This window comes from Zea mays, chromosome 10, assembly GCF_902167145.1.
Source record: "Zea mays cultivar B73 chromosome 10, Zm-B73-REFERENCE-NAM-5.0, whole genome shotgun sequence".
NCBI classification, from domain to species: domain Eukaryota; kingdom Viridiplantae; phylum Streptophyta; class Magnoliopsida; order Poales; family Poaceae; genus Zea; species Zea mays.
The window spans coordinates 140676543-140746862 of NC_050105.1; the positions used below are offsets into that span (position 1 = coordinate 140676543).

General features: G+C 50.6%; 4 protein-coding genes across 5 annotated transcripts in view; 3 read left to right on the top strand and 1 right to left on the bottom strand.

Moving 5' to 3' along the window:
- The window catches only part of LOC118473610 (NPC intracellular cholesterol transporter 1-like), a 40528-nt gene extending 20546 nt beyond the window's left edge, over positions 1-19982 (top strand). For both annotated transcript variants that reach the window (XM_035963522.1, XM_035963523.1), the window contains 8 exons: positions 13364-13457; positions 16411-16447; positions 16543-16600; positions 17783-17893; positions 18346-18413; positions 19110-19176; positions 19264-19332; positions 19414-19982. In XM_035963522.1, the coding sequence (XP_035819415.1) occupies positions 13364-13457; positions 16411-16447; positions 16543-16600; positions 17783-17893; positions 18346-18413; positions 19110-19176; positions 19264-19332; positions 19414-19503 (594 nt within the window). In that variant the 3' untranslated portion in view covers positions 19504-19982. The remainder of the gene's footprint in view (positions 1-13363; positions 13458-16410; positions 16448-16542; positions 16601-17782; positions 17894-18345; positions 18414-19109; positions 19177-19263; positions 19333-19413) is intronic.
- A 22141-nt stretch (positions 19983-42123) lies between these two features.
- LOC100272768 (cyclin superfamily protein, putative) lies at positions 42124-46091 on the top strand. Its single transcript, NM_001147221.1, has 11 exons — positions 42124-42563; positions 42653-42735; positions 42799-42889; positions 42976-43032; positions 43116-43284; positions 43382-43516; positions 44007-44096; positions 44175-44396; positions 45133-45231; positions 45351-45529; positions 45620-46091. Exons 2-11 carry the CDS (start codon positions 42669-42671, stop codon positions 45789-45791), a joined length of 1281 nt encoding a protein of 426 aa, NP_001140693.1. The 5' UTR covers positions 42124-42563; positions 42653-42668; the 3' UTR covers positions 45792-46091.
- Positions 46092-46701: 610 nt separating this feature from the next.
- LOC103641983 (BZIP transcription factor) lies at positions 46702-51423 on the bottom strand. Its single transcript, XM_008665287.3, has 4 exons — positions 49807-51423; positions 49552-49715; positions 48659-48882; positions 46702-48275 (listed from the first exon to the last, which is right to left on the bottom strand). Exons 1-4 carry the CDS (start codon positions 51011-51013, stop codon positions 47501-47503), a joined length of 2370 nt encoding a protein of 789 aa, XP_008663509.1. The 5' UTR covers positions 51014-51423; the 3' UTR covers positions 46702-47500.
- A 16680-nt stretch (positions 51424-68103) lies between these two features.
- Positions 68104-70320, top strand: part of LOC103641984 (lysine histidine transporter-like 8) — a 2525-nt gene continuing 308 nt past the window's right edge. Inside the window, exons 1-5 of the mRNA XM_008665288.4 lie at positions 68104-68751; positions 68825-68961; positions 69203-69636; positions 69731-69862; positions 69979-70320. The exon at positions 69979-70320 is cut by the window's right edge and continues 308 nt beyond it. Of these exons, the coding sequence (XP_008663510.1) occupies positions 68396-68751; positions 68825-68961; positions 69203-69636; positions 69731-69862; positions 69979-70320 (1401 nt within the window). The 5' untranslated portion in view covers positions 68104-68395. The remainder of the gene's footprint in view (positions 68752-68824; positions 68962-69202; positions 69637-69730; positions 69863-69978) is intronic.

Genomic DNA, 70320 nt, shown 5'->3' on the forward strand with positions numbered 1-70320 from the left:
GCAGGAACTGTTGTCTTTGCCGGCCGCCGTGAATACAGGTGAAGGGGAACTGCGAAGTCTTTTTGCGGGTGAGGAGCTTAGGATAATGTTATTTAATTATAGGGAGATGGGAATTATTCCTAAGGCTGAGCCGATGTAGAGTGTGGTGCCCTCGCTTGTATATGTAGAGGCTTGTATGATGAAGTTGTGTGCCCTCGCTTGTATACGTGTGCGAAGGCGTTGTGTACTTTGTCTAGTTTGTTCTATTGTGTTGATGTGATTATAGTTGGTCTTGGCGCGGACGGTTTGATGTTGTCGTTTCTGCCTTTGTTATGCTAGTCCGGTTGCACCTTTAGGCGACTTCTGAGCGGATGGTCTTCGCGGCAGACTTTGCGCATTTGTTGTGCTAGTCCGGCTGCACCCTTAGGCGACTTCTGCGCGGATAGTTTTCGCGATAGACTTTGGTTTTTTTGCACTTGTTGTGCTAGTCCGGCTGCACCCTTAGGCGACTTCTGGGCGGATAGTCTTCACGATAGACTTTGGTTTTTTCGCACTTGTTGTGCTAGTCCGGCTGCACCCTTAGGCGACTTCTGCGCGGATAGTCTTCGCGATAGACTTTGGTTTTTTCGCACTTGTTGTGCTAGTCCGGCTGCACCCTTAGGCGACTTCTGCGCGGATTTGTCGCACGCGAGGGTTGCTAGCGCTTAGCCTCGCGGTGACCTCGTGTTGGTCGAATGTCGAAGACCGTCGTCGCGGTCTTTTTTCGACGCATGTTTTTGCGGGGGATTTTTCACACATATATTACATGGCTCCGCCTCGTTAAAAACCTCACCCCCCGGGAGGAAAAGAGTGCGGGCCGATACAAGATTGTTTTTGCGAATTACAAGGGCGAAATCAGCCCTGAGGAGTCAAACAAAAAATTTACGGAGGTTGTCGATGTTCCAGGAGTGCTCCAGGTCCTTGCCGCTTGGCGTTGTGAGCCTGTAAGCACTGGGGGAAGCTTTTGTCTTGACTATAAAGGGGCCCTCCCACCTGGGCTCCAGCTTGCCCTTGGACTCCGTCCGAGCTGTCCGGACGAGTACGAGGTCCCCCTCGCTGAACTCCCTCGGGATGACTGAGTGGTCGCGCCATGCTTTGGTCTGGGCTTGGTACTTGTTTAGGGCCTGTAGGGCGAAGACTCGGTCTCCGTCAATGAGATCCTTTGAAGTTGGCTCGTCCACGTCGAGGACGGTTGACGGAACTGTTCGCGGGGACCCATGCTTTATTTCTTGCGGGGTCATGGCCTCCGATCCGTATAGAAGGCGGAAGGGAGTAAACCCGGTCGCCCTGCACTCAGTCGTGTTTAGTGCCCAGACTGCCTCAGGTAGCAGATCGGTCCATCTGCCCTTCTTTTCATCAAGGAGCATTTTCTTGACAGCTGTGAAGATTTTCGCGTTGGCGCGTTCCACGACCCCGTTGGACTGCGGATGATAGACTGAAGCGAAGGCAAGCTTGGTGCCAATGGAGAAGCAAAAATCTTTGAAGTCTTGGTTGTCAAACTGCTTGTCGTTGTCAACTGTTAGTTCGGACGGTACTCCGAAGCGGCAAACAATGTTCTGCCAGAAGAATTTTTGGGCAGTCTTTGATGTTATTGTAGAGACAGCCCGCGCCTCGATCCATTTGGTGAAGTACTCAACAGCGACGAAGGTGAACTTAAGGTTCCCCTGAGCGGTGGGCAGGGGCCCGACGATGTCCAGGCCCCAGCGCTGGAGAGGCCATGTATGGGCGATCAGCTTTGTATACTGCGAGGGGCTGCCTGACCGAGGAGAAAACTTCTGGCAGGCTTCGCAGGACCGTGCGACCCGATTTGCGGCGCAGATCATTGCGGGCCAGTAAAAACCCTGGCGGATCACCTTGGCAGCTAGGGCCCTTGGCCCTGCGTGTGAGCCGCACGTGCCACTGTGGACTTCGCGTAGGATCTGCATGCCTTCGGCTTCGGTGACACACTTAAGCATTGGCTGACTGACCCCTTTTTTGTAGAGTTGGCCTTCAATCAGTGCGAAGTCTCGGCTTCGATGTTTGAGGCGCTTGGCCTCACTGATGTCGGCTGGATGATAATACCCCTGTAGGAACAGGGTTATTGGTGCCCGCCAGTCCTCGGTCATGATAAGGTTGACTATGCGGTGGCCCTCGCTGTCGTTGGTTATTTGGAGCCCTTCGGGGCTCCGGACGGCTGGCGTGCCGATGACATGAAAGAACACGTCGGAGGGCAGAGTTTCGCCCCTGGCGGCAGCCTTGGCCAATGCGTCGGCCTCTTCATTCTTGGCCCGATCCACATGCTGCAAGGTGAACCCCTTGAATTGCCTCTCGAGACTTCGGATGGCCGCGAGGTACTGCATGAGCGCGGGGTCCTTTGCCGCATAGTCTTTCTCGACTTGGCCGGCAACTACCTTGGAGTCTGTTTTGATGATGCAGGTGGTGACTCCGAGGGCCCTCAGCTTGCGGAGGCCGAGGATGACTGCTTCGTATTCTGCTATATTGTTTGTGCATCTGTCGGATTCCAGATTGAAGCTGAGTCGTGCTGCATATCTGTGCTTGACCCCGACTAGTGAGGTGATGACTGCAGCGACGCCTGCCCCCGCATGGCACCATGCGCCGTCGCAATGGATCGTCCAAACCTTCTCTGCGGATGGGTCTGACTGTGTTGTTGGCCCAGTCCAGTCGACGACGAAGTCTGCCAGGACTTGAGACTTGATAGCTGTCCTGGGCTCGAAGCAGATGTGGTAGCCGGAGAGTTCGGCCGCCCACTTGGCAATCCTCACCGACGCCTCCGGGTTTCTGAATAATTCGCCGAGTCCCCTGTTTGAGGTGACTCGGACCTTGAATGCTTCGAAGTAATGGCGCAGTTTGCGCGACGACATGACGACTGCGTAGGCAATCTTCTCCAGCTCTGTCATGTTGCACTTGGACGGTGTCAGCACTTCGGAGACATAGTATACGGGGCACTGCCGGACCACGCCCTCGACAGTCTGCTCCTGCACCAGTGCTGCGCTGACCGCATGTGGCGAAGCCGCGACGTAGAGCAGCAGGGGGAGCGAGGGGTCGGGGCTGGTAAGGACGGCCAACTCTGTCAGGTACTGTTTCAATGAGGCGAAGGCCGCCGCCTGCTCTGGTCCCCAGGCGAAGTCCTTTGCACCACGGAGTGTCTTGAGGAAGGGGAGACTTCGCTCGGCGGACCTGGAGATGAATCTGTTGAGAGCGGCCAATCTGCCTGTCAGGCGCTGGACGTCCCTGACGGACTGCGTAGGCGTCATGTCTAAGATGGCCTGAATCTTGGTTGGGTTGGCCTCTATGCCGCGGTGTGATACCAGGTAGCCCAATATTTTGCCTTGGCGAACGCCAAAGACGCACTTTTCCGGGTTTAGGCGGAGTTGTGCGTCTCGCATGTTCGCGAATGTTTCGGCGAGGTCGGCGAGGTGGTCCTCCTTGCTCTTGCTGGCGACGACGATGTCGTCCACATATGTGAATATGTTTCTGCCGACTTGCCCCTCGAGCACAGTTTTGGTGAGCCGGGAGAAGGTGGACCCGGCGTTCTTGAGTCCCTCTGGCATTCGGATGAAGCAATATGTGCCGAAGGGTGTTATAAAGCTGGTGCTAGCCTTGTCTTCTTCCTTCATGTATATCTGGTGGTAACCGGAGAAGCAATCGAGGAGGGACATGACCTCGCATCCGGCCGCGCTATCGACTATTTTGTCGATCCGCGGCAGCGGGAAATTGTCCTTTGGGCAGGCTTTATTGAGACTGGTGAAGTCGATGCACATTCGCCACTTCCCGCTCTTTTTCTGCACCATCACGACATTGGAGAGCCATGTGGGGTAGGCCACCGGCTCGATGAATTTGGCTTCCAGGAGGCGGTGCACTTCTGCCTTGGCGGCCTCCGTCTTCTCGTCGGACATCTTGCGAAGCCGCTGCTTTTTCGGCCGTACCGAAGGGTCGATTCCCAAACTGTGCTCAATTATTGATCGGCTAACCCCGACCAGATCGAGGGCCGACCAGGCGAAGACATCTTTGTTCTTGGCCAGGCAGCAGAGGAGCTTCTCTTCTTCATGCGAAGTAAGGTCTTCGCTGATAATGACTGTCTGCCTGGGCGTGGCCTGGTCGAGGGGGACAATCTTGGTCCCGTCGTTGCTCTGCAGCTGGGCCTTGTCGTGCTGCTTATTGGTTGGGCTGGCAGGCGCAGGGACCTCGCGTTGGGCCGTGAGGCAGTGCACGTTTCTTTGATCGGGCACGAAGTCCCGCTCTATGTTGCGCGCAGTCTGTTGATTGCCGAAGACTGTGATGACGCCTAACGAACCTGGTATCTTCATGCATAGGTACAGTCCGTGAATGGCTGCTTCGAACTTATTAATGGAGCCCCGGCCCATGATGGCATTGTAAGGATATACCATGTCCACGATGTCGAAGGTTATTTGCTCGCTTCGGGCATTGGGTGCTACACCGAAGGAGAGAGGCAGCTCTATTTTGCCGACGGGGAAGGTGCCCTTGCCACCGAAGCCATACAGCGGGTTGTCCGAAGGCTTAAGCAGGCTGTGGCTTATGCCCATGCGATCGAAGGCGTGGAGGAAGATGATGTCCGCCTGACTGCCGTTGTTAACTAGGACTTTGTGCAGGTCCCAGCCTGCCACGCTGCAATTGATAACCATTGCGTCGCAGTGGGGGGCACTGCGCAGGTCGACGTCCCGTGCGTCGAAGGTTAACGGTATGTGGGACCACTTTGTCTGCACGACTGGACCCGTGACGGCGACATGGTTGATGCTACGGTAATGGTCCCGCTTCTGCCGCTTGGTGTCGAAGTCAGTGCTGGACCCCCCAGTTATCATGTGGATGACTCCGCGATATGGTTGATCGGCGAAGTCTTCCTGCTTTGGGGCATGGGGGATGTTTTGATGTTGCTGGTGTGGTGGTGGGGGTGGAGGAGGTACGATTTGTACTTCCTGATGGTGTTGGTAAGCGTGGTGCGGTGGATGCGGGGCGGGAGCGTGGATATATGGTGGAGGAGGTTGCTGGTAATTGTGCGCGACAATTCTGGGGTTGTCGGCTGGCTGCGCCCGTGCCATTCTCTCTCTGGTAGCCTTCGTTTCGAGGCAGTCTTTGGTTTGGTGGGCGCAGTCTTCGCCATGGAAGAGGCAGTAGAATCGGCGCGGCGGTTGCGCACGCCCTCGGCCCCTACCACGAGTGCCATTTCCGCGGCCCTGGGGGGATATTCCTGGCGGCGAGGGGGGTCAGCAGCGGGATGCTGGTTGGCGATGTTGTGCACTTGCTGCTGGTTGCGGCCGTCTCGACCGGAGTCTGGCTGCGGAGTCCTTGTCCACGTGCGGCTGGACTGTGGGGCATCTTTTGGCTTCCTTTGGGACTCAATCTTGCGCTGGTGGAGTTCTTCGGATCTGGCGTACTTTTCAAACAACTGATATAACTCCTGGAGGCTCTTTGGCGGATCTCTGATGCAGTGGCTGTAAAGGACGCCAGCGCGAAGGCCACTGATAGCATAGTGGATGGCAATCTGGTCATCGACTGAGGGCAGCTGTGATTTGAGTGTTAAAAATTTGCGGTAATACTCCCTCAGAGTCTCCTTTTCCAGCTGCTTGCATAGCGAGAGTTCGGCCAGGGCGTCGGTGTCTGGGCGGTACCCTTGGAAGTTGAGCAGGAACTTGTCCCGGAGACTTCTCCAGGAATCAATGGACAGCGGAGGCAACCTGGTGAACCAGGTGAGTGCCGGACCCTCGAGGGCGATGATGAAAGACTTCGCCATTGTGGCGTCGTCCCCCTCCGGAAGATGCAACGGCGACCTGATAACTCATTATGTATTGAGCCGGGTCGGTGCTGCCGTTGTACTTGGGATAGGTCCCTGCCCGGAAGTTAGCTGGCCAAGGCGTTACTTGCAGGTGTGGCGCCAGGGGACTTCGCTCATCGAGATAGTTGACCTCTTGGAACGGCGCGGCGTGCGGGAAGGTGAAGTCGCGCTGGGGGAAACGCGGGTCCTCCGGTTGCGCGCGGTGTTGCAGGGGGGGGGGCCATGCTGCAGGCCGAAGTGGCCTTCGCGCGTGTCTTCGAGTTGTGCGCGCTGCTGGGGGGGTGCCTCGTGCTGCAGGCCGGGATGGCCTTCGCGCTGCATCAGCGCAATCTCCCGCTCGAGTTCTTGGGCCTTCTGCTCTTCGTCGCGTATCATTTGCCGCACTTTGGCTAGTGCGGACACACGCTGGCGCTTGGCCTCCAGTATCTCCTTCTGCCTCTGGAGATTGCGGTTCTTGAGGCGCAGGGCGCGCAGCTGTAGCTGTTCTTCTGCTGAGACGCCGAGGACTTCACCGTCCTCGGTGAGGTCTGCGCCCTCCGGTGGTGCGAAGCCTGAGGGCAGCTGCGGTTGTCCTTCAGGGTCGCAGGTGCGGAGGGTGTCGTCTTCACAGGCGCGAGGAACGTTGTCTTCAGTGGCCTCTTGGTGGGTGGAGTGGGTGAGGGCGAGGGCCTTGCCCTTTCTTGCGGCGAGCAGTGCTGCCTTCGCAGCCTCGTCAGCCTTCGGGTTAGCTCTCTTGGGTGCCATCGCAGGTGGTTTTCTCGTAGCACGAACGGTGGGCGCCAAATGTTGGAACTTGCTCTCGGTTGCAAGGGGATCCAACAAGGGTGAACAGTGGTGTCAACAGGGCACACGCGCTAGATGGCAAAAGCTCTGTTAATCTGGCCTCTCACGTGCACTGTGCAGGGGTATTTATAGGTACCTGAGCGCGCAGCGCCTTGAGCTAAGGACGCATGTGCCCTCAGCTACCTAGATTATCCCCAGAATATTCCCATAAAGCGGGGTTACAGACCGTAATTACAGGGATGTCTTTACAAATTAGGCCCGTATAGCACGGCGGCCACGCGGGGCCCGTAACGATGGGCCGGATCACACGTGGGCCTCTGAGCTGGACGAGGCTGCACTGTGGGATGCCCTTCGTCGCCAGTCTTCGTCTGGTGCGGTACATGCGAAGGGTGTCCCTGCCTGTTTTGTCTCCGTTAGCTCAGCTGCTGCAGCGAAGACTTCGAGCGGAGGGTGACGGCTTTGCCTTCGCCCCAACAGTTGGATTCACCAAATTCATGAGGATTCACCAAATTCATGATGGCACTTCAACCTAATTCTTGCCTCAGAGGATAAGAACAATGACAACATTAATAGAGCTATGATGGATCGGTTCCTGCATTATCGCTTTTGGCCACAGTGAGGAGGCCTTCTCTCTTGTGCTTGTTCTATTCTTTTTTGGACCCTCTTTTCCTTCTTAATATAATGACGCACGGTAGTCAGGAGAACCGATGTCGTAGGATGGGAGGCACTCGGGGACTGACCCGGCCACAGTGAGGGATCGGGCCGGCGGCGGCTGCACAGAGGGAGGAGCCGGCGGCGGCTGGAGAGGAAAGGGCAGCCGGCAGCGGCTGGAGAGGGGAGGGAGGAAAAAAATGGCTCTATGCCATGTGGGAAATCCTAACCCTAACTTGGGGTTGGGTTATGTATTTAATTGACATGAGTTAACTAGGCCTGGCCCATTACACAGAGGTGAGAGTAAATACATGGGGAGAACCCAAACCCTAAACGGGATTCTAACACCTGGTACCATCCGGACTGTTCTGACTCTGGCTCTCTTACGAGCTTGTCCAGTAAATCAGCTTGCCGTCAAGAATGCCTTCCTCCATGGCACTCTGACGGAGACGGTGTATTGCACTCAGTCGGTCGGCTTTGTGGACCCGACGCACCACGACATGGTCTGCAAGCTCAATTGGTCCCTCTACGACCTCAAGCAGGCGCCCCGAGCTTGGTACAATCGCTTTGCCACCTTCTTGATTTCACAGGGCTTCATCGAGGCCAAGACGGACACCTCCTTGTTCGTCTTTCGCCACAGTCTGGATACTGCATACCTCCTCTACGTCGACGACATAGTCCTCACGACCTCCTCTCCCAACCTAATACGGCGCATCATCTCCTCTCTCCATCAGGAGTTCGCGATGAAGGATCTGGGTGAGCTACACCACTTCCTAGGGATCACCGCCGAGCACCGGCCCTAGGGCCTGTTCCTCCACCAGCGCCAGTACACCATCAATAACTTCGAGCGCACTGGCATGGCTGATTGTAAGCCCTACACGACTCCGGTGGACACTTAGGGCAAGGTCTCCTCCGATGATGGCCCTCCGATAGCTGATCCGACCAGCTATTGGAGTCTCGCCGGGGCCCTGCAGTACCTCGTCTTCACTCGCCCCGACATCACCTACGTCGTCCAGCAGGTGTGCCTCAATATGCACGCCCCACGGGAGCCACATCTCACCGCTATGAAGCGGATCCCGCGATACCTCTGGGGCACCACCGAGTTCGGCCTCCTCCTTCGACGGTCTACTACCACCGACCTCGTTGTCTACACCGATGCCGACTAGGTCGGCTATCCTGACACGCGTCGGTCCACCTTCGGTTTCGCTGTGTTCCACGACGACAGCCTCATCTCCTGGTCCTTGAAGCGGCAGCCTGTCGTCTCCCGCTCTAGCGCCGGGGTTGAGTACCGCGTTGTGGCTAACGGCGTCGCCGAGGCGGCGTGGCTTCGTCAGCTCCTCCAGGAGCTGGACAGTCCGCTGACGCGGAGCGCCCTTGTCTACTTTGACAACATCAGTGCCATGTACCTCTCCACCAACCCCGTACAACATCAGTGCACGAAGCATGTCGAGCTCGATCTCCACTTCGTCCAAGAGCGTGTCGGTGATGTGCGGGTTCTCCATGTCCCGACCACTTCTCGGTTCGTCGACATCTTCACCAAGGGCCTCCCTACATCGGTGTTTGAGGAGTTTCGGTCCAGTCTCAACATCTGTCGTGGCTAGAGTTTCGACTACGGGGGGTGTTAGAGTTATTTGTGGCCTTGTACTGTAATGGGGTGTTTCCTGTGGAATGGGCTTAGGCCCAACAACTATATTATAAACATATCTCTCCCTACCCTAGTTAGGGTTAGGGTTTCTAGCCCACTAACATAAAGTCTAGAGCCCCCTTGAGCTGGATGGTCTTGGCATTTTGGATCTTGAACGCATGAGTTGGGCTTTGCAGATCAGATGGCTTTGGTTGAGTAAGATTGAAGCTTCTAAGGAGTGGTCTGGACTTGAAATTCTGCCACATAAAAACGCTATAGCTATCTTTTCCATGGCTGTTACAACTTCTGTGGGAAATGGTCAACACATCTTATCCTGGACCGATAGATGGTTTATGGAAGGTAGTCTTGCTGACATTGCTCCGACGATATCTGAGATAGTTCCTTCCAGGCTAAAGAAGATGCAAACAGTTGATCAAGGTTTGGTCGATCGTAGTTGGACTAATGATATCCAAGGGAACCTGTCATTGGTTGGCTACTATGAATTATTTCAACTCTGTGGTGGCTTACATGAAGCTAAGCTCTCCACTCAAGAAGACCGACACTTTTGGATATTCTCAAGTAATGGAAAATACACCTCTAAGTTGGCTTTTTGATGTTCTTGTAAGGTTCTATTAGCTTTGAACACTAGAGACAGATCTGGAAATCTTGGGCTCCTCCTAAGTGCAAATTTTTGGTTGGCTTCTCGAAATCGGTGGCAAAAAGGGGCCTTCCTCATCTGGAGCATTGTGTGCTCTATGATCAGGAGGAAGATGTGCAAAACAATTCTTACTAGTTGTGTCTTCACCAGAGAATTCTAGTTCAGAGTTTTCTCCAACCTTGGGCTAGCTTCTAGAGCACCTAATCAGTCGACCTACAGCTTCGTCGATTGGTGGAAGCGCTCAACTAAGCGTTTGACAAAGCCGATTAGAAAAGGGGTCAACACACTAGTAATTTTAGGGCCATGGTGCTACGAAGCATAGAAATGCAATTGTATTTGATGAGGCTAGGCCTTGTGTGCAAGTTGCTCTTAGGTGCTTTGAGGAGGAACGCCATCTCTAATGTTTCACAGGCTGCAAGCCCTTGGTCATGGGCCTGGTGTAAGCTAGGTCTACATATCTGGTCGATATGGGCCATGTCTTCTATTAAGAACCTAATGTGGGCACCTGGTACTACCACGACTTCACCCTCCGCGCTGACACACTAGGCCCGCCCACCACACCGCGCAAAAAAATAGTGCAGAGCGTGCACTCGAACCCACACCCCCCCTACTCCAGAAATTTGGGGTTAACCACCAAACCACATTGAACTTAGTGTTTGAGTGAACTTTATCAAAACAGGAGATGCAAATACGACTTTCTTTCATGCGCAAGCCAGGTTCAGGAAAAAGAAGAACTTTATTCATACACTGATGGTTGACGAGAACATTGTTTCTTCTCAAGAGGCTAAACAGCAGGTTATGTTTTAGTTTTATAAGGATCTGATTGGTAAAGTGTTTGAGCGAAATTTTAGTCTTAACCTTGCTAATTTTCACAAAGGCAATTTGGAGCTCTCGCATTTTGATAATCCCATATCTTTGGAGGAAATTAATTGTGCTATTTTAAGTCTTCCTAATGATAAAGCCCCTGGACCTGACGGTTTCACAGGGCGCTTTTATAAATGCTGTTGGGATATAATCAAATGGGACCTACTGGCTGCAATCTTAATTCTCCAACAAGGATCCCCTGGAAGGCCTAGCATATATTACTCTCATTCCAAAACATGTTGAGGCTATTCTTCCGGGAGATTTTAGACCAATCAGCCTAGTTCACAGCTTTGCTAAACTTATCACTAAAATCCTGGCTAACAGATTAGCTCCTAAACTGGATAAAATGGTTAGCACAAATCAAAGTGCCTTCATTCGGGGTAGATGTATTCATGATAACTTTATTATGGTCAGTCAAACTGTCAAGATGCTGCACCATAAGAAAATCCCTGCTATTTTCTTGAAGCTAGACATTAAAAAGGCCTTTGACTCAGTGCATTGGGCATTTCTTCTGGAAATTCTTCGACATTTGGGTTTTGGACAGGTTTGGTGCGATCTGATTTTGAACTTACTATGGACTTCTTCCACTCAAGTTCTTGTTAATGGAGTGCCTGGACAGCCTATAAAACTCAAGCGTGGGTTGAGACAAGGCGATCCTCTGTCTCCCTTTTTATTCATCTTAGTCATGGATGTTCTTAATAGTCTATTCATCAGGGCAGATGAGTGTGGATTATTACATCCCCTTGCTGGCAGAAGCATTAGCCAAAGGGTTTCAATGTTCGCAGATGATGTTGCTGTTTTTGTAAAACCAGTTTCTCGGGACTTAGTGGTGGTCAGAGAAATTTTGAGGTGTTTTGGTGTTGCCACAGGTCTTCAAACTAACTTGCAAAAAAGTTTCTCCTACCCAGTTCAGTGCAATTCTGAGAGAACTGTGTTGGCTGTTCAGACCTTGGGGTGTGCCTAAAAAAACTTTCCCACAACCTATCTTGGTCTCCCTCTGAGCAGCAAAAAACTTAGTGCTAAAGACCTCGCTCACTGGATAGAGAAAATTGCTGCCATGCTTCCAGGATGGAAGGCTGAACTTTTAAATCTTGCGGGGAGAATCACTCTTATCAAATCTGTACTCTCTACCATCCCAGTTTACTTATTTACTGCTCTTAATGCTCCTAAATGGGTTATAAAAGCCATTGATAAAATTCAACGGAACTTCTTATGGAAAGGAAGAAAGGAGGCTAGAGGAGGTAACTGCCTTGTATCTTAGGATAAAATCACTCGGCCTCTTGATTTGGGGGGGTCTTGGAATTCCTAATCTCCAAAAGATGAACTGGGCCCTACAATTGCGATGGCTTTGGCTACAAAAAACTGCTCCTTCTAAGCCTTGGGGTGGCCTGGATCTTAAAATATCATCCCAGGCCCGTGCTTTATTTCAGGTTGCAGTGTCTACCACTATTGGTAATGGTATTTCAACTTTCTTTTGCAAAGATAAGTGGATTCATGGGTATTCTATTATGGATATAGCTCCCCTTATTGCTGCTGCAGTTCCGAAGAAATTTAAAGATGTAAGGACTGTGCAGCAGGCCCTTACCTCTCACTTCTAGGTTCATGATATCCAGAGGAATCTCTCTCTGGCTGAGATTGAACAATATTTACAATTATGGGAGGTAATTGATTCTTTTCAGCTTCAAAATTCAAATGATCAACATGTGTGGATTTTTTAGCAGCAATGGACTGTATACCTCCAAATCTGCCTATAGAGCTTTTTTCATTGGAGCGGAATCCTTTGAGCCCTGAAAAAGAATTTGGAAGAGCTGGGCAGCCCCTAAGTATAAGGTTTTTGTTTGGCTGGCCATAAACAATAAATGTTGGACAGCTGACAGACTCAAAAAAAGAGGGCTTGATCATCCTGAAAATTGTGTTTTATGTGACCAAGAGGACGAAACTGTGTAGCATATTTTATCTAATTGCGTCTTCACAAGGCAGTTTTGGCATAGTATCTTTACTCCAATTGATCTCTCTTCTGTGGGTCCTAAAAGAAGAGATTTAGACTTTGCTGAATGGTGGAGAAAGACTTCATCTAGGATTCCTAAGAGCAAAAGAAAGGGGTTTAATAGTATGGTAATCCTTGGGGCTTGGAGTATTTGGAAGCAGCGAAACAGGTGTGTTTTTGATGGTGCTCGACCCTGCCTTTCTACCTTAGAAGACGGATTTAAGGACGAGATGAGATTATGGGTTGCTGCTGGAGCCAGGAACCTGCGCTCTCTTTTCAACCCTGGATAAAGTAAAGTCTTGAAGCCTATTGAAAGACTGGGGTGTTAGTGTGTTGTATGTGTCTGTGTTGTGTGTGATTTTGTGGATGTGAGTGTGTGTTTTTGTTTTGTGTGTGTTCTGTTTGTCCCGGACCTCAGGCCTTTTTTACTCTATTTTAATTCAATGATACGCAGCCCTCCTGCGTATTCGAAAAAAAGATACCCCCTTCGTCCCAGTGTATAAGGTGTAATCACCTCTGGTTCAAAGATCAAGAAATATATTTAATTTTCTCTATACCACTGCATCGATATACGTATGCATAGGGAGAACACGCCTTATATTGTGGGGATAAGAACAAAAAGTGGTAACCGTAGCAAAGCACGGGCAACTGACTAGTATATTCTATAAGTATGAGCTAAAAGAGATGTAAGTTTGTCCCCTATTTTATCTCGGGTAGGGGATGTAGATTGTATCGGACTTTTTCTCTCTTCTTAATATAATGATACACAACTCCTTTGCATATTAAAAAAAGATAATGAATTTATTTGAACTTGTAGTTGTTAATATTGTTTTTCTAAATTCTTGGTCACTGTTAGAGAAGTTGTAATTAGGGCAAAGCTAAAGTGATCTGTAATTTGGAACTGGGGGAGTATTTCACAAGGGTTGCTTCTGAGAATTTTTTAAGTTGTGCTTTCTAACAACCCTCTGGTATATCTTATTCACGCAGATGAAAATTTTCCCATATTCCGTGTTCTATATATTTTTTGAGCAATACCTGAGCGTGTGGAAGACAGCTATCATGAACATATGTGTTTGCCTTGGTAAGTAACTAAATCCGCTATTTGTTAATTTATTTAGTTTTGTCTTATGACATAGGAGTATTTGTTACACAGTTATCCTGATTCATGAATTTTCACCCAGTATAACTATTGATATAAAAGAGAGCTAATATATTCAATTAGTATCCTAATATAAATACACAGCATAGATCGTTCCTGCTAGACTGTCATATGATTGTTTACTCGAATTAGTTTATCAGATTGCACAGAAGGGTTGTTGAGTGCCAGTTGATAGAACTGGTTTTATGATCCATTGCACTGGTATTGGTAGAGTACTAGAGTGAGCTTCCATTGAATTGATTGCTACTTGTTAGTCGTTCAGACAGTATTTATGAAACTTCCTGTTATGTTTCTTGAAGAAACTAGTGAGTTCCTTACCCAGCTTTGGCGGACCTGGAGAGAGAGGTCCCAGTCAGGTTATGAACAGTTGCACAATGTTCTGGCCGAAGCTGTCCCATCCAGCTAGGCTTCTAGCTGAATCTTTCTTACAGTGTTACTTTTGAACAAATGAATGCTATATATTTTCTTCAGTTCTTCACTAAACAACAAGTTTCCACTCCATTTATAGCCTAGATGAAAACGAAAGTAATACATCAACACTACAAAAAAGGGGTAAATATTTTATTCCACATGGTTTTTTGCTCCACATATTTTCTTAATTTTGAATTACCTGCTAGACATAATCATATAATGAAGTGGTAAGAAATTTATTGCGTTTTGAAAGCAGCAATGCTTGTTGGATTGATTGGGTTGGAACCATGTACATGTAATATGTATAGGGAGGAATTCATCTGTTTGTAGAAACAGAACCAGATATGATTACCTCCCTAATCCTAATCCTAATCCAATCACAGCTAAGGCTGGCCGGCTAGATATGGTCATATATGTTGAAGAGTGAACTGTTTTATGTATTGCATAGAGGAGGACTACAATATATAGAGACACAGGAAACCCTAACCCTAATGGGCCGGCAGCCTAACAGTGGTGCCGACCCACATACACTCACACACACAGTCTAACATCCCCCCGCAGTCGCAACGGGGGCACCACACACGATGAGACTGGAGTAGATGCCGAAGGTAGGAGCCGACGGGTTGAAATCCCCCCGCAGTCGCAGCGTCGTGATGGTGCGAAAGTTGAGGCTGGAGTAGAGACTAGAGACCGTTGTGTGCTGCAAGAAGACGATAGCCCCTAGATGCCGAGGTAGCCGAAGTCGAGGTGGTCGCTGTCGGGAGACACCTAGCAGAAGCCTGATCTTCGGGAGGGGTCGACGTTCGAGCGTCAACGATCGGCGGGGCGACGCAACAAAAGAGCACCAGCAGGCCAAGGACCTTTTTGCTTCGTCGGTCGTCCGGTCGTCGAGGATCCCCGCCAGGGAGGCCGGCGGCAGCGCACGCGTCTGCGCCGGTCAGGGTGTCCGCACCCGCGGTAGAATAGAAAGGGAACGACGGATCCGGCCGGGAAGGCCACGGCAGCGACGGATCTAGCCGGGAAGACGCGATCCGGCCAAAGGGACGGCGGATCGAGCCGGGATGGTCGCAGCAACGGGGATCCGACCGGGAAGGCCGCGGCAGCGACGGATCCAACGAAGGCGATGAAGGGGTGGGCGGCGGGGCGGGTCCAGCCGGGCAGGGGCTTGCGTCGGACCTGGCAAGGGGTGTTGACTGCACTGTGACGGGAGAAGTTCGAAGGGTGGCGCTACTTGGTGCTGCTGGTCGAGGTGATCGACACTAGGGAGAGAACGTCGGCGCGCGCTCGCATGCTCGCGGATCTAGCGACGCAGACACAGGGGCGCGCAGATCCGGTGGCGCGGCTTGGGAGGCCGGGGAAGGGGGGGTGCCCACGGCCAGTGAGGCGGCATGCGTGCAGCCAGGGAAGGGGAGGGGCTGGCCGGCATGAGGGGAGGGGCGGCCACGACGCCGGGCTGCAGGGAAGGGGCGGCCGCGGGGAGGTCCAGCGGCTGGGAGATAGGAGGGGGCGCTGGATGGAGGAGGAAGGAGGTCCCTGCGTCCATGGAGTTGGGAGGTCGCCGGACCTGGGCGCTCCCTGGCCAAGGGCTGGGAAGAGCAGGGGGAAGGCCGACGTTGAGGGAGGAGCTCGCAGGGGAGACGCCATGGACGGAGAACAGGAGCTCGGCTTAGGGCCTAGCGTGGTCGAGCAGAGCCGGAGGAAGCTGGGCGCCATGGGAGCTCCAAACCTTGGGGGAAGATGGAGATGGGAGGTCGCGGCAGGCGAGCGTGCACCCAGCCCGCGCGTGCGCCCTCCGGAATCTGGCCCGCCGCCGGCGCCGCTGCGCTCAGTCGCCGCGTCTCCAAGCGGGCTCGGGCGCAGCCATGGCGCAGGCCCTGGCGCAGACCCGTGGCCTCCGGCCAGGCGCGGCCCAGCGCGAGTGCGGCCTGGGGAAGGGGAGCCGCCGGCGGGAGGGGAGAGGCGGGCGCTGCGCGCAGGGGCGGCGGCGCGTAGGAAGGCCGCGGACGCCGAGCGCGAACGGCCGCCGTCAGGGGAGGCAGCAGGCGCGGGTGGGTAGGTGCCGCCCCGGGAGGGAGGAGCCTCTCGGGGACGGCGGCGGGGAAGCCTGTGGGGTGGGAGGCGTCCGCTGGAAAACCCTAAACCTAATCCTCTGATACCATGTTGAAGAGTGAACTGTTTTATGTATTGCATAGAGGGGGACTACAATATATAGAGACACAGGAAACCCTAACCCTAATGGGCCGGCAGCCCAACAGTGGTGCCGGCCCACATACACTCACACACACAGTCTAACATCCCCCCGCAGTTGCAATGGGGGCACCACACACGATGAGATTGGAGTAGGTACCGAAGGTAGGAGCCGACGGGTTGAAAATATCGACACACGGCCCAGGTCCAGGCCCAATAATATGCACGCCTATAATACATTTAATCTGATCATGATCATTGTGCAAAAAAATTGCAGGTACCATTTTTGTTGTTTGCTTCATAGTTACCAGCAGGTCAGCTGAGTCCATTCATAATCCTAGTGCCAGCTATTTCCAATTTGTACTCTATTTATTATATCCTTACATTCATTATCTTCTCTTGGTTTCAGTTTATGGGCTTCAGCAATAATTTTAACTGTGCTAGCAATGATAGTCTTGGATATGATGGTATGTTTGATGTTCTTTTAAGAATGCATACTCTTGGAGTTTGAATACATTTGAGAACTGTGTAGCTTAATTATTTACTCCTAGTGAGTTTATAATGTACATACCAGATTTGAAGTATGCTATTAAACAAACCTCCTAAATTATAGGACTCACCCATTGGTGAAGCCTGTGGATGTGTTACCTAGCTATGCTACAACTTGTAATAATCATGCTGAAATATATTTTTTTATCTCGAATACGCAAGCGAGATGTATATCATTGTATTAAGAAGAGAAGAGAGTCCGAAACAGACTTCACCCTCTACCCGGACCCAGTAGAGGGTTGCCAAAACAAAACAAGCCCTATAGCTGACCTCTGTCCTAGACCCTGAACTTGACCTAGAGCTTGTTGGTTATCAACTCCTGCAAGATACCAAAAACAACCTTTATGAGAAGCGGAGAGCCGACTACATACAAGGACACTTCCTATCAAAAACTATAGCATTCCTATGTTTCCAAAGCATCCAAGCACCCAATATTATCACCGAATTGACAATTTTCTGTCACTGAAATATAAAAATGCAACCTTTATGATTGAATCTAGAAAAGTGTCCCTTTTCATCACCTGCCATTACTGGCATGTACTGCGCTCCTAGGTATTTTTGTATATAATTATCCCTCCGTCCCAATTTATAATTTGTTTGACTTTTTTGTGCCAAGTTTGACCGTCTCATCTTATTCAATTTTTTTTGAAAAAACAGAAAATTTAAAGACATACTTAAAGTATATTATATGCTAAACAATATCACAGTATTGTTTTCCTAGATGGATTCTTTCCTAGGGGCTTTCCTGGCAGTGTGGGGTTTTTTTGTTTTCCTAGATGGATTCCTTCTTATATGCGTGTTTCTGGCCCCCGTGAGGGGTCTTTTGCATTGGGCCTTCCTTTAGACTCTGGTTTCTTTTTCTTCTTAATATAATGAGGTATAAGATGAGCCTGTCAAACTTAGGATAAAAAAGTCAAACAAAATATAAGTTGGAACGGAGGAAGTATATATATAACCTTTATAACCTTAGTTTATATGATGATAGGGAACTACAGTACAATTTTACGCCCCTAGTAATGATATTCATTCCATCTCTTGCAATGCTAAATTACCGTTTACTCTAATTTTTATTTTCCTTTTTGTCCTGAAATTGTTGGCAGGGGGTGATGGCCATCCTTGGTATTCAGCTCAATGCAATTTCTGTTGTAAACCTTGTTATGTCGATAGGAATTGCTGTCGAGTTCTGTGTTCATATCACGCATGCCTTTATGGTAGGTTCATTGTACATTTGGAAATATCAGTCCCAATTCTTTGATTTTTGCTGAGTTATGTGATCATTGGAAAGTTCTAACCCTAACATCTTCGTACTGCATTTGAAGAATCTAAAAGGTTTGGCATGAAGATGCCACACTTTTCAGTCCATTTCCTCTGTACTTTGTTTCACATAATTTCACTTGTCATGAAACCTGTCGAGCAGTATTTGCATTTTAATTAAATATATTTTGTGACTTTGTGTACAGTCTGCATAAGTTCCCATAGCAAGGAACAGGATAATTCTAATGCTACACAATCCATTCAAACAGAACTGCATAGCTGCTTGGTTCTGATACAATTACAAATGTACTTCTAAACAAAATATATTTACCTTAAGTGTCTGTGGGTTGTTCTTTTCCACAGCACACACACCATGACTTAACACTTAGTTTCTCTTATTGTTTTATAGATTGGCACTGGGGACAAAGAAACTCGTGCAAGGCAGGCTCTATCCACGATGGGTGCGTCTGTATTCAGGTTAGAGATTGCATTCTCCTAAGGAAATAAGAAACAGGAAGAAGATTAAGCTTTAATCGGTGGAATACTTTAAGGTCCCGTTTGTTTTCTTTCATTTTGAGGAACTGAAATCTTACTAATGGAATAGGCTATTTTTTTTAGAATGTGACATTCCACCACTTTCCAAAGTTATCATATAAGCCTATCTCAAATTTATGGGGCGAGAGATGGAAATTGATTCTATAGATTTACATGCTATTTTTCCGATGTACAACTTATAACACACTCTTCTAATTGCTTTGCTATAATATAAATATAGTATATAACTATCTCTCTCATATGATTTAGGATAATATACAAATATATTACATATATAAATATATGAGCTTAATTAGTTTTGTCTAAATTATAATTATTAAAATGGAATTCAATTCCAACAAAACAAACGGGGCCTAATTGATTTTACAACTTATCCTTGGTTGATTGAATTTTCATGTGCATGGGCAATTGTTTTGTACAACAACCCTTAGATGTTAAAAGTTGACTGTTTTGTGCAAGAATCTTAATCTTACAAAAGACTTAAAAACTGTCATCAACTGGGGCTTGCTATATATGCACTTGAGTATAACACTAGGTATATATCTGTGCGTTGCTACGGAATGAATATGATAAAATACATTTATTATCATAGTCTGACACACTTTTTGGCTTTTTCAGTGGAATCACCTTGACCAAACTTGTGGGAGTTATTGTCCTACGTTTTGCGAAATCTGAAGTTTTCGTGGTACCTACTTCTGAATCCACATTGAGCCTAAACTTCCAGCTACATATTAGCTTGAATTGCATATTTATCATATCCATATGACTACAGGTTTATTACTTCCAAATGTATTTGGCACTTGTCATCATTGGATTCCTGCATGGGCTTATCTTCCTACCGGTTAGGATTTAGATAATTCGTCTGGCATATCTTAATTGTTTCTGCAGAATCCCGTAAAAGAACTTCACCGAAATCTTTCAGGTCCTTTTGAGTTTATGTGGCCCTCCTACAAAATGGGCGAAGCCAAAAGAACAAAGTCAGCCACCTTCAGCTTCAAGTGAGCGGACTTGACAGGATTTTATTTGAGTTGGACGGTTACATACTAAAAAATCGAAATAGGCTAGTTTGGTCGGTGTGCGTCCATGTGCTGTCCCAGTGGAGCAGCAGCAGTGAGGCGTACAGCATTTGCTGAAGGTGAAAGCAGTCTTACAGATCTGTAGAAAATGTTGTGCATATCCATGTTAGCAGCCGAACTAGGTTATTTGGTGTTACAGTGCTACACATGGCGGGGAAGGAAACTAAGAGGCGAATTGGGGCTCGGTGTTAACTAGTTGACTGCAGTCCGCTGGTTGTTTAATTTGTGTCACCCAAGCCGAGAGTCGAGACTCGAATAGTTTTGTACTGCTGTTGTTTTGGTATTTGCTGTGGGCATTGAGCTTGTGTCTAAGTTCCATATGCTTGCGAGGCTTGTTTTTATGAGAACATATCTGGTGTATATGGGAGTTTGGTGTACATATTAAATCAATGTCATTTATTAGATCTAACATCTCTAGTTACTTGTTATATTTTATAAATAACATCTTTCACCACTACATTTACCACTTGAGATGATGTTCTTTGCAAAATATGACCTTCCACTACTAAAACCAGAGAATTTGGTTGGCTTTGTTAATTTTTATCGGCTTTAGGACAACAAATGCAAATTAACTAGTTTTATTGACGGCTGCTTAGCCGATAAAAATTAAGCCTAACTTTCATTGGCCATGACAATAGATGATGGTAGTTCATCGGCTTTTTACTAACTTTCATCGGTTACTGATATTGGATGATAGAAGCCAATGAAATATATCACTGGCCTGCACCCACCCTTAATGGAGGGATATCTACCAATGGTAAAAGCATCCTTAGCAGATTTAACATTATCTACTTCATTTTTGCAAGTTTTAAGTTAGGCATTTAAATGAGCAATTTCATCATTTAATTTTGCAATGGTAGAAGCATGATTACTACAAGTATTAAAATCATGGTCTTTACATTTTGCACAAATTGAAACATGCTCAATAGGACTTGCAACATTTAATTTCTCTATTCTAGCATTTAGATAATCATTTAAACTCTTAAGGCTAGTAATAGAGGAGCGATAAGAAAATAATTCAAAAACAAGCATTTCATTATTCTTTATTTCTAAAGCAAGAGACTTTTCTAATTTTACTACTTTATCATGTTCCTCATAAAGTACATCCTCTTGTTTTTCTAGCAATCTATCCTTTTCATTAAGAGTATCAATTAATTCATTAATTTTATCTATCTTTGATCGATCTAAGCTCTTAAAGAGATTGCTATAATCTACATCATCACATTCCTCATCAGTAGAAGAAGTATACTTAGGAATATCATGAGTATGTACCTTCTTTTTCTTTGCCATGAGGCAAGTGTGATGTTCGTTGGGGAAGAGGGAGCACTTATCAAAGGCGGAGGCAGCAAGTCCTTTGTCGTCAGAGTCGGATGAAGAGCAGTCCGAGTCACATTCCTTGCCAATGTGCCTCACCCTTTATCTTCCTGTAAAACTTCTTCTCTTTCTTCCCTTTCTTTTCTGGTACCTGGCCATTTTCATTATCGGGACATTGAGTAATAAAATGACCGGTCTTACCATACTTGAAGCACAAACGCTTTCCTCTTGATTTGCTTTTGTTGGGGTAATCCTTGCGTCCCTTCAATGCGGTCTTGAAGCGCTTTATCACAAGCATCATTTCTTCTTTATTAAGCCCGGCAGCCTCCACTTGTGCTACCTTGTTTGGTATCGTCTTCGTGCTAGTTGTTGCCTTGAGTGCAACGGGTTGCGGCTTATAAAGAGGAAGAGGTATGTTGGCGATGTCGTGACGTACCTTGCTTCTTTAACCATCATGCACCCGCTTACAATTTTGCCAAGAATTTCTTCGGGTGACATCTTGGTGTACCTGGGGTTTTCACGAATAAAGTTAACAAGATGAGGATCAATTACAGTGAATGACCTTAACATGAGGCACACGATGTCGTGATCCATCCATCTTGTGCTTCCATAGCTTCGTATTTTATTCACCAGGGTCTTGAGTTTGTTCTGTGTTTCTGTTGGCTCCTCTCCCCTCTTCATGGCGAATCTCCCTAGCTCGCCTTCCATCAATTCCATCTTGGTGATCATTGTAGCATCACTTCCCTCATGGGAGATCTTGAGGGTGTCCCATATTTGCTTGGTGTTATCCAAACCACTAACCTTGTTGTATTCTTCCATGCATAGAGATGCTAACAAAACAGTAGTAGCTTGGGCATTTTTATGGATTTGCTCATTAATGAATATGGCATTGTCATTACTATCAAAATGCATTCCATTTTCTACCACTTCCCAAATGAATTGTATGACTCCAAAATGAATAATCTTCCCCATCAAAGTGAGAGGCCTTGCCAAGTGGAATAGACAGTAAATGAGCATTGGAATTATATGGGATGCAAGAATAATCAAAATAATAATTTTGATTAACCGTCTTTTTCCTTGTAAAGGTATCATCGTCATCGTCGTCCTTTGGTAAAGAAGAGGAGGCGTCGCTGTCGTAGTAGATGATCTTCTTAATACGCCTCTTCTTCTTCCCTTTCTTTCTCTTGTTTGAGCCTGAGTTGGTGGGCTTGTCACCTTTTGACTCGTCAATGTTGAGGGTCTCCTTCTCCTTATCGTTGATCACAATCCTCTTGCCCTTAGGATCCATCTCTTCGGGTGATTAGCCCCTTGATGAAGAGAACGGCTCTGATACCAATTGAGAGCACCTAGAGGGGGGGTGAATAGGTGATCCTACAAAAATCAACTCTAAACAAGACAAAGTTGATTTATGATGAGTGTTAGTGAAAACTAAAACCCAAGTTGTTATGAGTAGAGGTGGAGAGGAGAAGAGAACTCTTCACTTGATTGTTCCTTAGATACAATGTAAGTGAAATATGAGAGCTCTTGGAAGACAACAATTACAATAAAGAAAATACACAAGAGACATGGCGATTTTATCCCATGGTTCGGCCAATGTCTACTCTACGTTGTGGTGACCTCCTTCAGTCAAGGGTTGCACTCAACCCCTCTCAAGTGATCCAAATATCAAACTTGAGTACCAGGTTGTTCTTCCTTATATCAAATCACTTTGTGAGGAATCTCCACAAGTTGGAGTCTATCACACCTTACACGAATGATCTCAATCAAAGCACAAGAGTAAGGAGGGAGTAGAAACACACACAAGAATACAAGAGCAGCAACACCACACACACACACACAATTGACTCAACAAATTCCTCCTGAAGAAGGGATACATAAATAACCTAGATTTTCCTTACGTATTCATTAAAAATCATAGAAGGATTTTTATATCATTTTTGGTATACATTGATGGCCTTAATATCATAAAATACATAGAGGATATTGAGAAGGCTAGGGTCTACCTCAATACAGAGTTCGAAATAAAAGACTTGGGAAAAATAAGTTTTGCTTGGGTCTATAGATCGAGAATTTCTCTAAAGGAATATTTGTACACCAATCGCCCTATAGTAAGAAGGTCCTTGAGAGCTTCAATATGACCAAATGTCACTCTTTAAAGTCATTGACGGCGATAAGATACCTTGAAAGGGATATTTGTCCCATTTAGACCAAGGAGTAATGGGACTTGAAGTTCCTTACCTTACGGCCATTGGAGCACTGGTGTATCTTGCGAATTGCACTAGGCCTGATATTACATTTGCAGTGAGTTTGCTAGCTAGACATAATGTGAACCAAACTAGAAGACATTAGACATTCATTAAGGCTTTATTAAGATACCTTAAAGATGCTCAAGATCTTAGATAGATTTCTAGAAGAATCAGAACCAAATTTTGGTGGTCTATATAGATGTTGAATATATGTCAGATCCCTATAATGCTAGATCCTAGACTAGATTTGTGTTTCTCTGTAATGGTATTGCTATATCCTAGAGATCAAGCAAACATACACTAGTAGCTATGTCTACTAACCACTCAAAGATAATTGCATTTGTCGGGGACCGTAATTAGGGGTACCCCCGAGGCTTCTAATCTCAGCTGGTAACCCCCATCAGCACAAAGCTGCAAAGGCCTGATGGGTGCAATTCCGGTTAAGGCTCCGTCCACTCAAGGGACACAATCTCGTCTCACCCGAGCCCAGCCTCGAGCAGGAACGGTAGACCAAGGCAGATTCGCGCCTCGCCCGAGGGTCTCCTCAAGCAACGGACGCACCTTCGACTCGCCCGAGGCCAGTTCGGGCAGGCTTCGCGGAGAAGCAACCTTGGCCAGATCGCCTCGCCAGCCGATCGGATCGCAGGAGCATTTAATGCAAGGATCGCCTGACACCTTATCCTGACGCGTGCTCTCCAGTCGACAAGGCCGAAGTGACCGCAGTCACTTCGCCCCTCCACTGACTGACCTGACAGGAAAACAGCGCCGCCTGCGCTGCTCCGACTGTTGTGCCACCCACCAGGGTGAGGCTGACAAGCAGCCAAGTCCAGCCTCGGGTGCCATAGGAATCTCCGCCTCGCCCGACCCCAGGGTTCGGACTCAACCTCGACCTCGGACGACGGTCTCCGCCTCGCTCGACCCCAAGGCTCGGGCTCAACCTCGACTCGGAAGACGGTCTCCGCCTCGCCCGACCCCAGGGCTCGGACTCAACCTCGACCTCGGACGACGGTCTCCGCCTCGCCCGACCCCAGGGCTCGGACTCAACCTCGACCTCAGACGACGGTCTCCGCCTCGCCCGACCCTCGGGCTCGGGCTCAACCTCGACCTCCGGACGACGGTCTCCGCCTCGCCCGGCCCCCAGGCTCGGACTCAACCTCGACCTCGGAGGAGCCACCACCTTGCTCCGGCCGACCACGCCACAAGGGGGGGCCATCATTACCCTACCCCTAGCTAGCCCAGGCTATGGGGAACAAGACCAGCGTCCCATCTGGCTCGCCCCGGTAAAACAAGTAATGATGGCACCCCGCGTGCTCCATGACAACGGCGGTTCTCAGCCCCTTACGGAAGCAAGGAGACGTCAGCAAGGATCCGACAGCCCCGACAGCTGTGCTTCTACAGGGCTCAAGCGCTCCTCCGATGGCCACGACGCCACATGAACAGGGCTCCAACACCTCTCCGACAGCCACGTCGGCATGTACATAGGGCTCTGGCTCCTCTCCGCTAGACACGTTAGCACACTGCTACACCCCCCGTTGTACACCTGGACCCTCTCCTTACGTCTATAAAAGGAAGGTTTAGGGCCCTCGTACGAAAAGGTGGCCGCGTGGAAGAACGGGCTGACGCGCAGTCTCACGCCCTCTCTCTCTCTCCCTCACGAACGCTTGTAACCCCCTACTGCAAGCGCATCCGCCCTGGGCGCAGGACAACACGAGGCCGTGGTTTCCCCTCGCCGGTTTTCCCCCCTTGTGTCTCCGTCTCGCGCCGACCCATCTGGGCTGAGACACGCAGCGACAATTTACTCGTCGGTCCAGGGACCCCCCAGGGTCGAAACGCCGACAGTTGGCGCGCCAGGTAGGGGCCTGCTGCGTGTTGACGAACAGCTTCCCGTCAAGCTCCAGATGGGGAGTCTCCAGCAACCTCTCCAACCCGGCACGAAGCTCTATTTCGGGAGTCTCGAGTTCATGTCCCTCGACGGCAGCTACGACATGATACTCCTTCCTCCGTCGCGCGACAACGACAATAGCGGCCGTCAGCCCGCCCGCCGGCGGCGGAATCGACGACGTCTTCCTCGCGTGGCGGAAGAACAGCATCCGAGTCTGTCCCGTCACCTTCCTCGTCGACGAGGAAGGAGGCGGAGCAATCATGGCCAAGCAGGAGGCGGCGCCTCGTCGGCTGTCAAGCGAGTCGACGACGCCAGCGCCCCAGTGGGGGACACGTCGGGCGTTGACCTCGCGTCTGAGACGAAGATGAGCGTCGTTTCCCCACAACACGCCAACCCCAAGCAGACGAACAACGCCAGCACGCTCGCGGAGGACTTACTGGGCGTTAGCCTCGTACCTGAGATAACGGTGCAGTCCGCCCCCGACGCGACTTCGTCACCGTCCGTCGATCAAGAGGTACCATCTGTTTCCCATCCTGTGCCTTTTAGATTCAGCTTCGACCCACCAAGCGATCCCACTTTGGTGGACACTTTCATAAAGGCGTATCCGAACCTTCCGGGGTACCATATGTGGTCAACCTAGGACAGATTGACGACCGTCTCGACCTACGGGCCCCCGGGTTCCGAGGAAGACGACGAGCCCGACTCTGGTTGGGATTTCTCCGGGCTCGATAACCCCAGTGCCATGCAGGACTTCATGACCGCATGCGACTGCTGCCTCTCCGATTGTCCCGATGGTAGCCACAGCCTCGGCGACGAGGACTGTGGCCCAAGTCGCGAATGTTTCCACGTCGATCTAGAGGGTCTCGACGAAGGCAACCACCTTGGTATGCTAGAGGACGGTGATCCCTCTAGGCCTGCGCCTCGCGTTGACATCCTTCGGAAGCTAGTTGTGGTCCTAGTCCCTGCGGGGGGTCAGGACACACAGCTCGAGCAAATCCGCGAGATGCAGGCCAGGCTCGACGAGGAAGCAGGACAACTTGTGCAGCTCCGGCAGAACATCGGGCAGGAGCGGGCAGGCCGAGCACCAGCCGGAGAAGCGCGTCATCTAGCCCAGGACGTCCAATGCCGCATCGCCGACGATGCCAGGGCAAGGCTGCCCCCGGCTTCCAGTGGGGTCGGTCAGAACCTGGCTGCGGTGGCAATACTACTCCGAGCAATGCCGGAACCATCCACCACCGAGGGACGGTGTATCCAGGGAGAACTCAAGAATCTCCTGGAGGATGTCGCGGTCCGACGGGCTGAAAGCTCTGCCTCCCAAAGGCAAGGATACCCCCCGGAGCATCGCGCTGCGACTTCCCGATTCATGCGGGAAGCCTCGGTCCACACCGGGCGCACGCGGGACACAGCGCCTGCGGCCCCGGGCCGCCTCAGCAAGGAGCACCATCGTCGCGACCGTCGAGCCCACCTCGATGAGAGGGTGCGCCGAGGCTACCACCCCAGGCGTGGGGGACGCTACGACAGCGAGGAGGATCAGAGCCCTTCGCCCGAATGTAGCATCCCAAAAATTCAAATTCTGAAATATTCTCAAACTTGCTCTAAATTCAAAATGAATTTCAAATTTTGTTTCAAGATGTTTGTTTGCAAGTTGATATCAGCAAGTAAATTATAGTGGTCTATATTCTCTCTAAAATCCTCCTCAAAATATCTTACAAATATTTTCCCTAGTGATCCCCTTCAAGTTCTTTCTAGAAATATTGCCTAGATATTCCACCGATATATCTCCAAGTATTTTCCTCCTGAGAAATACCTTCAGAATCATTTTCAAGTCCCTACAAATATTTTCTTCATAACTTTCCTCATGCCCATACGTATACGTATGCCTCCGGTGTCATACGTTGAGCTCTACAAGCTAATTACACTCATATAAGACAAATCCATGCTAATCTCCCACTAATCCTCTCATCCTCCCACTAATCCTCTCATCCCTCCCCCTAATCCCCCCACCATGGCTATAAATAGAGGGGCAAGGGCCTCCTCTCATCCCACCCCAAGCCATTTCATGGCAACTCTCTCCCCCCCCACACACCCACTCCATGTCCCACACAAGCACACACTAGCACAAGGATCGTTCGATCGTTCTTCGATCATTCGTCCCCCTGTTCTTAGTTTGTTCGTTCGTTCGTCCGATCGTTCGATCGTTCGTCCGATCGTTCATGGTTCGTTCGTCCGTTCGTCAGATCGTTCGATCGTTCGTTCGTCCAAATAATCTTTTTCCTGCTGTTATGCTGCCGAAATTCCGATCGTTCGTTCGTCCGATCGTTCATGGTTCGTTCGTCCGTTCGTCCAGTCGTTCGATCGTTCGTCCGTTCGTTCGTCCAAATAATCTTTTTCCTGCCGTTATGCTGCCAAAATTCCGATCGTCCGTTCATTCGATCATTCGATCGTTCATCGTTCGTTCATAGTTCCTATTCATCGTTCATCGTTCGTTCATCGTCACTATTTACCATCACTATTTACCGTCACTATTTACCGTTACTTTTTACCGTTTACCGTTACTTTTTACCGTTACTTTTTAACGTTACTTTTTACCGTTACTATTTACCGATACTTTTTACCGTTACTTTTTACCGTTACTATTTACCGTTACTTTTTATCGTTACTTTTTACCGTTACTATTTACCGTTACTATTCACCGTTACTATTCATCGATCATCCGATTACCCCAAATTTCAACTACTCATCCATCATGTTGTCCAGTCCACCTAAGACCAGCCAGACCCATATTCCAGTTATACAAACTCCGGTGACTGTGATTTTCATTCCAGTAGGGAACTTCCAATCTGGTCACCCATCCTAGGTTTCTCCAAGTTGAGCACGCTTAACTTGAGATTCCTTCGAACCAGGCTTCCAAACTCAGATTCCAATAATTCTCGTTTCTAAATTCTTATCAAACTATTCCCTATCCAACCATGCCATCCCTTAAGCATGGTTCATGTTCCAGAAAAATCCCAAAATACTCTCGTCCCATATTCTGCCTATAACTCTCCTATTCATATTAAGTCAGACGATTCATTCGTCACTATTCTCACCAACAGTGAACTTCGCTGTGCTACACCACATACACCCAGCTATAAATACACCCAGCTACCCTCTCCCTCTCCACACACACACGCAACACCCTCAACCAAGGCAAACACCCCACTCACTCAGTTACTCCGCTCTGCCAGCTACACGCATAGTATCGCTTCGTCTCCAGTCCACCCTCCTGGTATGCACCTTCGCTCCACCACCAGCAGTATCTCAACACCACATGACACAGATTCTACTCAAGACTCTACCCATCCATATATCACTATTCTGACCACTATACTAAATATTTGTTGGTATACTTGTTGGTTTGTATGTTTGCTTGTTCATGTTGCATAGTTATCGGAGCGTTCGTACCGTCTCGTGGAGGCCAGATCTACAAGTCTACGCCAGGAGCCAGAAGCCAGTTCCGCGAGCTCTCTTTCCCCTTCGCCTGATAAGCACGGCAAGCTCAATGGATCCCTTTGATGCATAAGTTACCTATGATTTTTCAACCACAACCCTCAGCCTATTCTTTTATGCATGATATGATTTTGAGACAAGTTGTTATGGCCACCCAGCCGCTTGCCGCAATCAATCCCTGATATATTTGTTACAAATGATTTGAGGAAAGGTGTGAGTTTTCAAAAGAAAATGCTTTTCAAAATGTGTATGATGAAGGGTTTTCACCCTTATCACCTTGTGAGTGGGATAATCAGGGACTCCCTGGTTTAGGGGAGGGCCTAAGGTGATGGCTCAGCTGGTTTAGGCGTGAGCAGAAGGATTGTCCCCTCATATAAGGACCGGTTTGTCATCTTTCACTACCTGTACTCATGATAAGTACAACCACTCGAGACTGTGTGAGCAGTCACTCAATCTGAACTCGTACGGTCCAACCCTAGGGTTATGAAGGCTGGGGAGCACCGGAAGGATAAGGAGGGGGAATGTTTTGTCCGGTTTGGACATGGCGGTGGCCTGACTCCTTCCGGTATAACCGTTAAGGTTAGGACGTGCGAGCAAAGAAAGAGATTCGGCATTCGGGTCTCACGACGGTGAGATCGTAGAAACCGGACTAGTGGGTAAAGTGTACACCTCTGCGCAGAGTTTGAAAACCTATTCGAATAGTCCGTGTCCACAGGAATGGACGAGTCTGGTATGGTATGGCAATTAATGTTTTGTTTTCAAAAAAGGGTGCTTTTGAGAAAAGTGGTTTTTAAAAGGTCCGGCGGTTGAGCCGTGAGCTATGGTGGACGGGAAGTCCAGTAGCTGTTTTTGAAAAGGAAAACCAGTGGGAAACCGCTGAGATACCTGGATGGTTTAGTCCAGGGGATTTTGTTCTAATACTGAAAAACTTCCTGCTCCTTTTGGAGAGGATGCGCTTTGCAAAATACAAAATGTTTTACAAAACAACCCTGCATAAAATATTGTTGTTTCTGCAAAATATCCTGAGCTCCAGATATTCCATGCATTATATCTGATTTCCCCATTCCGCGGGTGAAGGTGGGCTGCTGAGTACGTTTGTACTCACCCTTGCTTATTTGTTGTTTTTCAGAAAAAGGAGATCGGGTAAGAGTTACGACTGTTCCCAACCTTGCCTGTGGCTATTGGACCGCTGATTTGCTTCGCTGCGTATATCGGGCTACTTCAGCCCCACTCTGATGATATGTCCCGAGTTGTGGACCAACTCTTAAAGTTGTTCGCCACCTTTATAGGTTTGTCGTTTAAGCAGATCTGTAATCATCTGATGTATAAATGTGTTTACTAGCCTCCTGGGACTAGTAATTGTATCACATTTGAGTCCCAGAGGATTGGGGACGCTTCACCGAACCACCCGGTCCGCAAGCTTTCAGCCGGGCCATACGACGGGCGCCGTTCCCGACCCGTTTCCGGGCCCCAACTACCATCACCAAGTACTCGGGGGAGACGAGGTCGGAACTGTGGCTCGCGGACTACAGGCTGGCCTGCTAGCTGGGTGGAACGGACGATGATAACCTCATCATCCGCAACCTCCCCCTGTTCCTCTCCGACGCCGCCCGAGCCTGGCTGGAGCATCTGCCTCCTGCGCAGATCTCCAACTGGGACGACCTGGTCAAATCCTTCGCCGGCAACTTCCAGGGCACATACGTGCGCCCTGGGAACTCCTGGGATCTCCGAAGCTGTCGCCAGTAGCCGGGGGAATCCCTGCGGGATTACATCCGGCGATTCTCGAAGCAGCGCACCGAGCGACCCAACATCACCGACTCCGATGTCATCGGCGCGTTCCTCGCCGGCACCACTTGCCGCGACCTGGTGAGCAAGCTGGGTCGCAAGACTCCCACCAGGGCGAGCGAGCTGATGGACATCGCCACCAAGTTTGCCTCTGGCCAGGAGGCGGTCGAGGCCATCTTCCGAAAGGACAAGCAGCCTCCGGGGCGCCAGCCGGATGACGTCCTCGAGGCGTCCGCTCAGCGCGGCGCGAGGAAGAAGGGCAAGAAGAAGTCGCAAGCAAAACGCGACGCCGCCGACGCAGACCTTGTCGCCGCCGCCGAGCACAAGAACCCTCGGAAGCCTCCCGGAGGCGCCAACTTGTTCGACAAGATGCTCAAGGAGTCGTGCCCCTATCATCAGGGTCCCATCAAGCACACCCTTGAGGAGTGTGTCATGCTTCGGCGCTACTTCCACAAGGCCGGGCCACCGGCGGAAGGTGGCAGAGCCCCCGACAACGACAAGAAGGAAGCCCACAAGGCAGAGGAGTTCCCCGAGGTCCATGACTGCTTCATGATCTACGGTGGGCGGGTGGCGAACGCCTCGGCTCGGCACCACAAGCAAGAGCGCCGGGAGGTCTGCTCGGTAAAGGTGGCGGCGCCAGTCTATCTAGACTAGTCCGACAAGCCCATCACCTTCGACCAAGACGACCACCCCGACCGCGTGCCGAGCCCGGGGAAGTACCCGCTCGTTGTTGATCCCATCATCGGCAACGTCAGGCTTACCAAGGTCCTCATGGACGGAGGCAGCAACCTCAACATCATCTACGCCGACACCCTCGAGCTCCTGCAGATCGATCTGTCCTCGATCCAGGCCGGCACGGCGCCCTTTCACGGGATCATTCCCGGGAAACACGTCCAGCCCCTTAGACAACTCGATCTGCCCGTCTGCTTCGGGACTCCCTCCAACTTCCGAAAGGAAACCCTCACGTTCGAGGTGGTCGGGTTCCGAGGAACCTACCACACGGTGTTGGGGAGACCATGCTACGCCAAGTTCATGGTCGTCCCCAACTACACCTACCTCAAGCTCAAGATGTCGGGCCCCAACGGGGTCATCACCGTCGGCCCCATGTACCGACACGCGTACGAATGCGACATGGAGTGCGTGGAGTACGCCGAGGCCCTCGCCGAATCCGAGGCCCTCATCGCCGACATGGAAAACCTCTCCAAGGAGGTGCCAGATGCGAAGTGCCACGCCGGCAACTTTGAACCAGCAGAGGCGGTTAAATCCGTCCCTCTCAACCCCAGCAACGACACCTCCAAGCAGATCCGAATCGGCTCCGAGCTCGACCCCAAATAGGAAGCAGTGCTCATCGACTTTCTCCGCGTGAACGCCGAGGTTTTTGCGTGGAGTCCCTCGGACATGCCTGGCATACCGACGGAAGTCGCCGAGCACTCACTGGATATCCGAGCTAGAGCCCGACCCATGAAATAGCCTCTCCGCCGATTCGACAAAGAAAAGCGCAGAGCCATAGGCGAGGAGATCCACAAGCTAATGGATGCAGGGTTCATCAAAGAGGTATTCCATTCCAAATGGCTAGCCAACCCTGTGCTTGTGAAAAAGAAAGGTGGGAAATGGCGGATGTGTGTAGACTACACTGGTCTAAACAAAGCATGTCCGAAGGTTCCCTACCCTCTGCCTCGCATCGATCAAATTGTGGATTCCACTGCTGGGTGCGAAACCCTGTCGTTCCTCGATGCCTACTCAGGGTATCACCAAATCAGGATGAAAGAGTTCGACCAACTCGCGACTTCTTTCATCACACCTTTTGGCATGTACTGCTACATTACTATGCCATTCGGTTTGAGGAATGCGGGTGCGACATACCAAAGGTGCATGAACCATGTGTTCGGGGAGCACATTGGTCGAACGGTCGAGGCCTATGTCGATGACATCGTAGTCAAGACGAGGAAAGCCTCCGACCTCCTCTCTGACCTTGAAACGACATTCAAGTGTCTCAAAGCGAAAGGCGTAAAACTCAATCCCGAGAAGTGTGTCTTCGGAGTGCCCCGAGGCATGCTCCTGGGGTTCATCGTCTCCGAGCGGGGCATCGAGGCCAACCCGGAGAAAATCGCGGCCATCACCAACACGAGGCCTATCAAGGACTTGAAAGGAGTACAGAGGGTCATGGGATGCCTTGCGGCTCTGAGCCGCTTCATCTCGCGCCTCGGCAAAAGAGGCCTGCCCCTGTATCGCCTCTTAAGGAAGACCGAGCGTTTCACTTGGACCCCCGAGGCCGAGGAAGCCCTCGGGAACTTGAAGGCGCTCCTTACAAGCGCGCCCATCCTGGTGCCCCCCGCTGCCGAAGAAGCCCTCTTGATCTACGTCGCCGCTACCACTCAGGTGGTCAGCGCCGCGATCATGGTCGAGAGACGAGAAGAAGGGCACGCATTGCCTGTCCAGAGGCCGGTATACTTCATTAGTGAGGTATTGTCCGAGACCAAAATCCGCTACCCGCAAATTCAGAAGCTGCTGTACGCGGTAATTCTGACACGACGAAAGTTGCGTCACTACTTCGAGTCTCATCCGGTGACTGTGGTGTCATCCTTCCCCCTGGGGGAGATCATCCAGTGCCGAGAGGCCTCGGGTAGGATTGCAAAGTGGGCGGTGGAGATCATGGGCGAGACAATCTCGTTCGCCCCTCGGAAGGCCATCAAGTCCCAAGTCTTGGCGGACTTTGTGGCTGAATGGGTCGACACCCAGCTTCCAACAGCTCCGATCCAACCGGACCTCTGGACCATGTTTTTCGACGGGTCGCTGATGAAAACAGGAGCGGGCGCGGGCCTGCTCTTCATCTCACCCCTCGGGAAGCACCTCCGCTACGTGTTGCGCCTCCATTTCCCGGCGTCCAACAATGTGGCCGAGTATGAGGCTCTGGTTAACGGGTTGCGCATCGCCATCGAGCTAGGGGTCCGGCGCCTCGACGCTCGCGGCGACTCGCAGCTTGTCATCGACCAAGTCATGAAGAACTCCCACTGCCGCGACCCGAAGATGGAAGCCTACTGCGACGAGGTTCGACACCTGGAGGACAAGTTCTACGGGCTCGAGCTCAACCACGTCGTCCGACGATACAACGAGACTGCAGACGAGCTGGCTAAGATAGCCATGGGGCGGACAACGGTTCCTCCGGACGTCTTCTCCCGAGACCTACATCAACCCTCCATCAAGACCGACGACACGCCTGAGCCCGAGAAGGCCTCAGCTCTGCCCGAGGCGCCCTCGGCCCAGCCCGAGGCATCCTCAGCCCCGCCCGAGGCATCCTCGGCCCCGCCCGAGGCACCCTCGGCCCCCGAGGGTGATGCACTGCGCATCGAGGAAGAGCGGAATGGGGCCACGCCTAATCGAAACTGGCAGACCCCATACCTGCGATGTCTCCACCGAGGAGAGCTACCCATCGACAGAGCCAAAGCTCGGCGACTGGCGCGGCACGCCAAGTCGTTCATCTTGCTGGGTGACGAAATGGAGCTCTACCACCGTAGCCCCTCAGGCATCCTCCAACGATGCATATCCATCGCCGAAGGTCAGGAGTTATTGCAAGAAATACACTCGGGGGCTCGCGGTCACCACGCAGCACCTCAGGCCCTCATGGGAAACACCTTCCGACAGGGTTTCTACTGGCCAACCGCGGTGGCCGACGCCACTAGGATTGTACACACCTGCCAAGGGTGTCAATTCTACGCAAAGCAGACCCACCTGCCTGCTCAGGCTCTGCAAACAATACCCATCATCTGGCCGTTTGCTGTGTGGGGTCTGGACCTCGTCAGTCCCTTGCAGAAGGCACCCGGGGGATTCACTCACCTGCTGGTCGCCATCGACAAATTCTCCAAGTGGATTGAGGTCCGACCCCTAAACAGCATCAGGTCCGAACAGGCGATGGCGTTCTTCACCAACATCATCCATCGCTTCGGGGTCCCGAACTCCATCATCACCGACAACGGCACCCAGTTCACTGGCAGAAAGTTCCTGGACTTCTGTGAGGTCCACCACATCCGGGTGGACTGGGCCGTCGTAGCTCACCCCATGACGAATGGGCAGGTAGAGCGTGCCAACGGCATGATTCTACAGGGGCTCAAGCCGAGGATCTACAACGACCTCAACAAGTTCGACAGGCGGTGGATGAAGGAACTCCCCTCGGTGGTCTGGAGTCTGAGGACGACGCCAAGCCGAGCCACGGGCTTCACGCCGTTTTTTCTAGTCTATGGGGCCGAGGCTATCCTGCCCATTCGTCACTTGACCAGACAAACCGAGGACGAGGGCATACGACGCCCGAAGCAACCAGACAAACCGAGATGACTCACTTGACCAGCTGAAAGAGGCTCGGGACATGGCCCTACTACACTCGGCGCGGTATCAGCAGTCCCTGCGACGCTACCACGCCCGAGGGGTTCGGTCATGAGACCTCTAGGTTGGCGACTTGGTGCTTCAGCTACGACAAGACGCCCGAGGGTGCCACAAGCTCACGCCTCCCTGGGAAGGGCCGTTCATCATCGCCAAGATTCTGAAGCCCGGAACATACAAGCTGGCCAACAGTCAAGGCGAGGTCTACAGCAACGCTTGGAACATCCGACAGCTATGTCGCTTCTACCCTTAAGATGTTTTCAAGTCGTTCATGTACCTCGTTTACATACACAAGCAGAGTCTAACCTTCAAGGAAGGGTCAGCCTTGCCCCGGCAAAGCCCGACCCTCCCTCGGGGGCTAGAAGGGGGGAACCCCCTCTGCGTCAAAATTTTCCTCGGAAAAAGCATTTCTGCGAGAACATCTTTCGTGCTTTTCGACTACTTCGATAGTGGAATCCTGAAAACGACGGGGTACACGTAAGCAAGCAAGGCCGACCGAGCCGAGGGACTCCTACGCCTCTGGGATACGGATACCTCACTCATCACCTTCTGCGATAAGTAACTCACGCTCGGATAAGGGATTCCGCTGTCCGAACAAGTCTTAACGCTCGAAAACTTTTTCGGCCGAAACGATTTTTCGTGCCATCTCGACTATATCGATAACAGAATCCTGCGGACGAGTAAGAGTACACGTAAGTAGGCAAGGCCGACCGAGCCGAGGGACTCCTACGCCTCCGGGATATGGATACCTCACTCATCACCTTCTGCGATAAGTAACTCACGCTCGGATGAACGATTCTGTTACCGACGAACAAGTCCTGATACTCGAAACAAGGGGAAAAGAAACGCAGCTTTACAACACAACGACGGTATGTTTTGGCCTCGGCGGCCACAAAAAACATACGCACACTACAGACAAACTGTCCCTGCAGGTTCAGACGTCAGTAGGGGGAGCAGCAACACCCTCGGCATCGACTCAACCTTCGGCGGAATCCGACCCGGCCTCGAACAGCAACATGGTCAGAGGATCTCCAACTCGAAGGAAGATGTCAGCACCACGCCTGGACCATCATCGCCAGGGTCTCCTCCAGGAACCCGGCCCAAGAAGACGGCCGGACCGGCCGCTCCGTAGCCTCAGCCAGCTGTCCCCTGAGGACACCAGCCCGACTCATGGCCTCGGCAGCCCGACTCCAGGGTTGGTCCCGCCAGTGGACAACCTGGCCAGGTCCTAGCCGCCACTGCAACGCCTCCTCGGCCTAGGAAGTCCCATACTCCTGGGCCGACGAAGTTTCTTCTCCGACCAACTCCGCCTCTGTCCATGCTGACACCGCTGCCTCCAGCTTCAGCTCATCGCAGAGCAGCCGAGGGTTCCTTCACTAAGCAAGAGAAGCCTTGAGCGGCAAGGCCGACCGAGCCGAGGGACTCCTACGCCTCCGGGATATGGATACCTCACTCGTCACCTTCCGCACAGGGCAACTCACACTTGGTTAAGCGGTCCAGCTAGCCGACAGGCGAGTCCTGGTGCGCGAAATGGGGAAGAAACACGGCTTTACGCCCAAATACACAAATGTTCAGGCCCCGACAGCCGTAATGAACATACGCCAGCACTCAAGGTGCCATTACAAACGGGACTCCGGTTCCGTTCCCGCGGGTATGAACAACCTCCATACCAGGAGGCCCATGGGACGACGAACTCCAAGCGGCTCACCGCCGCCCGCTCCTGCAGTAGCGGCAACGACCTCCGCTCCGGACAGCCAAACAGCAGCAGCGATGACCTTAGGGCAGACGCTGCTGCGACAAGGCCCTCGCCCACGTCTCCACTCGAGGGGCGAGGACAAGCTATCAAAGCCAAAGAGCCGGAGGCCCGGAGCGCAGATGGCAGCGGCAATCTCGTCGGCGACGAGGACTTCTCCGGCCACCTGTCCACCGGCAGATCCCCACTCAAATCCTCAAGGACGGGCGAGCACCGACCCCCGCGCGAAGGCGTCGTGCCGGAGCAAGGGTAGGACAGCCCAAGAACACGGACGCCGCCCTAGCAGCGCGCAACGTCTTAGGCGGTCCCCCGGTGCGCGCGGCGCAACAGCCGCCCGTACGGCGGGCAGATAGCCGCACTCCGCCCAGCAGTGAAAGGTGGCACCGGAAGCCGTGCTAGAGCCAGCTGAGCCAGCGAACCAGGCACGCTGGAGCTGACGACGCTTGTGGCCGCTCGGCCACGCGTTGTCGAAGTCCGCCCCTTCCGCTAAGCCGGTGAGCGCCCTCTCCCATGAATGCTGAAGGAGGAGGTGGCCCGCTGGCCCGTACAGGAGGTAGAGCTCTGGCTCAGCTCGCCCTCCGCCCCAGTAAAAATGACGAAGATCCTTGAAGCTGAGGGCGGGGCAGAGGTCGCAGCCCGGCTTGCTTCTCCCCACCATCGAACTGGTGGTCACCGTCTTGGGTGGCCATCGGTGAGGGGATGCAGCCGGGCTGCACGACGAAAATCCTTGAAGCCGAGCGATGCCTGAAAGGTACCAACCTCCACGAGGTTGCACTCCTTCCACAACGAGACGAAGACAACGCGGGCGCTCCCCATCCGAGGGCTCGGAAGGCAGAAGGACGCGACGCATGAGGAAAGTGAGAAGGCATGGCTACCACCCAGGAGGTCGATCCCTTTTTAAAGGCGACTTTCCCCACTTGCGTCCTCAAGCCGTCGCGGACTAAGTCTTCACCAACACGCTTCAAGGTCCTCCCCCCATGACACGGGGGCTGGGCCCCACGCGACATGCAAGCTGCCCCAGGATAGAAGAAGCCAAACCGCCGCGTGCGGAGCGTGTAACCGCCCAGCGGTTACAAGCATTCCTCCGTCTTCGCCCAAACCAGCGGGTGAAAGGGCGGACCGCCATGCAGGCGGCATGCAACTGCACCAAGGGGGTGCACCCTTTCGACTTCGACGCATCCAGCATGGAGGCCCAGGCCCACACGTCATGTAACCGGCGCGCCGGTTACTACATGCAAAAAACTGCAGCGCCACTTGCGCCAGCGCCGCGCCTTCTCGACTACGGAACCGGTGCCGCAACTCGAGGCAACCCTGCGCACGGCCCAGCAGTGCCAACCAGGCACACCGGTCATGGGTCAGTCATCCGCGGGAGAAGGCGCGACGGTCAACATGGCCAAAAGTGGGCCGACAGTAATGGCGGTGGCAGGCGGGCGGAAGTAGCAGTCAAATCGTCTGCAGGCTCACGTCCCCTCCTGGAATAGCGAGAGAGCTCTCTCCCACGGCGTGAAGACGACGCACCCGTGTCCCGTTCCTCGAACGGCCCGCACAACGGCTGCCCCGCGAACCACTCGTCCCGTCGCATTAACTCTGCGGCAGGACAGGCGACACCTTTGGCAGGCGAAGCGGGCGACGCTTCACCTCCGCCATAATGACCGCGTCAAAAAAGGTGCGCCATGTCGTTCAATTTCGTGTCCTTTTCCTCTTCCCCTTTCTCTCTCTTGCTACAGGGACTGGGAAAGGGGATACTCCGAAAGGGATCCTTCTCCGCGAAGGAAGCGGGCCCCGAGCCCCCCTACTGATCAGAGGTTCGAAGGCTGGCCCCTCGGAAGGGTTCGACAGCCGCCTCAGAGCACTCGGGCTCCGCGCCCACTACTGGTCAGAGGTTCGAAGGCTGGCCCCTCAGAAGGGTTCGATAGCCGCCTCAGGCCACTCGGGCTCCGCGCCCACTACTGATCAGGGGTTCGTAGGCTGGCCCCCCGACGGGTTCGACAGTCGCCCCAGAGCACGCAGAGTGAGGGATGACTCTGGGTACGTTCGATACATAACCAAGGCTCGGGCTACGCTCCCGAGGTACCCTAGGACATTTCCGAGACCAGCAGGAGCGATTCTGTAACGGAATCCCATCAGAGGGAGGCATCGAGCCCTCGGACCCTATCGAACGGGACCGGGTCCGGCAAATCACCTACAGGTACTTTTGGAGCGTGCCTCTGGGCCACTAGCCGACCCTTATCGAACGGAGCACGGGCGCCCACTCGGATCACCCGTTAGCAACTCACTGGAGACACCATGTTCGGCGCCCACCGAGGGCAACATGGCGCTCCCCCCCCTCCTCCTTGCAGAAAGGCGACGCAGGGGCGTATGAAAAAAGCAGAGTCTGCCCTTGACCGTCCTCTTGCCCTGTGCAGAGGCTCGGGGGCTGCTCTCGCAAACCCGACTCCGGCCAAACTGTTGACAGCGTCAACATACCAGCCCGAGAAATCAGAGCTGGTAACCCCCATCAGCACAAAGCTGCAAAGGCCTGATGGGCGCAATTCCGGTTAAGGCTCCGTCCACTCAAGGGACATGATCTCGCCTCACCCGAGCCCAGCCTCGAGCAGGAACTGTAGACCAAGGCAGATTCGCGCCTCGCCCGAGGGTCTCCTCAAGCAACGGACGCACCTTCGACTCGCCCGAGGCCCAGTTCGGGCAGGCTTCACGGAGAAGCAACCTTGGCCAGATCGCCTCGCCAGCTGACCGGATCGCAGGAGCATTTAATGCAAGGATCGCCTGACACCTTATCCTGACGCGTGCTCTCTAGTCGACAAGGCCGAAGTGACCGCAGTCACTTCGCCCCTCCATTGACTGACCTGACAGGAAAACAGCGCCGCCTGCGCTGCTCCGACTGCTGTGCCACCCGCCAGGGTGAGGCTGACAAGCAGCCAAGTCCAGCCTCGGGCGCCATAGGAATCTCCGCCTCGCCCGACCCCAGGGTTCGGACTCAACCTCGACCTCGGACGACGGTCTCCGCCTCGCCCGACCCCAGGGCTCGGGCTCAACCTCGACTCTGAAGACGGTCTCCGCCTCGCCCGACCCTAGGGCTCGGACTCAACCTCGACCTCGGATGACGGTCTCTGCCTCGCCCGACCCCAGGGCTCGGACTCAACCTCGACCTCGGACGACGGTCTCCGCCTCGCCCGACCCCCGGGCTCGGGCTCAACCTCGACCTCCGGACGACGGTCTCCGCCTCGCCCGGCCCCCGGGCTCGGACTCAACCTCGACCTTGGAGGAGCCACCACCTCGCTCGGGCCGACCACGCCACAAGGGGGGCCATCATTACCCTAACCCTAGCTAGCCCAGGCTACGAGGAACAAGACCGACGTCCCATCTGACTCGCCCCAGTAAAACAAGTAATGATGGCACCCCGCCTGCTCCATGACAACGGCGGTTCTCAGCCCCTTACGGAAGCAAGAAGATGTCAGCAAGGATCCGACAACCCCGATAGCTGTGCTTCTACAGGGCTCAAGCGCTCCTCTGATGGCCACGACGCCACATGAACAGGGCTCCAACACCTCTCCGACAGCCACGTCGGCATGTACATAGGGCTCTGGCTCCTCTCTGCTAGACACGTTAGCACACTGGTACACCCCCCGTTGTACACATGGACCCTCTCCTTACGTCTATAAAAGGAAGGTCTAGGGCCCTCGTACGAAAAGGTGGCCGCGCGGGAGAACGGGCTGACGCGCAGTCTCACGCCCTCTCTCTCTCCCTCGCGATCGCTTGTAACCCCCTACTGCAAGTGCATCCGCCCTAGACGCAGGACAACACGAGGCCGTGGTTTCCCCTCACCGGTTTTCCCCCCTTGTGTCTCCGTCTCGCGCCGACCCATCTGGGCTAGGACACGCAACGACAATTTACTCGTCGGTCCAGGGACCCTCCAGGGTCGAAACGCCGATAGCATTATATGAAGCCGCACGAGAATGTGATTGGCTATGGTGGATGACAAAGCACATCTAGAAGTCATGTGGTTTCGACATCGCAAATATCCCCACAATTATCGGTGAAGATAATGTGGTACGTGTTGTACAAATGAAAATGGGTTATATTAAGAGCAATATGACTAAGCATATTTTATTCTAAAATTTTCTATTATCACAACCTTCAAAATGAGGGTGAAGTAAAATTCTCGTAAATGAAGTCATGTGATAATATAGTTGATTTATTCGCTAAATCATCGCCTGTAGTCACATTCAAAAGATGTGTTTAAGCTATAGGGATGAGATAACTAAGAGACCTGCAGGGCTTAGGAAGAGGACATCCTTGTATATTAGTCATTACTATTTGATCCTGAAGATGGTAAGCTATACATCCCTAACGGTTGTAGTTGTCCAAGGCAACCATTGTACTACTCCTTTAGTGTTTTTTTATTGTGAGTTTTCCTCAAGTTTTTTCATAGATGGATTTAATGAGGCAGTTAGTGCGGTACATGGAGCGGGGAGCAACACTATACATGTATCCAGCTTTTCACTAGGTTCTTCGGAGTTGTAATGGCATATGAGTTAATCGCGGTATTCACCTAACTGAGTGTTAAAAACCCTAGGAAGAGTTATGTAGGGGCTAATGCGGAACATATCATTGATGGGATGTTCGCTTCGGATTAAAGACGGTTCTGCAATATATAGAGACATAAAACATTGTACAAGTAGTAAAAGCTGATACAGATTAAAGTCAAGCGAACAGACATCTATCTTTCCATATAACAAACTTGTACCCTCTTATATAATAAATAAGAATAAGGGCTTGTTCGGTTATTTTCAATCCATATGGAGTGGAGGGGATTGATACGGATTGAGAGAGATTTTAACTTACTAAGGATTGAAACTCCCTCAATCCCTTTCAATCCATATGGATTGAGGTAGAACCGAACATGGTCTAATAGGGATTGAAACCCCCTCAATCCCCTTCAATCAATATGGATTAGGGTGAAACCGAACAAGCCCTAAAAAACTTCTCCGATATTATCTCTTGCCTCCACGTGTATGTGCCCCGTAAGAAGAAAACGAGGAATAAGTCTTCTAGATCTTTCTCAAATTACCGACGAGAGGATTTGGATCTAGAATTAGAATCTGTAAGGACGCTGTTACTCCACAATAAACACCGTCAAGGACAAGGAAACCCTCGAGCACTAGTTGCAATTGTGGTTGTGTGCTCGAGAGATCGTGATCCGTAAATCATGCCAAGTAGCTGACCACAGTTGATGGTATATCTGCTAAATTGTACTGGACTGAAAATCCATTGCTACATTTATTATATTGGCAGTTGACAGTACTATTATGTATTTCCTGACTGGGGCGAGTCTCTGACCGTACTGCAGCTGCAGCATGTATGTCAGATACATGCTAGAGCTAGGTTTCAAATCAATCAGAATCAAATCAGTGCATGGCTTCATGCGCAACGGCAAGCAGTCAAAAGGACAGTGACAGTGGAGGTGGAGCAGCGTATGCGCTCCTGCCAAATAATTTAATGACAAATCTGAAGGTCATGCGATCTCGTCCGTCCGATCGCAGAGCGGCGAGCGGTTTGGACTGGGGAGTGGGAGGGCCGGAGACGGGTGATCCTGTCGGACGGCAACCGGAGCCGTCTGTTTGAAAGCACGTGAATACCCCGCCCGGGGAGGCGACCGTTATACGACCACGCGGCGGGGCGGGTGACGGCCGGCCGGCCGGCCGGGCCCTCTCGAGCTGTCCCGCCCGTCCAACGCCTCACGCTGCGGCACACTAGCCGTTGCCCTCCTTCGCTTTTTCTCCTTTCAAATTCGCTCCCTTCCCTTTCCCTTCCCTCTCACGCTGCCTCGCCGCATCTAGCTAGGCTGATATCCCTGCTCCAAAGAACAAACCAAAAACAAAATAAAACCCGCTCTAAATCTTTCCAGTACTCCCTCTCTATCTCTCTCATCCTTCGAATCCCAAGGAGGAGGCCAGAGAGGAGAGAGTGTGTGGGACACTGGGACTAGACTAGAGAGACGTTGCCGTTGCTGGTTGTTGTTATTAACGCCGCCCCCTGCATTCCTATGCTCCTCGTTCTCCCGGGGCTCCTCCGTCCGTAAGGCACCGCCGCCGCGTCTCGGCTGGACCGACAGGCCGGCCGATCCGTCTCCTCCTCCTCCTCCTCCTGCGGGTGCGCTTCACAGATCGCTGCGCTCTCTCCACGCGGACCGGGGACCGTTTCTTGAATCGAATCTTGAGCCACCGCCGTGTGCTGTGCAGGTCGGCTTCGGGGACGATGGCGGCGAGGGCGGCTGATGAGAACAGAAGGCCGGGGGTGGGGAGGCCCGCGCCATGCGTCCGAGGTGCGATGATTTAGATGTTTGCTGCGTCGCGAGTCCGTTGCTCTGATCTCCTGGTTTGTGCAGACATGGGGAGCCGGCGCGCGCTCACGGACATCAAGAACCTCGTCGGGGTTGCCCCGAACCCCTGCGCCGTCGCCAAGAAGCCCGTGCTGCAGTACTCTCCTGCCCCAAGATCGTTTCTTTGCCATGGTTCTTGGGTCCAGGTCTTGTCTAATCATGGCGTTGCTTTCTTCTCTTCAGGAAGAGCAGAAGGGACGAAAAGAAGACAGCGTTGCCAAGCAGCCGGCCGATGACAAGGTTAGGACGCGTGCTAGCTGTTCTTGCGCTCTGGCATTTCTTGGAGGCTTTGATTTGATCTGGGTATTGCTTTGGTTGCTCAGGAAATTCGTCGCCTCCTTGGCGAGCAAAGGGCAACCTGAATGTCAGCCGACCGGAGCTGATCCAGAACCCGGAGTTGATCAACGGAAGGAACCAATCGGCGATGGCATCATTGATATCGACGTGGAACTGGACGAGCCGGTCGACGATAGTGATTGTGACGTCGACATGGTAATTGCGCTTCTGATTTGTGCTGTTTCTCGGAAAGGGGTGGGCTTTGGGCATCTTTGTGATAGCTCTGGCTTACTTTTATGTTTTGGCAATGCAGGGTGATGAGACAGAGAACAAGGACATTATGAACCAAGATGAATCGCTCATGGATATTGATAGTGCAGACTCGGGGAACCCGCTTGCAGCAACAGAATATGTTGAAGAGCTTTACAAGTTTTACAGAGAAAATGAGGTGGATATCTCGAATGCGCAGATGCTTTATATATAATGTGCTTATAAGAATGAACAAGTTCCTTGCGACCCTGAAAAAATTAGACCGGAAACCTGTAAGGATCATTCTACTTCAGACAAGAATCTTAACAGTAGTATGTTATAGCGTGAAAATGCATGCCTCACGCTAGTTAGCATGTTCTATGCACTTTAAGCAGCTAATCTGAAGAAGAAAAAATGCCAATATGTTAGTTGTCATGCGAAACACATTGGAAGATTATGCTGCACAAAGTCATCAAGACTGTGAAAGCTGCAGCAGTTCATAATGTCTCTGCACTACTAAAATAGGTCCTTTCAGCATCTTTGAAGCAAATCATGGTCACCAGAAATGAAACTTATTGCTGACAGTATCCTTACATTCACAAAGACAAAAGCATACTTCTACTATCTTGGATTTTTTTATTGCAGGTTCTATTATCTTTTCAGTATTACCAATGTGGGGCTTTATGCAGGCTAAGAGTTGTGTAAACCCTGATTACATGTCCAGTCAGCAAGATATAAATGCAAAGATGAGAGCAATTCTGATTGACTGGCTGATTGAGGTACGAAAAGCATGGACCTTATAAATTGTTCCGATCTGAAACTGCATGTTTTAATATTTTTGCGGGTCCTTTTGCCAGGTTCACTACAAGTTTGAACTGATGGACGAGACGCTATTTCTTACGGTAAACGTAATAGATAGATTCTTGGAAAAGGAAGTGGTTCCAAGGAAGAAGCTACAACTGGTTGGAATCACAGCTCTGCTTCTTGCTTGCAAATATGAGGAGGTCTCAGTTCCAGTTGTTGAGGACCTTGTGCTCATTTCTGACCGTGCCTACACAAAAGGGCAAATTCTAGAAATGGTAATCCCACTAAATAAAATTTGCGCTCTCTCACTGAATTCATGCTTGGTTCTTTTATACTGCATTATCTAAACGTACAATGACCATAGATTAGGATTCATATATGCTACATCAGCAAATATGGATCTTTTAGCAGATATGGATCTTTTACTGTAAAATTGCAATTATACCCTTTCTACATAAGTGGAACATGACTGAGTTGGGTCAATTTGTAATCTTTTGCTTGGTTCTTTTATACTGCATTATCTAAACGTACAATGACCATAGATTAGGATTCATATATGCTACATCAGCAAATATGGATCTTTTAGCAGATATGGATCTTTTACTGTAAAATTGCAATTATACCCTTTCTACATAAGTGGAACATGACTGAGTTGGGTCAATTTGTAATCTTTTGAATTATTTCTCCCACTTCTGCATATCCTTGTAGGCTTCTACACAGTCTTGTTTTTTAGGGTGTACACTTGACCATGATGATATCCATATCCATATAGTGAGTAAATAACATTGACTTAGGTTAATTGTATCATTTCTCTACAAGACAAAGGTTATTACTGCAAAAAATGCAATTGTATCATTTCTCTACAATACATCAGTGCACCATGTCAATTGTGATCTTTCGGATGACTTCTCCCTAATTTTGCATACCCTTGCATGCTGTCTTCTTTTATTCTATAGTGACTTATTTGTTGGGTTTTTTTTTCCTAAGAGTTGAAATCTTCTGATTGAGCAGGAAAAGTTGATTCTGAACACGCTGCAATTCAACATGTCTGTTCCAACACCTTATGTCTTCATGAAGAGGTTTCTGAAAGCAGCAGACGCAGATAAACAGGTGAAATATGTCACTACACTCTGACCCATGTTTCGCCTACTTGGATAAACAAAACACCAGCAAGTAGTAGTGATCTTTTGGGTTTACGGTTAACAGTGACCCACTGTTGTATCTCGCAGCTTGAGCTAGTGTCATTTTTCATGCTGGAGCTCTGCTTGGTAGAGTACCAAATGCTGAATTATAGGCCTTCACATCTGGCTGCCGCTGCGGTTTATACTGCACAATGTGCTATTAACCGTTGCCAGCAGTGGACAAAGGTTTGCGAGTCACATAGCAGATACACTGGCGACCAACTCCTGTAAGCCCATTTCAAGTCACTTCTTCTCACTGCGTTTAGAAGCATTTCTGTATCTTGACTTTCTGTGTATATTTTTTCTGTTCTCTTTAGGGAGTGCTCGAGGATGATGGTAGACTTTCACCAGAAGGCTGGAACCGGCAAGCTCACTGGCGTGCACAGGAAGTACAGTACCTACAAGTTCGGGTGCGCGGCCAAGATTTTGCCCGCGCAGTTCATGCTGGAGTTAGGAGGGACAGCACCGCCTCCTTCAGGTGCAATCTAATTGAATCGCCCTGTTTTAACTGGGTGGGGTTTTTTTAAAAAGATTTTAGCATACTCTCCGTGAACAAGATGCAGAAAACATCGTGTTGATGTTGCCCAAAAGTGCATCGAATTTTCTTGGAGAATTATGATTAACTGTTTTTTTTTTCTATCCGTGTCCTGAATGACGAGTGACGGACTGTTTTGTTATACTGCGGCTAATAACGAACTGTCCTGTTCATGAATGTTGTTGGAACCTTGTAAAGAAAAACAAGTCCTGAATCAAATGGTCAAATGGATCCTTTGTCCAAAATGTTCTCTCGTTTCCATGTTCACTGATGGTGTCGATGTTGTTGGGTTTGGTTGAGTTTGGGGCGCGGGATGGACTGATGCAATGTAACAGTTAATTTCTGATTACCGATGTGCGGGATCAATGCCTAGGCCGTCCACACGTCAGTGACCCATCTTGAAAAGTAACCTAGAGCGTGATTGATTGCCGACTGTGTTTTTCACTTTATCTGTGATTGGCTGGCTGCATGTGTGGACAGCTTTTTTTTGAGAGAGCTAAAGCCATTATCAAAAATTATTTGGCAATATAGCTTGTCTACTGTATGGGCCATTGTTTCAATATTCTATTTGGACAGCTCTTGGGCCATCAGTGTCGAGCCTCTTTGCCAATGGGTCACGCCCTAGGCCTGTGCCAACTGGGCCAACGTTGTTCACAGGTTCGGTTGATATCATCTTAAGATCAGATAGCTCAGACTTTATAAAAGCTCTATTGGCACAATTGTAGGAAAAAAATTAACGCAATCTTAAATTGTTAAGATATGATAAAGGATAGTTGTTAGAAAGAAACTCTTTTATCGATGTAATTTGAATATTTGATGCATATATAGTAATCTAACCGGCTCCACTATTTATATAGACGGAAAGCTTGAAGATAAACCTGATATAATTAACCGACCTAAGTTTATATTAATGATCTCTTAATATAAATGTAAGACATAGCTTCGTAGCTTCACATGCTAACAGAATCCACCAATCCGTCAGCGACGATGCGTCCACCGTGAGGAGTCCCTCTTTTCAGTTCGTTTTGCTGCCAAACTGTTTGCGTTAGCATTGTCTTGGAGAAGGAAAAGTTAAAATGTAATTTACAGGAAACAACAAATTCAGAGTCTGCTGGAAACACGGACAGCTCAATTGCTACCGGCCTACAAGACTTCTGCAAAGTAAGATGATTGCAGATACACCATAAATATGTACAAGTTCGTGTGGCAAAAGATCGTTCAGGAATGCACATGTAACCAAAATCCAACTGCTTTGATTTTGGAGAGGACCATTCGTAGAAGCGACAGCCGTACCGCATATTTCTGCTCGGTCTTCGCACCCAGTATAACCTCGCGGTTGTTCAACGAGGCCACGAGGGGTATATACACGTCCCTGAACCAAGGCAAACAACGAACCTGAACACTGTCCAAACTCTCTTTCTGGTAGGATTTCTTTTAATTCTTGCCCCCCAAAAAAAATTCTATCACTCACCCCCAAACTTCTTCAATGTCAGATCTTCAACAGCTCAAAACCCCATTCAAGTTGTTTTACCTGTGGCACAATGCAAGACCCCATCCAAGTTTCATCTGCACAGGAAGCCACCACACCTGAACGCTACCAGATCTGCATCTCTCCTCACATTATATTTTCATCCCACCTAGATAAGAATAGATTCAAATCTAACTAGCTAGTTTTGTAGTTTGAACTTCTTTCCGAACTACGGTGCTCTCTTCTCACATTATCTCTTGGCAGTCTTGTCCCTTCAGCACTTTTTGCCACATCCTGGAAAGCTTGCAGTGAATTGGCAGCAAAGTTCTCTAAAGCTTCAAGAACCAGCCTCAGATTTATGTGCAAGTTACTTGCCTCAACACAGTGCGCCTCATACAGTTGTACTCTCCGAGGCACATGCATCCTTTGCCGGCTTGGTATTAACGCCAACTTCTTGTTTAGCTCATCAGCCTCCTTATTAATATCCTGGGTTCTTCTCTCTAAAATCTTGATCCATTTTTCCCTTTCTCGCATCGAGATTATTTGTTCACTTTGCTCAAGATACTGCTGCTCCCATAGGTGCCACACGCTAGACACTAGAGCTTGCATGGCATTAACCACATCCTTCTCAGAAATCCGATCCATGGCTTGAGACCATTTGTTGCAGGTAACGAAAACCAGTGGAGCACCAATGCTTCCTGGTGAGTAAGATGGAGCTCCAGTAGTATTATCCTCAGGCTCATAGTTAAGACAGAGTGCTAGCCATCCATTCAGTGCCTTTACAAAGTTCCTTTGTGAATTCACCCAAGAAGAAAAACTGATGATCCATTTAATCAGCTCTACCTCAAGCTCTAACACCAAATCCTGGCCATTTCCACCTGACAAAACCGAAGTAAAGTTTTTGGCTTCTGATATCACTTGACACTGACTATGGTACGCGTCCAATTTATCTTGCCACATTAGTACAAACCTGGAAATAAGCCATTAATTTGTTCATGTAAGGGCCCAACAACACAAAAGAGGAGGGAGCAACCAAAGGGAGGAAGCAAGTAAATTTTTTGATTTATTCTAGATCACTTAACACGATCTGACCTATAACATGCAACTAGGTATACAAAAACACTCTGACAACCCTACATATCCATGTTTTATGGTTTCCTCTCAATCCATTCAGTTTGCATGAATGCATACCAGCTCACTATCAATTGTGTAAAAGATTCAATAACAATAATATTAGTAGTTGTAGTAATAGTAATATTAAGAGTAAGAGTATTAGTAATATAACAATAGCAATAATAGCACTGACAGTAACAACAACAACAAATAAGCACTTGAGGTAAAAGAGGGGCATACCCTTGAATCAAAGCGTTAACTTGTGGCCACAATTCCTCATCCCTTAATTTGTTTATTTTTCTTGAAATCTTGGCAATAACGCGCACAGCTATCCTTATCTTTGTTGAAAGCTTCCTCAACAAATTTCGAGTTTCATCTATCTTTTCAGGCTCTGTACCCTTTTGATCTAATAATTTCAGTCGCTTGGAGTTCTTGGCAATAAGTAGGCGCGTTTTCTCCTCAGCCTGCACAAGAAGTACATTAGCTGAGAGAAGAAAAAACATTATATAAAGAAGGGTAAAAATATGCATGGACTTAATCTATTGAACTATAACATTATCAAAATCAATAATAACAAATAGATTCATAATGTGACATATCCAATTCAAGAAGATGGTTGCAGTTTTAAATAAACAAAGACGGTTCTGTTTACTGTTTTGATTTGAATGAACTAGTTCTATTTACTGTGGCACATAAAACTGAAAGCAACTGGATTTTCAAAATATATCCACTTGTTCTCCCATGTTCCACTAGCTGGCCCAATAAAACTCCACTACTATACAGATCAGGAGAATACTTTAAAAGGCTAATCAGACATGTGCTACCAAATCTGACCGCTAGGCTTCCGGAAAGCCACTTCCCATGATGGGCACATTATCCTAGTTGGACCCTTGGTTAAACATGCACATGACCTAAAGTACACAAAAATTACTGCTACCAAACCACTGTGTTAGTAAAACTAATCAGTTAACACTATTTAGAAACATATTAGGTAGCAAATCTGCGACTTAGCAGCTGGCCTTTCTTAAAAGTATGAAGTTAAGAGTTTTGCTTCATCGCCAAAATAACATCAGTTCTATTGTAGTATACGTTGAAAACAGAGCCAGTTCTTTATCAGACGATGATGACCATACCTTGACCTCAGCATACAGCTTCCTCTCCCAGAAATAGAGCTTGTCAAGTGCCGAGGATAGGCTCCGCGTGTCCACCATCTTCCCTACCACTCCGACGTCCAACACGTCCATGTCTTTGCACCCCAAATGAGCCACGGAGATAGCCGACATCATCTTTGAGGAACCTGATCAAAGAATTAAGCACCCAGTGGCATAATGAGTTACTGACAATCCAAGTTAAATTGGACACGAAGTAAACAAGATGTACTAGCTGACATTGGTAGACTGAGCTGCGGCCTTGGTAGCTTGGCCTTCCGACTTCGAGCATCGGCGCGAGCTGCCTAGCCGCCTCGGCCGTGCGGACAAGCTGTGCCTTGATTTCGCCAGCTACACTCGCATTGTCGACGACCCTCCGCGCGGGAGGTGGTGGCGCGTGCACCGACACATTACCATGTGCTGTTGGCCTTCGCCGAAACTCGCCGATGACGTCCTTATGGGCGATAGCATTCTCCGGCTGGTCGAGCTCGGCGGTGCTACTGGCACCGCCGAGCGAGTTGCGCCGGCTACGGGCACCGCCATTCCCAGGTGCTGAGTACTGCCCGGCCACCTCTTTCACGACCACGCCCACGCTGTCTTCCTCGCCGTCGTCTTCTAGGTCCGGAATACCCTCCTCCTCGCGCACCTCCCGCGAACTCCGGCTCGGCATGAACGGCGCCGCGGGCGCAGCAGGTGCCGTGGCGGAGTCGTAGTAGTAGCTGTCGTGTTCGTACGAGTCGTAGTTCTCGAACACGTTCAGGAAGTCCCACGAGCTCGCCTTCGGAGGCGAAGGCGGAGCAGACCGCTGCGGCGCAACCGGAGGCGGGGCCTGGGCCCGCTGGGCGCTGTAGGCGTAGTGCTGCGGGTAGCCGCCCGCCGCGTCGAACGAGCCAAAGTGCACGCGCTCCGACGTCCCCGGCGCGCGCTGCGTGACGGCGACTGACGCGGGGGGCGGGCGGCTGCGAGCGTAGTAGAACTGCAGCGAGCTCGCCGGCGCCGGATACGCGTACGCGGGCTGCGTCGCGTAGTCGTACCCGTACGCGGCGTAATGCGGGTGCGGCAGCTGCTCGGGTACGCGGCGGCGGCGGCGCGGAGGCGAGTCGGCCGTCGGCGCCGGCTCGGATCCCGGCGACGCGCCGAACTGGGGTTGCGAGGAATGGCCGTGGGCAGGCAGCGCCGAGGACGGGTCGAAGGAGCGCGGCAGCAACCGGTTCGCGGGCGCGCCACCGCCCTTGCGCGCGGAGGGCAGTACGAGCCCCCGCGGCTGAGCCTGCAGACGGAGGAGGCGGTGCAGCGGCGCGGCGACCGAGTCGATGGAGTCCGCGAGGGCCGCGTGCGCGTCGGCGAGCGCGTAGCGGTGGCGGACGGCCGCGGCGAGCAGCTCGGCGCGGGCGCGGCAGAGCGCGACGGCCTCCTGGTCGTCAAGCTTGGACCCCTTGCACCCCATCGCGTGGCGTGCCTGCGCTACGCTGCGGGCGCGCGAACGAACGGGTACAAGTACGACGCGGGCTCTTCAGAGGTCTCTGGAGACTGGAGTGGAGTGATGGAGCAGGCGGGCAGTGTATACCCATACCCCCCTCTCCTTCCTACTCGTACCTGCCCGCCATTATGGCGATCGGTGGCATTTGGTCTGGTCGTCCGGCGCGGCGATGGCCAATGCGGGTGGCTGGGTGATGGCGCAATGATGGGGTTACGCGCGCGGGCGGACCGACGGACGGAGAGGTAAAAACGTGGAAGCCGGAAGCGGAAGGTGGAGAAGCGCCTCTTGGGAGGGCGGGACGGCGGCGGCGGGGGGATCGGGGGAGGTCCGAGTCTTCTATTGTTCGCGGCTTCGCGCTTTTCCTTTTTTTTCCCCCAGGATTTGCATGTGGTAGCGCACAGTTTTTTATGTTGCCTGCTCGAGGCAAGGAGTACGGGCTCGTTGGAGTGGGCGCGGGAGGCATCGTCCGTGCACCGTGGACCGTGATGCGGACTGCGGAGCGGAGGAGCCGCGGCAGGAAAAGTCCCAGAAGAACCAGGACTGGAGGAATGTGTGACGCGCCCATCGCCTTTGGACCGCGGACGAACAGACAGACAGACAGACAGACAGACAGGCCATCCTCACCCCCACCACCTCCACCTCGCCAGGGTCCAGCGACCTGACCTCGGTGGCTCGACCGCGGAGGAGTAGGCGACGCCGACGGGTAATGGTTTCGTTGTGCTCGCCGGGTCGGAGCGCGGCGCGGTGGACGTGGATCGGGCCCGGCTGCTGCGCGGCGCATTGACGCTCTGTCCCGCTCGGCCGGCCTGGAACACCCAGGTGGTAGGGCGGCCGGCGCTTGCCGGCTGGTCGGGGCGCACGCTGCGCAAGCGCAACCCCGCCGCTAGCTGTGGCCAATGGCCATGCTGCTGTGCATTGATTCTGCTGCTTGCCCCCCGCCAGTCTGCTGCTCCGTGCAACCGTGCTCTCGAGAAACAGTGAAACATTTTTCCTGCCAGTAACTCATCGCACGTACTACTAGTACTATTACAGTACTGGAAAAGAAAAACGAATCGACGCATCGTGTTTTACCGTCCCAGAACGGCATTGAATTTGGATCGGGAAGTCAGGGCGCGCGGGTCGGGTCGTGTCGCCGGAGTGCCAGTCTCCCGCAGTAAAACCGCTCCGACATGTTGCGTCAACCATTTGCTGCTTCTACTGGGATAGCACGTACTAGTGGTGGTAGACTGGTAGTATTGGTAGTAATACATCTGCTGAGACCAAGTACGCGACTGGCACGGCTGGATCAGTGGGAGTGTACCATCATATGCTTTCGTCAAATGTATGCTGTGCTCTATTACAGGACTGAATAAATTTTAGACTATCAGTACTCGTATAATTCTAAATTTCTACTCTAAAAAATAGTTTGTCTTTATCAGTAAAATTCTTTACCATATACCATAATCCCCAACAATCATATTTACTTTATATCTCAACTTTATACCAACTACTATATATTACATTATTTTTTTCAATTCTTTTTCTACACACGCTGTTGTTGTAAGGTTACGGATGCAGTGAATATAATTGCTTTCGTACTACCCTAGATGTATCGTCCCTTCGCTACTACGCTAAAATGGAGTAGCCCACTCACTGAGTCAAATTTGAGCTTGAGATAGGGAGTATGTTGTAGATAGTCTTACAACCACCTAGCTCCTCCTCTTACCTATTGGTTTTGGTGGGAGTCCTATCTTGTTGGTCTTGATCCAACTCTATGCCTATCCTTTGTGTAGAGTGAATATCTTAACTCTAAGAGAGATGTCCTAGATCGAACCGCTAAATTGAGCTTCTAGATTGGACCTCTGAACCCTCTCAAAATGTTACTCTGTTCCTCCTTTTATATAAAAGGGAGAAGGATGGTTACAACTATTCGACCTTAAATCCCATCAAATAAGACCTAACTATCCCATTCTTAAATCCTTAAATCCTCATTGTGTAGTCCTACGTAGGGCTATGTCTTTGGTCATGGCATAGTATCAGAGTTGTCCTCCTTTAGTGAGTTATCATACCTTTTTATAGGGGCAAGTATGTTATATTGCATCCATAGGCATTGGGGCCTATGTCATTTGGTATGATGTAGTTATCGGTGTAGCCTTCTATAGTTGATGATATTTTATGGTACATTTGGCATCATCGTGTGTGGCTACATAGTCGATGCACATACATAATAGTGGTCTCGAGTACCCTACAGCCTAAGTCGTGGCAACAACACGTCTCTCAAGCTTAACATCACACATTTCACATTTAATATGTTGTACCCAAAATTTATCTGATAAACTATAGACTTGTTAATAGGCCTTTAGATATGGGCCCCGGCCCCTACCCTAAGGACGTAACTCCCTCAGTGGGCCTAGACACATATTCATGTCTTATTGATAGGATTACATTTAGTCACAACAAGCCTCATCTTTTCTATAGGAGGCTTTGGGTCTTAAAGGGTTCAAGACCTAGGTATCGGACCAATAGAGGGCCCCAAATGACTAAGCATTGTTGATTGTCCTAGGGCCCCTGACCACCTAAATCCTTTATTAGTGTCCCAGGTCACGAGTGGCCCTAGAGACTTAGATTCTTCACGAGTGCCCTAGGGCACAACATGTCCTAGAGGCCTAGATTGTGTGCGCCTCGGGGAACAAGGGGCCTTATGGACTTAGATTGTTTTAGCTAGGGCATCCTAGGGCCCCAGGGGCGAGCCCGGCATCATAAGTGCGAAAATTCCTTGTTCCTTAGAGCACCCTAGGTGCAAAGAGGCCTTGGATCCCATATTGGCCCTTAGCAAGATGGTGGTGTATATATTATTTTGGAGTGCCTCGATTTCAAGTTGTCTGGAGGGCCAGGCCCTTGCACTAGTAAGGGTTAGGGGAGGTCCTAGGGCTCTATAAGCAGTGGTCCTAGTAACTAGGCCACGTAATAGCTTCATGTATCACGGTCCTTAAATGTGTCTTGGCAACAACTAGGGGTGTGGCCTTTCTCTGACTCTATCAAAGGCCAATAAGTCCATTGCCAAACCAGTCCATTAATTGGACCCATCTTTCTTGCTATGTGCCTAATGAAATAGATTCCACGTATGCATGACTGAAAAATTACACATCTCATCAGGCATCATGACAACTAGGTCCCTAAGGTGACCAAGCACAATTGAAGGATTCATACCATGATTTAGTTGTTCTTGGGATCTGTCTCTAGACCTCTGTCGGGGTTAGTTGTCGGTCATTTTTGTTTTTAGCTCGAAGCACTGTTATCAGTGGCGTTTTATGTCTACACCATTCCTGTTATGATATGACATATATTGGACCTAGAGCCCAATAATTATGCAAAAGGAAGTGAATTGCCAGTAATATTTAGTGGGGAGTCTCATATGGTAATCACACATGGTTTTCGAGCGAGGGCTCAGGTCCGGAGTGTGCATGATGGATATGTCCTCTTCAAAACCTTGGGTGTGATGACCATTGTGGTTTGGCAGTTTTCATTTATAGGTCTATCATGACGTATGATTTTCCTTTTTATGCGGCCATGTGGTGCTTTGGGTTTCGATGAACAGATAGAGAAAGAAGGGCTTTAAATAGTCTTCTTCTTCCTTGGTCGGCTTTCTATTCTCGGCATCCCTTATTTATGATTGTTATTTCAAGTCCTCGCTGATGGTAACGGTCGATGCATCTTCTGTGCTTGACCAACTCCTTCAACCAAGAGTGCTGTTGACGCCTTTTGAGGGCGCCAATTACTCAAGAAGAACCGTGGCGGTGCCCTCTGCACAGGGGCGGACGGTCCGCGCGTGGGGCCGGACGGTCCGCGGCCTGGTGCGAGGCGCGGTGGTACTCTCTGCGCAGGGGCGGACTGTCCGCGGCCTGGGGCCGGACGGTCCGCGACCTGGTGCGCGGCTAGGGCTTCTCTGCCTGACGGTCGGACGGTCCGCGCCCTAGGGCCGGACGGTCCGCGCGTGCGCAGAGGCGGCGGAAGATCGCCGACGGCGCCTGGATCTCGCTCCCGGGAGGGACCCCGTCGGGGAGGAGAGATCCTAGGTGGTGTCTAGGCTCGGGCAGGCCGACCTAGACTCCTCTAATCGACGTAGAGTCGAGGAGAGGCGAAGAATTGGAGATCGAGAGGCTAAACCTAAACTAGACTAGAACTACTCCTAGGATAAAATGCGAAATAGAAGTGTTTGATTCGATTGTTGATGATTACAAATCGGCCGTAGACCTCTTTTTATAGAGGAGGGGGGCTGGACCCTTTACACGACCGGATTCCGAGCCAAATCCGCGAATATAGCTAACAAACATAGCACAAAACTCGGAACCCTAACCAATTCTGCGCAGGCGCGGACCGTCCGGCCTACAGGCGTGGACTGTCCGGACCGCGGACCGTCCGGCCTCAGGGCCGGACCGTCCGCGCTCAATTTGGTGCTCAACATATGCCCCCCTGCCTTTTGGTGGAGCTGAGCAAACCAAAAGCAACTAACTCGATGTGATCACATCGGTTCTCTTATGCATCTTGCCACATACTAGGATGGTACTGCTTAAGGAAACGCCCATTCAAGGCTTTGGGTAAATCTTTGCCTTGTAATGTTTGTAACAAATAGGTGTTGCCAGACATCACCTGTTTTACTTTATAAGGACCTTCCCAGCTTGGTGACCATTTCCCGAACTTCCGGTCTTTATTCCTTAGAGGCAGAACAGTCTTCCACACCAGGTCCCCTACCTGAAATGATTTTGCTTTGACCTTCTTGTTGTATGCCCTGGCTACCATGATCTTGTCCTTTTCTATTGCTCCCAAAGCTATCATCCTCTTGTCGGTCACCTCATCAATATTATCCATCATTGAATTATAATAATCAGTAGCAGTTAGATCATTTTGTCTGGCAAACCTGACAGCATTCAAACTTATTTCCACAGGCAACACTGCTTCCTGCCCATAGACAAGCTCAAAAGGAGATACTTTAGTAGCCCTATGTTTAGATATCCTATGAGCCCATAAAGCTTCAGACAAAATCTTATGCCAATGTTTAGGATTATCAGATATCTTCTTTTTTATCAAATTAATCAATGTCCTATTGCTAGACTCGGCCTGACCATTGGCCTGAGCATAATATGGAGATGAATTAAGCAGCTTAATTCTGTATAATTCAGCAAATTCACGTACCTCCTTTGACATAAAAGAAGTCCCTTGATCTGTAGTCAAGGTCTGGGGAATGCCGAATCTATGAATAATATGCTCAGTTATGAACTCAATTACCTCCTTGTGTGTCATGTTCTTCAGAGCAACGGCTTCAGTCCATTTGGTAAAGTAGTCAGTGGCAACTAACACGAACCGATGCCCCTTTGATGATGAAGGATGAATTTCTCCAATAAAGTCTAATCCCCATCCTCTGAACGGCCAAGGTTTGATGATAGGATGTAATTCGGCTGCAGGGACCAACTGTAGGTCGCCGAATTTTTGACATACTTGGCAACCCTTGTAGTACTTGAAACAATCAGCTATCATACTAGGCCAATAAAAACCAGACCTTCGCAATAACCACTTCATCTTTGGGGCTGATTGATGAGTACCACAAATTCCTTCATGTACTTCGGCCATGGCTAATATAGCATCATCTGGGCCCAAGCATTTAAGTAGGATGTCATTGACTGTTCGGCGGTAAAGTTCATCACTCATCAAGACATACTTGAAAGCTGTTCGCCGAATGTTCTTATCTGTCCTAATATTGGGATTTCGTAAATAATTAAGTATAGGTGTCCTCCAATCACTTACATCGGCTTCATTGTCAGCCGAATTGATTAGAAGAACATTTCTGGTCACCCCGGACGGTCCGGCGTCATAACGCGGACGGTCCGCGACCTGGGAATTTGGCTTTGCACTGGTTATCAGATTTTCAGTTTTGTGAAACTTCCCTCTCTTTATCCGATAACCTGATGCATCTTGTGCCAAATCGTTAGCCCTATGATTCTCAATTCTAGAGATATGTCGAATACTGAATTCGTCAAAAGAATGGATTATGCTCCAACATTTCTCAAGATAACTATTTAGAGTACCATCAAGACATTGATATTCTTCTAACACTTGTTGGACAACCAGCTGAGAATCACCAAATACCATCACATGTTTTACTCCCATACCATCTAAAAGTTCTAAACCGAATAGGAGGGCCTCATATTCAGCTTGATTATTAGTGCAATAAGTTTCCAATCGGCTAGAGAAGTCAAAGGAGACATTACTTGGTGACACAAGCACAATGCCAATCCCTTGCCCTTCATTGCAAACCGATCCATCAAAATATAAAGTCCAAGGAGTAATAGTGAGGTATGACATGTCTAGCTCATAAACATCATTAACCCGATGCTCTACAATAAAATCCGCTACGACTTGGCCTTTCATAGATTTCAGTGGTTCGTAGGCCAAGTCATATTCTATTAGTGCATAAGCCCACTTACCAATTCTACCACTCATAATTGGGTTGTGCAACATGTATTTGATCACATCGGCTTGACCAGAAACAGTGCAATGACTAGACAGTAAATAACATCTACATTTGGTGCAGGCATAAAACAAGCATAAGCATAACTTTTCAATAAAAGTGTACCTTGTTTCAGCATCCACCAACCTTCGGCTTAGATATGTCACCACATGCTCCTTCCCCTCAGTTTCTTGTATCAGAACAGCCCCAATGACCTTATCCTCAGCTGCAATGTATAATCGAAATGGCACTCCTGCTCGTGGTGCTTTTAATACGGGAGCCGAAGATAAGTATTTTTTGATGAGATCAAATGCTTCTTGCTGTTCTGTCCCCCAAGCGAATTCGGCATCATTCTTAAGCCGAAGAATAGGGGTAAACGCATCAATCTTCCCGGCTAGGTTAGAAATAAACCTTCGTAAATAATTCACCTTACCGAGGAACCTTTGTACCTCGACCTTACAGGTCGGAGGCCCCACATTCCGAATAGACTTGATTCGGTCAGGGTCTATCTCTATACCATGTTCATGTATGACAAATCCTAAAAACTTACCAGCCGACACCCCAAAAGCACATTTACGTGGGTTCATTTTCAAACCATACTGACGCATTTTATCAAAGGCCTTGCGCAAATCAGCTATATGAGAACTAAACTCAGCTGATTTGACTACAATATCATCAATGTAAACTTCCAAAGTGTTTCCTAACAATTCATGGAAGATCAAATTCATAGCCCTCTGATAAGTAGCACCAGCATTTTTCAGACCAAATGTCATGACAACCCACTCAAATAAACCAATGAAGCCTGGACATATAAAGGCCGTTTTAGACGCATCTTCTTCGGCCATGAAAATCTGATTATATCCGGCATTACCATCAAGGAAGCTAATAATTCTATTTCCTGATGCATTATTGATTAATGTGTCGGCTATGGGCATGGGATATTCGTCTTTAGGAGTTGCTCTATTTAAATTGCGAAAATCAATGCATACTCTAAGTTTACCTGTCTCCTTCTTCTCCACCGGCACAATATTGGAGACCCACTCTGCGTATCTGCAAGGTCTGATAAAATCAGCTTCTAGCAGCCGGTGGATTTCGTCCTTGATGCGTGGGAGAAGATCCGGACGAAATGTTCTAGCTCTTTGCTTGAAAGGTCTGAAACCAGATTTAATAGGCAGCCGATGCTCTACGATCTCTCGGCTTAATCCAGGCATCTCAGTATAATTCCAAGCAAAGCAATCTGAATATTCCTTCAATAGACCGATCATCTCATTTCTAGAATCGGTCTCCAGGGTCTTGTTTACAAAAGTCGGCCTTGGAGTTTTACCATCTCCTATGTCAATCTCCTCCAAAGGATCGGCCGATGTAAACCCCTGTCCTAGTTTATCAAGATCTCTGAATTCCTCTATCATGTCTCCCACAGAGGAATCAGATGATCTTTGTGTGATGGCGGACTTTCCGGTCTCGGGGACCGGATCATCCATAATACTGTCTTTTCGCTGTGGTATATGTTCGGTTTTAAAGTCCGAACTCTTTTGTGAAAAACCAGACCATCCGGCCTTGGCGGCCGAACTGTTCGTGACCAAAGACTCATGAACTTTGTGTGTATTCATCATTTAACTTTATTTAGGATTTAGCCGATTCTCCATCGGCTCTAGCATTACAGGAATGAAACCTTTCTTATCTATACTTATGAATTGATAATCAGAAAAGTCTACTCCTGTGAGACATGTAGCAGTCTCATAAGTCCAGAGTACAGGGGCATCGGCCACAGCGATGCAGGCCGATACATCAGCATGTACTTGTTCTATGTCATCGCCTACCCATTGTATTAGCATCTGATGTAATGTAGAAGGTATACATTGATTGGCGTGAATCCAATCCCTGCCTAGAATTAAACTGTAATTTCCTTCTACATCGGCGACGAAGAATGCAGCAGCAAGGGTCTTAGTCCCGATGGTTAATTCAACGGACGTGACTCCCCTGGCTTTGATCGAACTATCAGTTCCAACACCGCTGAGGGTCATGTTGGTCTTGACAAGTTCGTCATCTTGTTTACCTAATTTTCTGTATAATGAATAAGGCATTAGATTCACAGCCGCCCCTCCATCTACCAACATCTTAGCAATCGGTATCCCATCAATGTGACCGCGCACGAAGAGCGGCTTTAAATGATTTACCGATTCCTTTGGTTTAGTAAAGGCGGCTTCTTTAGGACCAAAATCAAACTGGGCAACAACAGGTTCATTGTCGCCGATAATAGTACAATCAGCGGAAAATGTAATAATATTTACATCCATACCTGGGCGTTCTGGAGAAGCCTCGTAGTCGACCAGGTCTTCTCCCAGCAGATCGTCCTCCTCCATTGATGTTGTCGTGTCGTTGGAGGTCTCCTGGTGAACGGCGGACGGTCCGCGTGCGGGGGCCGGACGGTCCGCGCCTGGTGCAGGTTGTCCAGAAGCTTCCTGGTGAACGGCGGACGGTCCGTGCGCGGAGGCCGGACGGTCCGCGCCTGATGCAGGTTGACTTTCTATTTCTGTGGCCGTTTCTTTGTTCTCAACGGCCTTCGGTCTCCATTTCTTTTGCGGTGGTGGGTATAGTGGATGTGTGTCATTAAATGTCTTCTCCGCCTCCTTCTCCTGGCTCTCCTTTGCTCTTAAGCGCTGCAATTTTCTCTTTTGGGATCGTGTCAATCCCGCTGGGCACCATCGAGGCATGGAGTATTTTGGATCGGCTGTTTTGATGGTAGCCGTATCCTTTTCGGTTGTGTTGGCCGATTCGCCGAAAATCATCGGCCCTTTATTGTCTCCCTGTATGACAACATCTGCAGTGCCTATTTTGATGATGTCTTTTTTCGTTGTTCTTTGAGTTGCTACAGGCATATGCCCCCCTGCCGGATTGGTCGGCTTAGGAGGCCGAGTAGTCCGGCAATCTTGTTGGGCCTGTGCCTGGTGACCAGATTCAGCAGCGCTCAATCGGTCTCGCACTGGCGGCGCCAACCTATCAAAAACGGATGTTTGGGGTGCCCCCCAGGCGGGGTACTGTGGCATCCCAAATGGATATGGTGGCATACCCCACATTTGATTTGGAACATATGGTGGAGGTAAGTATGTGTATGGATATGGCATGGATGGATAAGGTGGTGGATATGGAGGTGGAGGTGTCCATGCAGGTACGTTAGGTCTCACTTGTATAATAGGACCTTTCATTTCTTCCGATTGGTGAGGTGGTCCAATCGGTCTGACCTGACGTCGCTCATGAATGGGTGAGTGGGGTCGCTTCAGTGGCCGGTCACTGGGGCCGGCCTTCTTTTTCACATATTTAGATAACAACTGATCGAAAGTCGGGCCAGGCTTGATCAGCCGACCAGCTGCTTTAAATGTATTTGTTTTCCACGTACCTATTTCTGGTCGTCGTGGCTTGAAGGTACGTGGCCGCTGCGAGTCTTGAGCATGGTCGGACCGTCCGCTGGAGTCCGCCGGACCGTCCGGGGAGGCGTCGGACCGTCCGCGTCTGGATGGCGGACAGTCCGCGATGCGCAGAATGGGTTCTTGCGCCTGTGTCTCTGTCTGTGTTTGCCCCCCAGTGTCAGAGGCTGTGATGGTCACCTTCAAGGTCTCCCCTCCATCAGGAGTCTTCTCGGCCACCACTTTCCTGCAAGAAGTTTTATGATTCCCACCGGCCTCTCTTGCATTGTCGATGACTATCTTTTTGCCTTTGCCTTCATCGGCTGTGTTCGGCCGAGTCAGGACTTTCTTGCCCTCAAAGTCGATCATGTTCATTGGAAAGGGCTCCGTGTCCACCTGCATTTCCTGAAATTTCAATCGTCCTTCGTTAATGGCCGATTGAATCTGTCGACGGAATACATTACAATCATTAGTGGCATGAGAAAATGAGTTATGCCACTTGCAATATGCACGACGTTTTAGCTCGTCGGCGGACGGAACAGTGTGATTTATTTTAATGTTGCCATTTTTGAGTAATTCATCAAATATTCTATCACACTTACCAACATTAAATGTAAACTTAACCTCCTCTTGCCGTTTCTTTTGAACCGGCTGTAAGGAGGCACAAGCCGAAGATTTGGCCTGTTTTGGCCAAACCATTTCAGCAGCATAGACTTCTGCTGATTCGTCTTCTGAGCTACTTTGGTCGCATTCTACTACATGCACGTTGTGACGAATTGTTTTAGCAGTTTCTTTGCTTCGGCTTTCGCAAGCCAAAGCTCTCTGGTGTAATTGTGCTAGTGTAAAAAATTGGATGCCTTCTAATCTTTCTTTTAAATAATATCGCAGACCATTAAAGGCTAATCCTACTAGCTGTTTTTCTGCTAAATGAATTTGAAAGCATCGGTTTCTTGTATCGCGGAATCTCCGGATGCAATCATTAACCGATTCGTCCTTTGTCTGTCGTAATGACACTAAATCTACCAAATCTAACTCATAGTCACCAGAGAAAAAATGATCATGAAACTTTTGTTCTAGATCCCCCCATGATGAAATGGAATTAGGAGGTAAAGTGGCATACCATGCAAACGCAGTTCCTGTTAGAGATAATGAAAATAAGCGTACGCGAAATGCCTCTGTGTCGGCCAATTCTCCCAATTGTGCTAAGAACTGGCCTATATGTTCGCGCGTGTTTTTTCCTTGATCACCCGAAAATTTTGCGAATTCGGGTATCCTGGTTCCCTGTGGGTATGGGTGGTGATCAAATCGGCTGTCATAAGGTTTCCGATATGATTGCCCCCCAGGGACCATGCTTACTCCGAGCTTATCTCGGAACGCCCCGGCTATTTCTTCCCTAACTATATCAATGGCAGCCGGTGCGAGACCACCGGCTCTCTGGTCAAACATAGGTGGGGTTGGCTGGATATTAGCATGTTGTCTTTCCCCCCATTGGTTTGAACTACGTGGTGCATTGCCATTTGCCCTATATGGTTCATATGTTTGATCGTTCCTTTCCGGCCTTCTAGGTGGGGCCGGAAAGTTTTCCTGGGCTCTAGATCTCGAATTAATGGGTTGATGCATTGTATAGTGCGATGGGAAGCGCTGCTGGGACGGGTGAGGATTCAGGTAACAATCCTCCTCAAAAAGGTCATGTGCGGACTGTCCGGACATTGGCCCGGACCGTCCGTGATTATGTGCGGACCGTCCGTCGTTGTACGCGGACGGTCCGACTGGGTAGTTTAAATTCTGTGTCGTGTGTGGTGGTTCGGGCGCATATCTAGGTAACTCATTAAGAACAGGCCCTACTGTTGTTGGTCCGGACGGTCCGCGCTCACGTGCGGACGGTCCGGGCATGTGCAGATCGGCTGATTTGCTGCCGGTTTGCGGTTGCTCAGGGTATGTGTCCATCGGCATCCCATAAAGGGGTTGTGACTGGTCGTGACAACCTGTAGCCGATGTGTTACGCGTGTTACCTCCTAACTCAACCTCGTGCGAAGGAAAATTTGAGACACTAGATTTATCAAACGCACGTACTAGTCTCTTAAGATCGCTTTGCATACCCCCTATGATGTTCTGCATTTGTTCACGCTGATCTTCTACATAATTTCTAAGAGATTGCAGATCGTTGGTATTACTTACATTGGGGATATCTGGCGTAGGTTGGAGCGAAGCCGGATCCGTCGCCCGATGTCGGACGACCTTGTTGTTCCTGTCCACTTTGAAGTTGGCCAAGAATCGTGCTTTCGCCTCCTGGATCATCCGCTCCTTGTGCTCCTCGAACTGGAGCTGCTCGTCAGCCGGCAAGGTTTCCCAAGTCGGCTCTATGATGTTGCTTGGAGAAACATCAGAGCTATCCCTTGAACCGGCCATTGAGGGCCGATTTGATGAGCTTAGATGTGTTTTCCCCAGCGGAGTCGCCAAAAAGTATGTTGACGCCTTTTGAGGGCGCCAATTACTCAAGAAGAACCGTGGCGGTGCCCTCTGCACAGGGGCGGACGGTCCGCGCGTGGGGCCGGACGGTCCGCGGCCTGGTGCGAGGCGCGGTGGTACTCTCTGCGCAGGGGCGGACTGTCCGCGGCCTGGGGCCGGACGGTCCGCGACCTGGTGCGCGGCTAGGGCTTCTCTGCCTGACGGTCGGACGGTCCGCGCCCTAGGGCCGGACGGTCCGCGCGTGCGCAGAGGCGGCGGAAGATCGCCGACGGCGCCTGGATCTCGCTCCCGGGAGGGACCCCGTCGGGGAGGAGAGATCCTAGGTGGTGTCTAGGCTCGGGCAGGCCGACCTAGACTCCTCTAATCGACGTAGAGTCGAGGAGAGGCGAAGAATTGGAGATCGAGAGGCTAAACCTAAACTAGACTAGAACTACTCCTAGGATAAAATGCGAAATAGAAGTGTTTGATTCGATTGTTGATGATTACAAATCGGCCGTAGACCTCTTTTTATAGAGGAGGGGGGCTGGACCCTTTACACGACCGGATTCCGAGCCAAATCCGCGAATATAGCTAACAAACATAGCACAAAACTCGGAACCCTAACCAATTCTGCGCAGGCGCGGACCGTCCGGCCTACAGGCGCGGACTGTCCGGACCGCGGACCGTCCGGCCTCAGGGCCGGACCGTCCGCGCTCAATTTGGTGCTCAACAAGTGCCTAATGAGGGAGGCGTGGACAATGTTCGAGATCTCCTTGGATAGATCTCGTCACTAGCTTTCAATCATATTCGTATGAGGATCTTTCCAACATGAAACCCTTAGAAGGAATCGAGCGAGTACCTCATTTTTTCTATATATTCTCTCGTCATAGTGGTGGGCATAAACTCCTCCCTTCTTTCTTGTTTTTTTTCCCATCACATCCTTGACTACTTTTAGCCTCAAGGATGGGCACCTCACGCGCTCACCCTGTTGACCTTCGCGTATCTACGTGGAGTGTTCGTCGAGGTGAGAGGTCTATGCGTAGACCATTTCCGTCATTTCTAGTTCTTCGGGTCTAAATATTATTCTCACCAAAAACACTGAGCACCTAGATGTTTTCAGAATTCTCTACCCTCGGTGCCCTGATCTTTTCTTCTTTCTCCGGACGAGGGGTGCGTTTTTTTCCCCTCAGCCACGAAACAACCGCCTCATTTCACCTTGGCTGGAACTTGGAAGACGGTGACCGGCCATGCATAGGCCTGCAGCTGATGATGCTGTGTCTACTTCCTCTATAGAAGAACAGTGATTGCAGCGTACTATATATGCTGCAAGCTCTTCCGAGCAGAGCAGGCCGAATGTCAGAACCATGCATGGCCAAATATACAGAGAGAGGGTTGGTTAGGGTTTAGCAGTCCCCCTAGCTTGGTCCCGATGTCGTATTGTCTGTATCATTCATGCGAGTTGACGCGGCGTGGTGAGGCGACAGAGGATTTGGTACAGTATCCACGTCCACGGACCACGGTGCATGGTGGTACACAAACACAATGCAGAACGGTGCCATGCCCATGCATGATTGTTGTTGGCGAGGGAGGCATATATAATTAATCACGTTCCCGACCCCGGCCCTAACTGGCCGGTGCTCAATTGCCAATACACGCTTCAAGATGTGGCAACGTCGTCTTTGAACCTTGTTTATGGACAGCTAGCGGAGTGAGAGCGCCATTGCTTTCTGCTTGACAGTGCCTTCCACACGTACGCCTTGATGATGCTCATCTGACCGTTCTTAATCACTACGTAATTAATAACGACCTAAACGGTAACACACAAAATCCTATATATCCATGGGTGAAGGAGAAGCCCATCGATCGACACACGTGATTATATTACTCTATGCAAGCAGGGTGAGTTTTGTATCATGTGGCCTAAGACCCTAGTACCAGTTTTATATATGGAGGTTTTTTTTTTGTTTTTTGTTTTGTTTTGTATCATCTACTATTCGAGAACACATGGGGGCCGAATGGCCAATGCGAGCTGTCAGTCCGTATTGCCCTTGGCACCAACATCAGGAGAATGACTCAAAAACCATACTACCACACAGCTAGCAGGTAGCTTTTGACTCGCTTAAACAATTGCGCCATGCATAATAACTGCATGGACTTGCAATAATCGTCTCACTACTCGCCACGCCTGCTTTGGATTTGCCAGCCAGCCGGTACAAAAAATGCTCGGATCTTGTCGCCGAAACATAGTCAAATCGCCTCGATAAAGATAATGTTTTGATAACCATGCTGCTTCGTGCATGGAAAGCCGAGTATACTTACCAATCTCTCCAATTGCCCACACCCCATTAAGACCGATGGTCCTTCAACCTTGAGATCATCCCTTCATCAGCACCTCAAGACAAGTCTATGCATGGTACTCACCTCAATAAGTGCTCCCGGCTCGTGTGGGGGTGTAGCTAGCTCATAGTACGGAGTACATGCATAGCGAGCCGAGCAATGGTTGGTGGAGTCTGCCCCCATTCCGAATTAAAAAAGCCTCCGTTGGTGTAGCTAGGCCACATGCATGATGCGCCTCCACGGACTGCCGCGCTCGTCTTCATCTCTCCTGAATCCTGTGCCAAGTTTTCGCTGCAGATTCGCCGTTCCTCTCTCGCTCTCTTCTCCCTTCCATCTCTGAGCTTGCTGTTCCGATCCGTTCTGTGAGAAAAAAGTGGGCTGCGGAACGAACATATTTCTACTTGCCGCTGCCGTTTGGTGTCTCTCATCAGACCCTCGGGGCACTGCAGAGGAATAAGGCATTGTTCTCGAAGAAGAGATGCATCGTCTCATCTACTGCTTGGTCTCCAAGCAGGGAAGCAATCCGCACACAGGTTATTGGTAGCAACAAACGAAAACGATGGCACCCCAGGCATACACATACACGTGAGGGACGACAGATTCTCTGAAGCAAAAAAAAAAAAAAAGCAACGAACAACCGGTTAAAAAGACCATATAATTCGCACCACAGCAAGGACTGATGTGCGTTAGCGTTTCACAGCCGTCGGCAGAAACTGCAAGGCCATGAATGATGACACACACACTGGTTTTGGCCCACTGCGTAATCAGGGGTAGGTTCAGGATAAGATAACCAATGGGGGTCCTGGTGGAGAGGTTTGTTAGAGTAGAGCATTGGATACCCTCCTCTTATGACCATATTAAAGGATCTTCAACCACTCAACCTCTCGGTGAAATTGGAAGTCTGTAAAACGAAGCTCTGTCCGAGCTAGGTTACAGTTACAGGGCCGGCGTGAGAGCAACTTATGATCTTGGTTGGATACAGAGAGGCTGCTTGAATCACAGATGCCTGCTTGAAGAAAAAAAAAACATATAGTATTACTGTTAGGTTAGGATTCAGAGGAAGGTGAATAGTTGTTTCTAAAAATAATCACGACGGCTAAGGGTATTTTTTTGGTAGAGCTCTACCAGCTCCAGATTCATAAAAAAAAAAACAGATACATTCCACACAGTGTAGTCGGAACTTGAAGCCCATGTCTGAACTGCAGCGCTGGATCCATTAGCTGCTTGGAAGCTGTCAGCAACCTGCTGGCGGTATGTATTGGTAGCGATTACAGCAGGAGGCCAGTAGAAGAAATAGAGGAGGAAGACAGTATAAAACTAAGATAACTTGATAAGGAAGAAGACCTCTTCAATTGTTACTGCCCTTTATATATATCCTCTCAACTAGTTGGGCCGACATATACCAAATGGGCCGGATCCCTCACAGGAGCCCTGGATGGGCTGGCAGAAAGCCGAGCCGAGTACCCGCCGATACCGCAGCGTCCCCCGACAACCATACCAGATCACAAGAGTGCGACACCACGGGAAGACCACGGAGAAGAGAGAACACGACGAACGCAAGGATCTAAACACTGGTCGATTGGCCCCCGTTTCGCGCCGGCTACCGACATGCATACTCGATGTTCGTTTTCAATCATGCTACTACTATTTTCCACGGCTCGCCTTTGACAAGTCCACACACGAGGCGGGGTGCCAGTGGGCTGTGGCTCGACCTCTGCAAGGGGCTTGACCGCTTGAGTGTGAGTGCTAGTACTAGGACGGTTGGTGAGCATTGTCAAACGGTCTTAACTACCGCTGCGAGACTCCGTGCCGGCCCTTGATCGTCTGTCACCAACCACATCAAATACGGCGGCGGGTAACCTTAGGCCTTGTTCGTTTGTGCCGGATTGGTGGGTCAGAACGATTCCTGACCGGATTGCTTCTCTAATTTATATAAACTTTGATTAGCTGAAACGATTCCGGGTGCAATCCGATGGAAACGAACAAGGCCTTAGTCCATTCATGTCGTTGGATTTTATTCCGTCATCTTGTCAATGCCCGGGACTAGCCAGCCAGCCAGCCACGGGAGAAAAAGGAAAGCTTTGTCCTCTGCCGTGTGCCTACTTTGGCTGCGCGTGCGTGTCCCGCGGACACGGATGCTTGGCCCCGACAAACTTGACTTCTCCCGTTACCGCGACAGTGACGCCAGTATCATCGACGATGACGATCTGGCTGGACCTGGACCTGGACCTGGACCTGGACCGTACGTGCGCTGTCGTCACACAACGTTCCAATATATGCGGTATGCCGCGTGCGTCTGAAGTTGAAAACGCGGGGGTGCATGACAGTTGAAAGTAGCGTCCACGAAGCAGGAACCAGTGTTTGTCATACCCAGGCCAGAAGAACCCATTTTCTTTAATTTGCCCGCACAAACCCATATATCCCACCATACAAAAGCGCATAACAAGCGGCTCGCTGGCGGCACGACGTCGTCCACACCGCCGCCGCGCCGCCGCATGGCATGACTCATCACTTCACCAACCCTGTGCATGATCCAGTGGGAAATGAAATCCACCTATAAATCTCGCGTCCCGCGAACCGACCCGGCCGGGACTCGGTACCAACCAACGCACCAGCCACAAGTGACAAGTCCAATCACCAACAGGCCGCGTGCGGGCAGCGGCCGGCCACTGCACCATGTCGTCCAGCAGGGAGGTGATGGTGCTCAGCGACAGCGAGGTGCAGTCCGCCCCGCCAACGCCGCGACCACCGCAGCCGGTGTCGGCCCCGCCATCGCAGATACACATACACTCCCCGTCGCCCGCCCGCTCGCCGCTCGCCAGCCCGGTCAGGAAGGCGGTGGCGGGCGTCAAGGGCTACCTGGAGGAGGAGGTGGGCGGCCACGTCACGCGGCTCGCGGACCCGCGCGACGCCTGGCTGCCCGTCACCGAGTCCAGGAGCGGCAACGCCTACTACGCCGCGTTCCACAGCCTCAGCTCCGGCATCGGGTTCCAGGCGCTCGTGCTCCCCACGGCCTTCGCCTCCCTCGGATGGTGCGTGCGTGCGTTCATGTCGATCTGTTCCTTGTTGCTCCCGGCCGGTGGCTCAGATGTTTGCTTCTTGCAGGACGTGGGCGATCATCTGCCTGACGCTGGCGTTCGGGTGGCAGCTCTACACGCTGTGGCTGCTCGTCAGGCTCCACGAGCCTGTCGCCGGCGCCACCCGCTACAGCCGCTACATGCACCTCGCCACCACCGTCTTCGGTGCGTGTCCCTAATAAACCACGCCGATATGATTCTTTCTTTCTTCTTCCTTTCTGTCTTTGCGTACGGCGGCAAGGCTCATGCTCAGTCGCTCGCTCACGCATGAATCACCATCGCATATAGATATATATGCCTAGCTGCCCCTTTTCTGTCGTACGTGTGCTTACTTATTAGCTACGCGCGCATGTGGTTCCCCGCCACACGTACGTGCGCGCGCGCTTGCATGCCCAACCATCCTCAGGCGACAGATGGGCCAATATCCTGGCGCTGCTCCCGGTGACGTACCTGTCGGCGGGGATCTGCACGGCGCTCATCATCGTCGGCGGCGGCAGCATGAAGATGCTGTTCGGCATCGCATGCGGCGGGTCGTGCCTGGCGCGGCCGCTCACCGCCGTGGAGTGGTACCTCGTCTTCGTGTGCGCGGCCGTGGTGCTGTCCCAGCTCCCCAACCTCAACTCCATCGCCGGCGTGTCTCTGGTGGCCGCGGCCGCCGCCGTCGCGTACTGCACCATGATCTGGGCCGTGTCCGTGGCCAGGGGTAGGGTAGCCGGCGTCTCCTACGACCCCGTCCACAAGGCCCCCGACGACGACGTGGACGCCGCACTCGGCGTCCTGAATGGCCTTGGCATCATTGCCTTCGCCTTCAGGGGCCACAATGTGGTGCTGGAGATCCAGGTGAGCCAAGAAAAGCACCCATCTTTCCGGGTGCACGATCGATGGAAAAGGGTGAGCAAAACTAAAGGTAAAACTGAGTGTGCTTGCTTTGCAGGGCACGATGCCGTCGACTCTGAAACACCCGTCTCATGTGCCCATGTGGAAGGGCGTTAAGGTAGCATACGCCATCATTGCGCTCTGCCTGTACCCCATCGCCATCGGTGGCTTCTGGGCATACGGCAACCAGGTACGTAACGTATACGGACGTATACCTCGTATATATACGCACGGCCTTCGCCCGACGACGTCATCGAAGAGTTGTTGTCAGTGACTGATAGATGATCTGCAATAATGCACACGCAGATACCTCCCAATGGCATCCTGAGCGCCCTGTACAAGTTCCACAGCCGCGACGCGTCCAGGCTTGTGCTGGGGGTCACCACGCTGCTGGTCATCATCAACTGCCTGACCACGTACCAGATCTACGCCATGCCGGTGTACGACAACATGGAGGCCGGGTACGTGCACAAGAAGAACCGGCCGTGCCCGTGGTGGATGCGCTCGGGCTTCCGCGCCTTCTTCGGCGCGGTCAACCTCCTCGTCGCCGTCGCGCTGCCGTTCCTGTCGGAGCTCGCCGGCCTCTTCGGAGGGATCTCGCTGCCGGTCACCCTGGCCTACCCGTGCTTCATGTGGGTGGCGATCAAG

Bases quoted from the DNA above. Each gene is read 5' to 3' on its own strand.
- LOC103641983 (XM_008665287.3), bottom strand. From the start codon at position 51,013: ATGGGGTGCAAGGGGTCCAAGCTTGACGACCAGGAGGCCGTCGCGCTC. The intron at 48,883-49,551 runs GTATGGTCATCA...CTTCTTGTGCAG, and splicing joins AGCTGTATGCTGAGGTCAAG to GCTGAGGAGAAAACGCGCCT. The intron at 48,276-48,658 runs GTATGCCCCTCT...GCTTATTTCCAG, and splicing joins GTTAACGCTTTGATTCAAGG to GTTTGTACTAATGTGGCAAG.
- LOC100272768 (NM_001147221.1), top strand. From the start codon at position 42,669: ATGGCGGCGAGGGCGGCTGATGAGAACAGAAGGCCGGGGGTGGGGAGG. The intron at 43,285-43,381 runs GTAATTGCGCTT...TTGGCAATGCAG, and splicing joins GTGATTGTGACGTCGACATG to GGTGATGAGACAGAGAACAA. The intron at 45,232-45,350 runs GTGAAATATGTC...TGTATCTCGCAG, and splicing joins CAGCAGACGCAGATAAACAG to CTTGAGCTAGTGTCATTTTT.